Source organism: Cajanus cajan, chromosome 5 (genome assembly GCF_000230855.2).
Source record: "Cajanus cajan strain Asha chromosome 5, NIPB_CcT2T_4, whole genome shotgun sequence".
Classification (NCBI taxonomy): Eukaryota; Viridiplantae; Streptophyta; class Magnoliopsida; order Fabales; family Fabaceae; genus Cajanus; species Cajanus cajan.
In genome coordinates this window covers 72,184,030-72,254,589 of record NC_138521.1, presented here as the reverse complement: position 1 = coordinate 72,254,589, position 70,560 = coordinate 72,184,030, and the positions used below count along the sequence as shown (strand labels likewise).

General features: G+C 33.0%; 11 protein-coding genes across 11 annotated transcripts; 5 read left to right on the top strand and 6 right to left on the bottom strand.

Annotated features, from left to right (window-relative positions):
- The first annotated feature begins 2,577 nt into the window (after positions 1-2,577).
- Positions 2,578-4,065, top strand: LOC109811379 (Heavy metal transport/detoxification superfamily protein). The gene is made up of 3 exons (XM_020375126.3): positions 2,578-2,788; positions 2,868-2,949; positions 3,099-4,065. The coding sequence occupies exons 1-3, from the start codon at positions 2,777-2,779 to the stop codon at positions 3,740-3,742; spliced, it is 738 nt and encodes a 245-aa protein (XP_020230715.1). The 5' UTR covers positions 2,578-2,776; the 3' UTR covers positions 3,743-4,065.
- A 7,484-nt stretch (positions 4,066-11,549) lies between these two features.
- SVR7 (pentatricopeptide (PPR) repeat-containing protein) lies at positions 11,550-14,473 on the top strand. The gene is made up of 2 exons (XM_083075932.1): positions 11,550-13,609; positions 13,987-14,473. Exons 1-2 carry the CDS (start codon positions 11,636-11,638, stop codon positions 14,113-14,115), a joined length of 2,103 nt encoding a protein of 700 aa, XP_082932058.1. The 5' UTR covers positions 11,550-11,635; the 3' UTR covers positions 14,116-14,473.
- A 2,530-nt stretch (positions 14,474-17,003) lies between these two features.
- On the bottom strand, positions 17,004-21,188 carry LOC109811344 (microtubule-associated protein 70-5). The gene is made up of 11 exons (XM_020375058.3): positions 21,054-21,188; positions 20,512-20,597; positions 19,741-19,806; positions 19,477-19,647; positions 19,194-19,364; positions 18,953-19,108; positions 18,704-18,850; positions 18,304-18,375; positions 17,629-18,219; positions 17,404-17,552; positions 17,004-17,297 (listed from the first exon to the last, which is right to left on the bottom strand). The coding sequence occupies exons 1-11, from the start codon at positions 21,148-21,150 to the stop codon at positions 17,279-17,281; spliced, it is 1,725 nt and encodes a 574-aa protein (XP_020230647.1). The 5' UTR covers positions 21,151-21,188; the 3' UTR covers positions 17,004-17,278.
- A 7,223-nt stretch (positions 21,189-28,411) lies between these two features.
- LOC109811389 (two-pore potassium channel 1) lies at positions 28,412-30,371 on the bottom strand. The gene is made up of 3 exons (XM_029273986.2): positions 30,194-30,371; positions 28,914-29,834; positions 28,412-28,724 (listed from the first exon to the last, which is right to left on the bottom strand). Exons 2-3 carry the CDS (start codon positions 29,795-29,797, stop codon positions 28,586-28,588), a joined length of 1,023 nt encoding a protein of 340 aa, XP_029129819.1. The 5' UTR covers positions 29,798-29,834; positions 30,194-30,371; the 3' UTR covers positions 28,412-28,585.
- Positions 30,372-41,158: 10,787 nt separating this feature from the next.
- Positions 41,159-42,759, top strand: LOC109811376 (TPD1 protein homolog 1). The gene is made up of 3 exons (XM_020375120.3): positions 41,159-41,760; positions 41,831-41,926; positions 42,032-42,759. Exons 1-3 carry the CDS (start codon positions 41,667-41,669, stop codon positions 42,382-42,384), a joined length of 543 nt encoding a protein of 180 aa, XP_020230709.1. The 5' UTR covers positions 41,159-41,666; the 3' UTR covers positions 42,385-42,759.
- On the bottom strand, positions 42,561-43,233 carry LOC109811377 (uncharacterized). Its single transcript, XM_020375121.3, has one exon. The coding sequence runs from the start codon at positions 43,139-43,141 to the stop codon at positions 42,674-42,676; it is 468 nt and encodes a 155-aa protein (XP_020230710.1). The 5' UTR covers positions 43,142-43,233; the 3' UTR covers positions 42,561-42,673.
- A 1,425-nt stretch (positions 43,234-44,658) lies between these two features.
- LOC109811407 (cytochrome P450 71D8) lies at positions 44,659-46,846 on the top strand. Its single transcript, XM_020375163.3, has 2 exons — positions 44,659-45,655; positions 46,088-46,846. Exons 1-2 carry the CDS (start codon positions 44,744-44,746, stop codon positions 46,715-46,717), a joined length of 1,542 nt encoding a protein of 513 aa, XP_020230752.2. The 5' UTR covers positions 44,659-44,743; the 3' UTR covers positions 46,718-46,846.
- A 124-nt stretch (positions 46,847-46,970) lies between these two features.
- Positions 46,971-50,463, top strand: LOC109811390 (cytochrome P450 71D8-like). The gene is made up of 2 exons (XM_020375137.3): positions 46,971-49,193; positions 49,616-50,463. The coding sequence occupies exons 1-2, from the start codon at positions 48,294-48,296 to the stop codon at positions 50,249-50,251; spliced, it is 1,536 nt and encodes a 511-aa protein (XP_020230726.1). The 5' UTR covers positions 46,971-48,293; the 3' UTR covers positions 50,252-50,463.
- Positions 50,464-52,118: 1,655 nt separating this feature from the next.
- Positions 52,119-55,280, bottom strand: LOC109811338 (CASP-like protein 2B1). The gene is made up of 3 exons (XM_020375043.3): positions 54,289-55,280; positions 54,069-54,201; positions 52,119-52,560 (listed from the first exon to the last, which is right to left on the bottom strand). The coding sequence occupies exons 1-3, from the start codon at positions 54,510-54,512 to the stop codon at positions 52,309-52,311; spliced, it is 609 nt and encodes a 202-aa protein (XP_020230632.1). The 5' UTR covers positions 54,513-55,280; the 3' UTR covers positions 52,119-52,308.
- A 2,981-nt stretch (positions 55,281-58,261) lies between these two features.
- LOC109811418 (PLASMODESMATA CALLOSE-BINDING PROTEIN 5) lies at positions 58,262-59,442 on the bottom strand. Its single transcript, XM_020375174.3, has 3 exons — positions 59,280-59,442; positions 58,843-59,091; positions 58,262-58,578 (listed from the first exon to the last, which is right to left on the bottom strand). Exons 1-3 carry the CDS (start codon positions 59,344-59,346, stop codon positions 58,544-58,546), a joined length of 351 nt encoding a protein of 116 aa, XP_020230763.1. The 5' UTR covers positions 59,347-59,442; the 3' UTR covers positions 58,262-58,543.
- A 1,916-nt stretch (positions 59,443-61,358) lies between these two features.
- On the bottom strand, positions 61,359-61,751 carry LOC109811391 (uncharacterized). Its single transcript, XM_020375138.1, has one exon. It carries the CDS (start codon positions 61,749-61,751, stop codon positions 61,359-61,361), a length of 393 nt encoding a protein of 130 aa, XP_020230727.1.
- Positions 61,752-70,560: the final 8,809 nt, after the last annotated feature.

Sequence of the window (70,560 nt, the reverse complement as noted above, 5' to 3'; positions counted from 1 at the left end):
TATACTTTTTCTAAAATATTTATTTTTTAATGTATGACTTTTTAACCGTATTATTTCTTTTGATATTTATAACAAATACATTTCAAGAAAAATTTTAGAAAATTAATAAAAATTAGTGTAGATAACTAATTTTTTAAACATGCCTAAAATTGATGTTTTTTGTTTTGTTTTTGCTTATAATAAAAATATAGGAAGTATAGATTAGTGGAAGAAAGACACTATGTCTTCTATTATTTAAGAAAAAAAAAGTGATTAATTAGAGATTTATGAAAAAAAAAGTTAAATAAAAATAATAATTGTTCCTACCTGAAGTTGGTCTGATGACGACTTCTTTGACGAGATTGGTGAATCTCTTTCGTTTTCACAGGTTAGGTATTTCAAGAAAGGGGTAATACTTGTAAAAGAGACTTTGATACTTAAGTTAGTTTTGGTAAATGTAAATGTCTTATATATATAGTGCATGTACCTGGATGATGGTTATGATTCTTTCTTTATGAAAATATCTCATCGGTTAAGATATGACGATAATAGTAAAAAAAAGTAGTTTGAAAGGAATTTTAATGACAAAATATTCCAAATATTTGCATGAAAAAACACGTGTTAAGAGAGAGGTGAATCTCCTAAATAAATCTTTAAATACTCTTAAATGTTTGAAGAATTAATTATTAATTTTTGGTTAAGAGTTATCTTTATTTTAAAAAAATAACATATAGGAATATATTGACCACTTTTGAGGACTAAAATGACTATTTAGTTAATAATAGAGTGAATGTGTGTGATTGAAGAGACATGAAAGAAAAGAGAAGTAAAAAAACTATTTCATACACAAGTCTTATCTGATTATTTAGTGGAACTTAATGACTTTTTTTTTCTTTTGATAACGAAATTGACCACTTCAGTAGTTCACTTGGTTCTGTAATACTGTTACTACTTTAATATAGGATAGGATCTGATAAACTAGTGTAGGAAAAGACGTAGCACACAATCATTATTGCGCATCACTAAGTTAGTGTTTGTTTTCAGGGATTTACTGTTCACGAGCAAGGAAAGACGAAGAAAATTGTTGTTTGTTTCCAGTGATTTGCGACGACAGAAAGGCGAAGAAAAGGGGGGAGAAGCGTGGTTCGCGTCCTCGCACAAAAGCGAAGAAAGGAGAAGAAAACCACGTAGGATTTGTGAAAACTCAGAAATGCCCCTGTCCCATGCATGCATAATCGATTATACGAAGGAAATGCATATATAATCGATTATACGAAAGAAGCATAATCGATTATGTGGCCAAGCATAATCGATTATGCTGGGGTATTTTCGCTTGCAGCGGAACCTAGAACGGGCCATTCCATAAATGAATTTTATGAGTAATATGCATACGCCGTTCCACTTTGGGAACGGGACGTTCCAATTTTGGAACGGGCCGTTCTGGGTAGCAAATTTTGGGAAAGGAAATGAGTCCAGAACGGGCCGTTCCACTTTTGGAACGGTGGAACGGGCCGTTTTTAATCCAAGAGTAAAAGTGTAAATTATATATTCATCTATTAAATTTTTAATTTTTATCTATCATTAAATTTAAAGTAAATATTTAAATTAAATTATTTTTAATTAATATTTTATAATTTTTTTAATTAAAATTTATATATTTATCTTTTAATTATAATAATTATAAACTTTTTTTTAACTTAAGGATAAAATAGTAATCTTACACAATTAATTAAAAAATTTATTTTTATCTATCACATCAATCAATTCACTCACAAACTTTCACAAACTTTCTCTACACTTTCCACTCACTTTCCCTTAATCCAAACAACCTCACTTTCCACTCACTTTCCGTTCAAATCCCTCTTTTTCCACTTCCCTTTTCCATCCTCAAATCCAAACAAAGCATATCTGAGTAAATAAATCAGACCCCAGAATATAAATAAATATTCTAATGCTATTCCGTATTTCAGTCGTTTTCTTTTCGTATTCCCTCCCCAATAATGACAAGTCAGAAAAGTTAATAAAAAACAACTTCTATATATTTTAAGCCATTTAATAAAGGGTTATTTTGCAAAGTAAACTTCTTTTTTTATGCATACGTTAGGTGAGCCTAATTTATTTGGTAATAATCTTTAAAAACAAATAAAGGAAGTGGATAACATTCGAAAGATTTTGTATTAACTCTGTGAAAAATGTTTAACATTTATTTAAAGTTAAAGATAAGTAAGATTAAGAAGTTGATTATGTAAATAAAAAATAGCAATTTATCAAAATTTCAACATTCATAAGTCATTTTGTAAAAATTGTTGATAGTATCACATGCTAACAACAAAATTTTCAAATATATATTTTCATTAATTAAAAATATTAAAAATTAGTGGGCCTCAAATCATATTTAATAGTTCTCCTTTGATATTTTAGTTTTCAATAATTTTAAGCAAATAAAAGTGAAAGTGTCACTAACTCCTCTTATAAAATTGAAAGATAAAATTGTATAATTATAATAGTTAAAAATGAAAAGTTAAAGAATTAAAAATAGATATTAGAGGAGGAGGAATGGTGAAGAATGAAGATGGGCGAAGCGTGGGAGTGAAAAGTGAAAAGTGAGCACATGCGATGTGCGGAATTGCAGAGTCAGAGTGGGCATGAAGAAGAGTTGAAGTTGGTGTAACTACGTGTTCTTATCTCATTCGTTCTCTTCTTTCCTACTTAACCCCCCTTCTTGCTTTCCCTTTTTCATTCATCATACTCTCCGATCGCACCTCCTCTCCCAACTCCCAACTCCCAACTCCCAACCATGGCGGAAAAGGTACATCATTCTCTAAATGCTTTTTTTAAATATTTCATTTTTATGAATACGCTCAATTCAATTCCATCTTCCTCATCAGCTCACCATAATGAGGCTCAAGGTTGATCTTCACTGCCCCAAATGCTACAAGAAGGTCAAGAAGCTCCTCTGCAAATTCCCTCGTCAGTCTTCCTCAATTCTCAATTCTCAATTCTCAATTCTCAATTCTCAATTCTCAATCAATCCCTCTTTTTTTAATTACAAATTTACTTAACTTATATATCTTATAGTCGTAATTCTAATTTAGTAGATTTTATTTTTTGAGCAACAGAAATCCGAGACCAGGTGTACGACGAGAAGAACAACATCGTCACAATCACGGTCGTCTGCTGTAGCCCTGAGAAGCTAAGGGACAAGCTTTGCTGCAAAGGTTGTGGTGCTATCAAAAGCATTGAAATTCTCGAACCTCCCAACCCCAAACCACCCCAGAAGCCCAAGGACCCCGAAAAGCCTAAGGAACCAGCCAAGCCCAAAGAGCCTGAGAAGCCCAAGGAGCCTGAGAAGCCCAAGCAGCCTGAAAAACCAAAGGAGCCTGAGAAGCCCAAGGAGCCTGAAAAGCCTAAAGAGCCAGAGAAGCCCAAGGAGCCGGAGAAGCCCAAGGAGCCAGAAAAGCCCAAGGAAAAGCCCCCGCCGCCTCCGGAGCCGAAGCCTGAACCCCCTCCTCCGATGCCGGTGTGTCCTCCGCCGGCAGCACCGCCGCCGGTGGCGGTTCCAATCGGGGTATGCTGCGTGCCGTGCTATGAAGGTAGGCCAGGTGGGCCATGCTTTGATGGGTACGGTGGGCCCCCACCATGCTATGACGCTTACTACGGAAGGCCCGTTTATGATAGTTACGGTGGGGGCAGGCCTTGTTACGTGAGCCGTTGTGATGAATATTTCTGTGAAGAAAACACCTCTGCTTGCATTATTATGTGATCTTCATCATTCTCATCACATTATTGTCGTCACCACTGTACTATACTACACTCTCCATTCATCCATCCAATTTGTCGCTTCTGGAGGCCATGCATGCAAGTTGCCACGCCGCGATCCTCATCAATCCTACGTCTTTCGTGATCCAAGGAATAATCTTTGTTTTTTGTGGAGTACAAATTACTAGTATATCATACCAGAGCCTAGTTAAAGAATAAAATGTTATTATAATGTAACTATATCTTAGTATATCATACCACAGCCTAGTTAATTGTGATATCTTACATTTTCAAAGTTAATAAAAGTTTCTTTAATTTGCGTACGAATTAATTTGTTGAGAGCGGTGCAAAGTGCATTCACTTCTAAGTAAGGGGGAGTGGATTTGTTTGATTTGCTTTGGTGGGGTGGGGACTTGAAATGTACGGGCAGTTAATGAATCCATAATAACGACTCCACGTTGAATTATTTGTTGACAAAACAAATAACTTTTTAACAGCAATGACACCAACAATGAATACGCTTTAATTAGGTCACTGTCACGATAATGACACTCAATTTTTTTGTTTCTACAAAGTTCCTTTCTATGATACTTATGGTGTAGAAATTTTGTGATTAATGAATGACTTGATCATGCTCATTTTTCTTATGAAAATACACCTGCTAAATTCTCTTTTGTTGTTTTCTCATTACAAACTTTGTGCATATATAAAAAATATAAAAGATGGATAGACACTAATTGTAGGTATTTAGGGAGGGAATTTTGAGTTAGGAAGCTGACAATTCAAATGAGCTTATCGCGTGTTGTCCTTTAGAGAAAGCTGAGTAAGCTTTGCCTGCTCATGCTTTAGTGGTTATGGATGAATGACCTCAATAGACAATGACATGTTGACAACCATGATCCTCTTCTTTCACACCAACAACTTAATTTGCTTTTCCCACCTTATTAAGTTATTATATATCCATATACAATATAATTAACTTAATTTGCTTTTCACGGAAGGTAAAAGGATGGTAAAACGAAAGTCTACTGTAATCGTTAGGGTCACCTTTATCCGAGGTATTGTCCACTTTGACGCTCGTTGAGCTATCACGATTTTGTCCTTGAAAAGACATTTCGGTGGGTTAAGGAGAGAGGGTATTTATAAACTATCTTAGCCTCGACTCCTAAGTGATGTGGGACTTTTAGGCATACTGGAACAAGCCCCCTAGTCGATGTTAAGGGGCAAGAGTGGCTTGGGCCTTCCTTCTAGCGCCAAATGTTCCTACAAGAACGAGGTCGGTTCTTCAGCTCGGGTAGTTCATCTTCTTCGCCTTGGCCTTGTAAGGGATTAACCGAAGTTGGCCTGCGGGATTAATCTCTCTGGTCGATCTTCTCCTCGCGCGTCTCGGATGTACCTGCAAAAAGGATTCTGACGATCAAGTTAGTTATCTCACTCTATCCCATGTCTCTATTATATCCTTACCTATTCTGTGTGGTCATTCATGAGGTAACTGCATAACTGCTACACGATTATTTTCCTGATAGTTCTCGGTAGTTGATTATCATAAATGACGTGTTCGATGTCATTAATATATCGAGATATATTGCCCTTCTTTATGCCTTAATTATATCTAGTGTAACACATATAATCTTTACGTCAACTCAGCTCGGCATAATTAACCTCAATTTTATCGAATTACGATCTCGGTCAAATTATGCCATAAACTTGGTTAAGCTCGGCTTTAAGTCAGGTTGGTACAAAACCATTATAATTAATCAATATACATCAAGTTAATAGGATATTATAGCGCCCCGAGTGATGAAACCGACATTCACATTAAGTGTGCTTCTTCAAACAGAGACTAAGAAAAGTAAAACTTGAAGAAATGGTTTCTTATTATGCAAGATGTGAAAAGGACTTGACAATCTCCATCAGAGATCGAAGTTGCTTTCGTCTCAAGATAATGTTCAGTTTATGTTATTCACTAGTTCATATAATTCAAAGCAAATCAATCAACATTACATTATTAGCTACCAAATGCATATATATCATTTCCTTTCCCGTTCTTCTTTCTTAATTAGTGCCAACTTTCATCTTTTCAAGCAATGTGAATGTGGTTAGACACATTAAAATATATTTTTAAATCTCAATGATCAAATTCTCATTTCAGTCGTCTCAACAACCCAAAATATAATTCTATGCAATTTATTATTATTATTATTATATTAATACCTTTGGTATTTGGACATTTTGTGATATTGCACATATTTTTTTTAATTACAATGACATTCCTTCATGGAGATATAATATAATATATTTCAAATAATTAAAGAGATCAATGTAATGTCTAAAAGATGTTTGTTTAAATTCTAAAAAAATTAAAACATTTTTTAAAAGATTTTAAGACAAGATAAAAATATCATATCTCTATATATTTTAGAATAATTATTTTAAATGAGAATATTTTTAAGAATTATTATTAAATAATGATATTTTAACTATTTTTAACAAAATATTTTAAAGGAATTTTCCTAATTCTTTATATCTTTTAATCAATTTTTTATTTTACAATAAAAACGAATATTTTTTAATCATCAATATTTAAAATATATAATTTATTTGGTATAAATTTATAATAAAATATATATGGTCAAAATTATTTATTCAATATAAATTTTAAGATATATAAAATAGAGTTTTATCATGGATGTTACACGTATTAAAATGTTAACTTTTTTGAACACTGACAAAAGATTCCATATAAATGATTAACTTTTTGGCTTTTGGCCTTTTGCTAAAAAGCAATGCAGAATTATAAATACTTTCTAATATGTACGGGTTCTCCAAAGCAGCACGATTAATGATTTTAGTTTCTAGACAATTGCACTTTTACATTATCATTATTGTTATTATTTAAAATATTTAATTTATATAAAAGAGTAAAAGTAGTTGAGAGAAAATTTTATTAAAAGTGATTGGTAGATTTTTTTATAAATATTTGTAATTATCAGTAAAACTGATAAATATTATTAATAATATGATTAAAAAAATGATAGTGTATAATTAATTACTAAAAAAAGTTTAAATAATTTTTTAAATATTAATAAGAGAAAATAAATAAAAAATGAAATAAATTTTATTTAAAACAAAAATTAACTTATACATAAATTATAAAAACATATTTTGAGTGTATTTGATAAAATGTTTTTTAAGAAATTATAGACTCTTTTGACTAATTTATAAAGTAATGTAATTAAAATAAACACGTTTAGTATAATACTGGTATAAGAATTTATATGATTTGTTTTTTACATCATGCAAATCTATTTTAAAAATTTATAATATTTTTTTCAGAGTTAATGGAAGCAGTTTATAAATTTAAGTCTTTACTTTTTTTTTAATCTTCATTAATTTACTTAATATTTATTTTTACCTCTTTCAATTTAAATTATATTTTTCCTATCATGTTATTCTCTAACTTGTATTATAAAATTTTTTTTTGTTATTTTACATTTATCATTTAACTTATCAACTAATTTTATCAAACTCTTATAATTCAATCAATTAATTTATAAATTTTTAACTTATTATCTCAATTGTTAACGTAAGTGCTTTGAGGATATTTTCTTTATATATATATATATATATATATATATATATATATATATATATATAATTTACTTATTTAAAAAGCAAGTCTAACTCAACTTATTCAATTTAATAATTCATGTTCTATATTAAACTAAAAATTATTAATGTATAAATTAAATTTATAAATTTTAAAAAATTAAATTTATTTGATATTATATTTCATTCATTTAAATAATTTATAAAATATTTTTATATTTGTATAAAATTGTAATTATCAGTTATTTTAAATTAAATATTGAACAAGAGAATAAGTATTAAAAGCTAACGTTAAAAGAGTTTTTTTTTCATATTTTATTTTTGATAAATAAACAAATATACTTTACTTTTGAAATTATATACAAAACTATTGAAATAATATTTATCATTTCATAACCTAAATATACAAAAATTATCTTAAAATAAATTAAATATAAAATTTTTAAATTTATTTCAAATCCTCAAGTAAATTTATCGATGGAGAATAGTTCAATTATTAGTTGAGTAAAATAAATGAATTATTGTAATTTTTTATACCAAATTTGATTATGATAAATAATTTTTTAAGTAAATTTACTATTCAAGTAAAAATTATTAAACTTCTTGAATTTATTATAGCATGATAGGACGATTCAATGTGAAATAAAAGTCCAAGTAAGGATGACAAAAATACCCGCACTCGTGGATATTTGCGGGTAAAATTCGCTACAGATAATAAATGAATAGATTAATTGGGTACCCGCAGATAATGGGGACGGATAATTTTTTACCCGTTTATAAATGGGGCGGGGGCGGGTATGATGATATTCGTACCCGCGGGTACCCGTTTAATAATATTTCTTAAATATCTTAATTATCTTTGTACCACATAATCCTAAAACTACACTCTCTCATCTTATTTTCTTACAAAAGTGTGGTTGATGAAGTTACCAACATGTGTTAAGCATGTTATAGAATTATGTTGGATGTAATTTGATTAATTTTCTAGCTTTGATTAGACCAATAAGATTTATGTATTTTAAGTTGTTTACTTTCGTTTAGAATTATGAGATTGAGTTATTGTAGCTTTGTGATAAGATTTTAACTTACTTGTGAGATTGATGTATTTTAAGTTATTGATTATCTAGTATTTTTATTATTATTTCAACAAAATTAATGTTAAATATAAGTTCAAAATTAACATTTAATTTTTATTTTTAATATTTCAATGACATTAAATATAAACTTAAAATTATTTGTAATATAATTTTTTTAATTTTTTAAAAAATTTATAAATATCCATGGATATCCGTGGATATCAAAGAAATTCATGACTACCCGTTTAATGGATACCCGCGTGGATGTGGGATGAGAATGGTGTAACGACCCGCCTAGCTGTCACACAACAGAACAACACCACACAAAGTAGAGTATGCATATAAAGGAGTAAATATATATACATATGTCTAGCCTGAGACTCAACAAGTTAGTATCTAAAACTAAGAAAATTGCTACACCGAGTAGCTAGCCCACACCAAAAGTCAGCTCCTGCTATCACTTGTAGTCCTGCTACTACTCTCCAGCCTATCCTTGCTCTGCTCTCATACACAGTATGATCATTGCAGTCCAACCCATATGAAAACAGGCAAGGGTAAGCTAGTGAAAAGGAATCAACATATAGCTATATTTATAAGCAGTTTTCAACTTAACAACAACATCATCATTCTCAACATATTTAGCATACAACACATAACAACAACTTATGCGTCGTCACGCATTTCAACTCGGAGATCACCTAAAACATGAGTGAGTAGTTTAAGTGGCTAGGTCCTACCGAACCGACAACAAAGAAGTACTATGTTAGGATAGAACAGCTGGGTTTTTGCCACTTAAACAAGGAAGTATAGTACTATATCAGGATAGAACAGCTGAGTTTTTGCCACTTAAACAAGGAAGTATAGTACTATGTAAGGATAGAACAACTGGGTTTTAGGCCTACCACGACATTAACTAGCTTAACTAAGCCACCTATGGAATTAGTCCAAATACTACAACCCTCCGATACTCAGTTAGCAACTAAGTTCCCGACTTCGTACTTTACTCGATTGGCCACTTGTAATCGATATAACTCGATCTGACCCCTATATCGTGGTCGCTTTGTACACGTGTGCCTCGACCTTACCCATGCACGGGACCAACTAAGTACTAGAGGAGAACAACACAATGTCCACTCCAAGGGACAACTTCCCAAGGAGGGTTTTAAACAAATTGGGCTCTTTGAGCACCACAGCTTCTCAATCCTCACAATGGGATGAACAAATTAAAAAACATCTCCTCTAGTCCTAGTGATCAACAGCTCATCATCACCGCTTAATCAGCTTATAGTACAGCTCAACTCAACATCTTTAACAGCATAATCAACATACAACACAACTTAACTTAACATCTTTAATAGCATAATCAACATACAACACAACTCAACTTAACATCTTTAACAACATAATCAACATACAACATAACTCAACTTAACATCTTATCATCATATACAAAATTCAATATTTTATGAGTTATAGAATAAAACACTTCCACGCCCAGCGCAATTAAACTCGCGCCCGACCTAAACCCAACCCAAGAGCTCTAAAGCTCTTACACGCCTGACATATCATCATTACGCCTGGCGCAAATAAGAGGCAAAGACTTCCAGGAGTCTCCCAAGCCCGGCGTACCAAACTCGCGCTCGACACAAATAAGGCAGAGATCTCACCAAGGTCTCACACCCGACGCGCTCATTTTGCGCTCGGCGCCACCCTAAGCAAAGACCCCCATGGAGTCTCGACGCCTGGCGAGATCGAATCATGCCCGGCGCCATGTCAGTAACTCAAAATTTTGAGCCATTATCTGATATCACGCTCAGTGCGGTTCTTCCCACGCTCGACGTGATTCATCCAAAAACTTCCATTCCCAGCCTAGCGCCCGATGTGCTTGGACAATGGAGTTCCCTGATGAACACACGCCCGACGCAATTTCTAACAACAACCCTCACAACTTCAAAAATTTCAAACAAAAACCTGTAAATCAACCAGCTCAAACACATGCAATCCATGAAATGAACTACATTTACATCATACAACTCAAAAACAAGCTCTATTTCAACATGTAACCATCAAACGCATCAAAATCACCATTTTCCCCAATTTTTCTGAAACCCCGAAAATGAACGAATTTTCAATCCAACCATTTATCTTCTGAAATCAAGCATCACTTGAGTTCCTAAACTCACTTATGACCAATCCGCACGCAATCTAACTTCCCTTACCTTGAAAAGAAAAATCCAAGCTCCAGGGAAGAGAAAGGAAAGAAGAAGAACAATGAAGTTCGCGCTTCCGACTAGCTCCTCACGTCTCTACTCCACACCTTTAACCACAACAATCACCACAAGGAAGTTTGAGAATTTGAAACCAAGGAAAAGGACGTGAGGAGAAAATGAGAGTTTTGAGGGGAAGGAGGAAAAAAAGAAGCGGGTCTTACAAATGGGACCAATTTTCATCTAGCGGGGCAGGGGCGGGTTTACTATTACCCGCCCCCATGAGGCCCATTGCCATCCCTAAGCCCAAGGCATGTCTTAAAAGCCTTAAAAATAAGGAAAATTCTATGGTACCCACAGGGTACCGGAACAGTCGTTTATTTATTTATATTATAATTACTTATTTTAATTTTTATTTTATATTTTTAATAATTTATCTTTATAAATTTTTAATATCTTTATATTATTTTTATATTTTTAATTTTTATCTTAATATAACATCTATTATAATTAAATAGTTTAATATTAATATTTTGTTAATACGTTTTAACTTTTCTTTGGTGTTAATTTTTTAAATTTAAATATAAATTAGTTTTTCAATTGTATTATTTATTATTTTTCTTTTTTATTTTAATGTTTTTATAATATTATTATAATTTTAAATTTTTAAAATTTTAATTGTGTCATATATAAGTAAAATTTATTATAAAAATTAACCTTTTAATTATTATTATTTAATTATTTTTTTATTAATTTATCTTATAAAAAATTTTAATCTAAAATTTATATTATTTTAAATTTATTTTTTTAAAATTATTTATTCACATAATTTAAAATACTAAAATCCTTTAATTTTCATGGGTATTATAATAGTTCTCTAAAAATAAATATTATTTTTAACATGTAATATCTATCCTGTGTAGATATTTGTCGCAGGTAAGCAGTGTGGGGTGTGCGATAAGGCAGCGCACAGAGAGAGAGAGAGAGAGCAGAAAGAGTGCGAAAATGGCTTACAATCTTTGCTCCTCCCCTTCTTCTCTCTTCCACGACTTTCCCTCCATATCTTCTTCTCGCAAATTCAAACTTGGAACTTTTTCCTCTTCCTTTCTATCCCAATCCAAACCCCTTCTCCATGTCTCCTTGCACGAACCCATTCCCGAAGAGGAGGCAAAATCCTCGAAAAGAAGTTACATATGGGTTAACCCCCGAAGCCCCAGAGCGAAACAACTGGAGAGGAAATCCTACGACGCCAGGTACACTTCCCTCGTCGATGTCGCCCACTCCTTGGACTCTTCCAATCCCTCTCCCGAGGACGTTTCTCTAGTTTTGAAGGCTTTGGGGCCTAGGGTTTTAGAGCAAGACGCTGTTATCATCATTAACAACATGTCCAATTCCAATGTTGCACCCTTGGTTCTCAGTTACTTCCAGCGTAGGATTAGACCCTCCCGGGAGGTCATTCTCTACAACGTCACCCTCAAGGTCTTTAGAAAGTCTAGGGATTTCGACTCTATGGAGAAGCTGTTTGATGATATGCTTAAGAGGCAAGTGAGGCCTGATAATGTCACTTTCTCCACTATAATTAGCTGTGCTAGGATTTGTTCTCTGCCTCATAAGGCCGTGGAGTGGTTTGAGAAGATGCCATCATTCGGCTGTGAGCCTGATGATGTTACCTACTCGGCTATGATTGATGCTTATGGCAGGGCTGGCAATATTGACATGGCTTTGCACTTGTATGATCGTGCTAGGACTGAGAAGTGGCGCCTTGATACCGTTACTTTCTCCACTTTGATTAAGATGTATGGGTTGGCAGGGAACTATGATGGGTGCTTAAATGTCTACCAAGAGATGAAGGTTCTTGGTGTTAAGCCTAATATGGTTATTTATAATACTCTCTTGGATGCCATGGGGAGAGCTAAGAGGCCTTGGCAGGCCAAGAGTATATATACGGAGATGACAAGTAATGGATTTTTCCCCAATTGGGCGACATATGCGTCTCTCTTGCGAGCCTATGGTCGAGGGCGCTACAGCGAAGATGCTCTTGCTGTTTATAAGGAAATGAAGGAAAAGGGACTGGAGATGAACACTCATCTTTATAATACCCTTTTGGCCATGTGTGCTGATCTTGGCCTTGCTGATGAAGCTTTTGAGATTTTTGATGACATGAAGAGTTCTGCAACTTGCCTTTGTGATAGTTGGACTTTCTCGTCCTTGATTACCATATATTCCTGCAGGGGGAATGTTTCGGAGGCTGAAAGAATGTTGAATGAAATGATTGAGTCTGGATTTCAGCCTACTATTTTTGTCCTGACATCGCTTGTTCAGTGCTATGGGAAGGCCAACCGTATTGATGATGTTGTGAAGACATTTGATCAACTGTTGGATTTGGGCATCCGTCCAGATGACCGTTTCTGTGGTTGTCTTCTGAATGTTATGACCCAAACACCAAAAGAAGAGCTTGGCAAGCTAAAAGATTGTGTGGAGAAGGCTAATCCAAAGCTTGGGACCTTGGTAAGGTATTTGGTGGAAGGGATGGAGGAGGATGATGGAGGATTTAGAAAAGAAGCATCTGAACTCTTTGATTCAATTGCTGATGAAGTTAAGAAGCCCTTTTGCAATTCTCTGATTGATCTTTGTGTCAACCTGGATTTGTTGGATAGAGCATGTGAGCTTCTGGACCTAGGGTTGACACTTGAAATATATACGGATATACAGTCCAAGTCTCAAACTCAGTGGTCTCTGCATCTAAAGAGTCTTTCGCTTGGAGCATCGCTGACTGCATTACATGCTTGGATAAATGACTTGTCTAAGGCTTTGGAATCAGGAGAGGATCTTCCACCACTGCTTGGAATCAATACCGGTCATGGGAAGCACAGGTATTCGGACAAAGGATTGGCAAGTGTAGTTGAATCACATTTGTTGGAACTCGATGCTCCATTCCACGAGGCTCCCGATAAGGCTGGCTGGTTTTTGACTACACAGGTAGCAGTCAAGTCATGGCTGGAGTCTAGGGAATTGGTTGCTGCATAATTTCTGATCTTATGGGTTTTAGGTATTCCAACAATGGCTTTTCTCGACTGATGATGTTATTTCAGGGAATGATATGCCATGCAGTTTTTATGCATTTTCCTTTTTCTTTTGAAGAATTTTTTGTATTTTTTGATTCAAATATATAATTGTTTTATTTTAGATGTCTTATAGAGTAAATGAAGAGCTGATCTAATATATATTATCTACTATGGTAGCTACTGGCTAGGTTTCCAGTTGAGTGATATAGGAAATTGTAAATTTCATCTAAATATTTATGTGCACATCTCTTGCCAAATCTTACTTTTTAAGGTGTGATGCAAACCACATAGGGCGTCTACTTTTACAAAGTTACTGCATGCATTGGGAAAATTGAGGCTATTATTGCGAATGAGACGAATTACTGTCTTGTTGGCGCCGTGGCCCAGGAAAATTGTCAAATTCCAATTGAAGGCTGTTAGAAGCATTGATCGAGTAAACAGGCAAGTTGAAGTGATAGTTGGCACTTGGCAAAGACAAGTTACACAAGGTAAAATATGGTCTTCCATATTATATGCGTTGTTACATGTGCTATTTGTTTTATGGCAAGATCGATATGGCGCGTCTACCAAATCCAATTAGAGGGTGAAGACTAGAAAAAAATGCTTAATTGCAAATTTTGCCGCTTATGTTTCAAGATTTTGCCAATTTTATCACTTAATTTTTAAAATTTTGCATGTATATGCCATTATTTAATAGTTAGCATGATGTACTAATCGTTGATGTGAATTAATAACATGACTTATAAATAATGATGAGACACAATGTGTCATGGAAACAGTCAATGTGTTATGTTAATTATTAATTAAAATTGTCACATGATCAACTAACGAGTAACAAAAATGTGCGAAAATTTGAAATTCACTAATAAAATGTGCAAATTCAAAAAGTCGTGACTGCATCACAAAATATGTAATTAACAAAAAAAATGTCCTTCAAACTTGTGAAGTAGATATCAACAAACTTGCATTACCTAGGAGAATAATTGCACAACATGTTAGTTAGGGGTGTAAATAGGCTAGGTTGAATTAGGCTTTGCTAGGCCTAGGCCTAAGCCTGACCTTAGTGAAAAATACATGGCCTGAGCCTGGGTTGTATACATGTTATAGGCCTTTTTAATGGCCTGAATTGTCCTACAAGCATCTTTAAGGGCCAATGTAACACTAAGATAGAAGTAGAAATAAATATGCTATGCTTTATAGAAATGGGTAATCGATCCATGATTTGGATTTTAAGTTGAAACTAATGGTATCATTTCACTCCTAAAAAATGGGTTGATTTGATGAGAAAGAGTTATACCTTAATTATACAAAAATATATATTCTTAAAGTCTAATATGACATTCATGATAATAACTTATTTAAAAACATATTTTGCAATAAGATCTCTAAATAGGACATAAATTAATCTTTCAATGAACTTATAGGCATCATCTTTTATACAAGTCAACATGCTTAATATTTAAAATAATAATAAATGTACAATTTAAATACATTATTATAAATATTTATTTACTTTTATTTAAATAGTTCGGTTTGATTGGCCTAATATGCTTTTTAAATGACCTAGAAGTTAGTTTTTTTTTTAAAAACTAAATAGGCCTTACCAAAAGCCTTGATATATTTTCTAAAAAAGCTTGAGTTAGCCCAGGCTTGATGTAGGCTTGGTCATAGACTTTGTTTGAGCAGGTTGATCTATTTTCATCTCTATAATTAGTTTTCTAATATAATGCAAGGGTTTTTTTTTTTCTAACTTTATTTTCTCTTGTTTTCCCGAAACCTTAGAAGAAAAAAGGGAAAAAGAATTAACGGCAAGGTTAAGGTATTAAGGTTGACCATTTTTTATGGTCAAAATGGTTGACCTTATTTCAATTATGTGGGGGCAGTGAGTGGGATTGAGTTGATTGACTTTTTTTCTGATTAAAATTTGTATTTTTTTGGGAAAAAAAAGTAAAACGAAAATGTTGGGCTTTGGAGCTCGTGCCATCACATTAAGAGTTCAAGTCCCTCGTTGGGGAGTGCATGGCCTCATTGACTTTTTTCCTATGTTTTTTTTATAGAAGTCAATTAAAATGAACGTAATTTGGTGGTTTGCACGTTAATTTTATACAACTCAATTAACCACATACCTATTATAAAGAGTCTTAAGTTCTTCTGACCAAAGCACAATGGGAAACTGTATGGCTTTTCAGTTTCAACCAAAGAAGGAAACCCAAGGTTTTCAGCTCGAAGTAGGAGAAACAGGGTTCAATTCAATGCCACAATGCATATAGACTCTGGTTCTTTTAAACGTTATATACTGGTGTGTAGGGCTGCATAGTGGGGAGGTTTACTGTCTTGTACCATACCTGACACAATCTGTTGAACCTTTGGTACCTCGTAGGACAACTGACAACAGAAATGTGAAAACGAGGAAAGTGAAGATTGTGATGACTAAACTAAGGAACACTTGCAATTGCTGTTAACTGGAGCAGTATAGTTGCTTGCTTTAAGGGGAAATTCTGTATTACAAGGGTGCCATAGCCCTTGACCAAGTATTTAGGTATAGAAGAATCATAATTTTAAGCTTTACCCTAGGCAATGAAAAATAGTGCAACTAGTTATTTATAGTTTTTTTTTAATTTTATAATTTTCTCGAGAATAATTAATTGTATTTTCTCAGGAAATTGGTGATGCTTGGCTGCGCTTGTGCGTATTTGATATTATTGTCTCTTTCCTTTAAACTCTTGCATTCAGATAATAGGTGTAGTAAATGCTGAATTTTGCTCATTTTTTAAACGAAACAATGGGTAGAAAATACTTTCACATTTCAGTTGCTTAAGTGATATTATTGGCAGAATTGATCCAACCTATTTCTCTATATATTACAAGATTGTTTGAAATCAATTTCTGCTTAGTTGTTTTCAGATATAATCTTTAAGGGCTGTAATTGCAATAAACCAGGATTACCACTGGTAGATGTTTTTTTGCTCAACGATGTTATCATTATGATTTTAATATTTACTATTCTGATATGAACCCCATTCGGACTGGTAGGTCTCCTTCATATTCTCCTGTAACTGTATAAGTCTCCAGATCACGCTGGAACCCTTCTCTATGGTCATCTCGGGGTAAACTTTTTTTTTTCTTAGAAAATTAAATCTTTTACCACTTAATGTAGACTATATTTACTTGTTTTTACTAAAGTTCCTCATGTTTAGTGTCCTAGGAGGATTTGACAAACTTGGTGTAAGTTTGGATTACTGTTACAATGGAACCAAACACCCGGTTGCGCATTCCAAAGTATAAAACGGAAAAGCAACATCGATGAATTGAAAAAAAAGTAGGTGCCGTTCACTAGAATGATAACTCAAACACGTCCTAATAAATAATACATCCAACAACCATAAACCATATCATACATCCAAATCTAGAGGAAGATGTTGAACACTTCTGTCTGTACAAAATCAGATTCCCAAACTCCCATTCCCCAGCGGAAATTTATTTCAGGATACTACCTCACCAAATGTTTTGTATATACAGTGAAAAATGAACAAGATGCCATTGATAAATAATTTGTCTTCAACTATTTCCTAATAAAGAATTGTCAGCGCTCTTTCGCCTCCCTGCAGCAATTTTATAAAACTGTCACGGTTGGTCTTAAAAGAGGACTGCACAGACTTGATAGTTATAACTTACAAGCCAACACTACAGAAAGTTGAGTTACAGAACCTTTTAGAGGAGTTTGCGCTTCTGCTTTTCCTGTTATCATCTGACTTTGTTGATGAAGCCTCCTTCTCCCTAGCAGCTGCTTCTCTTTTCATTTTCTTCCACTCTACTTCCATGGCCTTTGTCAGTGCATTGACTTTCTTTATAAGCATCTGAAAAAACAAAATCATCTTAATTTACTTTAATGTGATTATGTGAGAAGGGATGGCGAATAGTTGTTACTGTTACCTTAATTTCTTCATCTTTAGCTTGTAAACTACTGTCTTTAATTTCACAAGACTTCCTCAAATTGATGACCTCTTTTTGGAGCTTATCATATAGAAAACCTGAGACCACATCATCCCTGCCTGAACTGTTTGTTTTCTTGCTTTCGGGGTCTTCATCCATAATAACTGTGGTTTTAATTTCGGCTGCTTCGCCTTCTTCATTGCACCTGTTTAAAGTTATGTCTGTGTTTACCTGCATCTCATTTTCCTTTTCACCATTATCAGCAACTTTACTTCTTGATGCCCATATCCCTTTCTTCAACATATTTTCTGCAGAATTGTATTTTTTGATAGGGCTCCCCAGTTTTAAATTCCCAGCTGCAATATCTATATTGTTTTTAATATTTGGTTGCTGGAGCAAAGAGCTTCCAACCGTAGATGCCCTTGGTTGTGATGTGGATCTCTTTCTCAGTCCACCACTGGTTGTTAGGAAACCTAGTATGTTAGACTTTTCTGCTTTTGGAGATGCATATGACACATTAGAAGTGGTTGGGTAACGTGAGAAATGCTTTAAGCCTTCCTCTAGTGTTTTAAGCCTTAGCTTCAGTTTATCCTGGAGTAAACACCAGATAACATTAGTAATACGTGAAAAATTGATTTAGATGCTTACATGGAGTACAAACAAGTTGGATAATACCTTTAATTGTGACTCTGCTTTAGCAGTTCTCTCCGATATAGTTAGCTTGTCTTTCAATCGTTGAATCTCTGCCTACATATGCAAGGACATCCTTGATGATAGAAATTTCTTGCTCAATGTTTTAGAAGTTTTAGATATAAAATATGCTTGAATTGTCTTTGTCAATTTTTCTTACTATAGTTAGAACAAGAGTATCAACTTCTCTTGATTGGATTCCTAAAACGGGATAAGTATCGGTTTACACTTCACACCCTCTAAAACTGAAATTTTCTCTTTGAATATATGGTTATTGTAGTTATCTGGAGCAAAACTACATATTATATAACTAACAGAAATAGTAGTATTTTGGGCGTGAAAACAGGACCAGATGATCTCCAAAGATTTTTGAGGGAAGATATACCTGCATAATCCTTCTTTCTTCCAGCCATTGCCTGACAGGCATGACCTTATCATTTTCGTCCTTCCACTCATTAGCCACAACATTTGCAATTCTGTTGGCTGAAACTTTTACCCTTGCTAGCTCCCTCTCTAATGTCCTCTTCTCTTCCTGAAAAAAATATGCAAAACCAGGTAACAAGATAGATCAATCAACAAGTCATTATAACTAACAATAGGTTCAGAATGCCAATAACTTTTAAGATATGCCTACTTGCAATTCAGAAATCTGTCGTTGATAATCACGAACAGCATTAGCAGTAGCTCCACTAGCTAAGATGACTTCCTCAAGTTCTTGAATGGTTTGGCTAAGCTTTTCAACTTCCAAAATCTTTTGGCGGTGTTTTTTCTCTAAGATTTTGTTCTCCTCCTGCTTTGGTAGTTGTAAATTTGATGAGTCACTTACACTTCACTAAAGAAACCAAAGATGAAAGCGCAAACATAGAAAGTCATGCCTGGCCGATCTCAATTTGTCTCTTCAAGTCAAAGTTCTGATTTCGAACCTCCTCAACTACTTGAGCCCTCTCTAATGCGCTTTGCAAAATCCTCTCTGCTTCTAGCAACGCTGCCTCTTTGGACTTTGTGAGTCGTTCCAATGTTTTCTTATCTTCTTGAAGTGCTGTGATCTATGATGCCAAATTGGAATGCTACTTGTTAGTATTGTCAGTAAGCAAAATTCATTAATATTTTGTTCTTTCGTTGTAAATACATCCTTGTTGGGAATTGCACCATTTGTACCTCACTCCTATACATTTTTATCTCAGCTTCAAGGGGAGCAATGACACTCTCAGTTGGAGCAAAATCTTCATCCTTTTGATTTGCATGTACCCTTCTAAGTGTTGCTTCGGCAGCATATTGTGCAGCCAATGCTTCTTTCTTTTCATCAGTCAGTTTCTTGATTTCTAGATTCTACATATGAATAGATTTTGAAAAACATGCATTTTAGAGTATTGTTGGACATGTTCCCAACTTCCAAGAAATACTAGTACCAGATCAGTGCACCTTTTGTTGAAGATGATTCTCTGTAACTCTAAGTCTTTCGTCCATTTTACTGACTCCATTTCTCAACTTGAAGTGAAGAAGGAGAATTACAACAAACATTAGCATTGACTAGGGAAATTTTATATACTGTCATTTAATGCAACTAAATACTTCTTCCGTTTTTATTTATAAAATCTAACTTAGAATAATTGTTTGTGTGTTTGTTTTTTTGTTTTTTTGTTTTTTTATATAAGACTCAATTTATAATGTTTGATATATTAATTATTTTAGACAAAAAAAACCAATTAAAACATGTTCACTTAATTTGTTGGAATACATTAATTATAAACCCTTTTAAAGACATGCATTCTAATTAGTTAAAAGAATAAACAATATTATGAGAGAGAAGTAATATATAACATGCACCTTAATTGGGTACAAGTGAGGTGAATATTAATTAAGAGAGAAAAGTAGTACAAGGGTAATTGTGGAAAAAAATTATAAAAATAAGACAATTTATTGTTATCAATTATATTGGTTGTTTTTCTTAATTTTGGTGATTAGGTATTTGAATCTTATACTCCATTTAAGAACAGAGGGAATATATAATTGCATAGTTTTCTGTGGTGACATGCATGCCATAATGGTTCTAAGGCACCAAGCTTCTTGTGATATTATGCCATGTGCATTATTTTAGAAAATCAGTTCTCCGTCTTGAATTCCAAGATAAAGTTCTAGGTGGGTGGTCTGTATCATAGGGAGAGTTTCTATAACTGCTTTCAAAAGAAGTACCTCTTCTATGGCCTTATCCTTCAGAGCTTCAGTTGTCCTTAAGGCTTTGATTTCACCCTGACAAGTCGCTAGTTCCTTGACTTTTTCTGCATCGATGATCAAATTTAGTTATTACAAGGTCTATAGATGAACCACTGATGTGAAGATACTAGAACTCAACGCTCTCAAACTGTATTCAACTTATTCATTTTGGTGTGCAGAAAGAACACTATGGTTTCTTGAGAACAAGGTATTATACACAATCTATGAAAAGAAAATATATCAATATAACAAACAGACAATAGGAATCAAACAATGATACGACCTGATCGAAACTAACCAAAACCTGGAACCACTTGCTAGCCAAATAGCACAATTCATTCAAGAGGATCCCACAAAATTTCAATTTCTATAAAACCAAGTAAGAACATCAATGCCATTGGTGTAGTGTTTAACACCTGTTCAACACTCTGGAAAGAAAGAAGGGAACTAAAAGCCAAGGGAGTAGAGTAATGGTGAAACAGAAACAGATTGAAGAAGAAAATAGAATAATAAGTAATAACCTTTGAGTTGGTTTTGCAAACGATCAATCTCCAACACCACAGGGTCTGGTTGGACAATTGGAAACTCTTCTCCATACTGCCCTTCACAGCTCCCCATTTCTCCTTTTTGGCGCTGAGAAATTTCACACCGATAGATTACCTAACAGATGGGAGGATTTAGTGGCTTATATCCACACAATGCTTTGGTTTGGTTCCTTTTTAGGTGCTACTAAATGACAAAGTAGGCTGAGTCCAAAAACATCAACAACAAATGGAGGCTCTCATGAAAACATATATAATAATTAGAGAGATGTTCAGAGGCAGAAAATGAGAGATTGTATTCGTTTCGTATAAGGCATTGACCGCAAAGAGAGGTATGAAAAGACCTTCCCCTTTGGTGAAGCAAACTACACAAATGAAATGCACAACAGTAACAAGCCGGCCAAGCCGGCTACTCCTCAAATTCTACCTTTATACTGGACTATATAACGTGTCACTTTGCCCTGTTATTTTTCCTTTTATATCTTTAAATTCTAGTCTTTGCTGTTACGATTGTAAAGTAACGGCCTTTATTCTTTATCAGATCCTGTTAGGTATGATATAAGGGAAATGGATAAAGGATATTCCGTGCCGTTGAACCCTTAGAGGAAACTAAACAAATGTCTTAAACAACTGACTTCATTGGTCAATTTAACCCCTAACCAAACCACCCTTGAACTGTATCCCACCAGAGGTAAAACAAATAAGCATAATTAATTTTACTTGATTTAAGTATTTAACAAATAAGGTTAATCATATAAGTTACTTTTGGTTTCTGAAAACAATAATAACAATAATTTTGCCCCACCTAATACTTCTTTTCATTGCGCCGGGGAACAATAAAGTTCAGGAACAATCATATTGCATGGTAACTTAATATTGCATTACTGCATTATTGGTTGGTGACAGTTTGTAAAACTTTCTTTCAATTTGCTGATTCCATTTGTTTCAACGTTAATTAGTGTTGAGATATACATGATCCTTACTTACCTACCAATCAGGGTTTAGGATAAATGTAAAGTGGGCATAATTACAAGGCTGATTGATTGAGGATAGATATCATTTAACTCTTGAAAGGGTAAGATTATTATTTACGTTCTTGATTTGATGCGAATTTCTTTTAGCAAACTCACTATTTCATTCATTTTTTTTATGACAAAGAAACTGGACTATTCACCAAATTTAACTCTTTGAAGTGGTCATAATCTATCTGTGTCGATAGGAATATATCACCTTGTACTATTGAATTGCTTAACTATAAAAAAATGTTTTGTAATCATTTCTCTTTTACTTGGTGGAAGTCACTCGGATAAGACTGCGACTATAACAAACAAAATGAGGTGCACTCATGATCACGATCAAATTTGAAAACGAAAAAGTAAAGTGACTTCGAAGAACAAATAAATTTGGATAAATTGTCAGAAAACTTGTGATCTTAGCTTAAAAGTATAATATACATATTAAATGTTCATTGTTCACAGTTCCAGCTGTCTGTGTACACAAGGCCAAAGCCAAATGGCAATCCTTGTTGGTACGACTACGTAGGCCTAGTTTTATTTTGATACACGACAAAAGGAAGGGTTTACCAACAACACAAACGTATGAGGAGGCAATGTACAAAGCCATCAAAAGAGTTTTCTGATGAAGTATGATTAAACTTGATGATTTCATAATAGAATTTTGCTATTACTAACCGCTGTTTGATAGTGATGTTATGAAAGTGGGATCAAGCTAAGCTAGCTTCAGGTGGTCCTCTTTGTGGTGTATATTTTATGTTGGTTTGAGTTGGTAGATTTCTAAAAGTATGATGTTCCAAACTAACCCTAAAAATAAAAACAAAAAATTAAATTTATATGTAAGTATTTTATACATGGTGGTGGCGACGTGGCGTAGGCTTGGGTCCTCTACGTGTAGGTCAACTGGAAGGTTGAAATGCACGCGTATATAGATAGGATTTATAGAATATGTTATGGCCTAATTGCTTAGACTAATTATTCTCAAATACAACAAACAGGTTTTGTTTTTTGTTTTTATTTTACTAAATAATTTATATATGTGTGTTTATTTTTCTATATATGTTCCATGCGACTAAAAATAGTTTAGGATTAGAGACAAAAACCCTTTAAATATTTAATAATTTGACGTTTCACCCAATTTGCTTACAATCTTTCTTCATTGTCTTTTAAAATGCGTGTCTAACAGCAATTGACTAACCAAGTAGCGAACGCATAATTTTATGAATGAAGACAATAATTTTACATAATACAGAAAAGGGTAAAGATTTACATACTGTATAATGCAATATGAAGGATTTAATAGGATTGATTCAGGATGATAAATAACAGAAGCTTCTAGAGTTCTATGTTTTATGTCCTTATCCATTAATTATTATGCCAAGATATCTTGAACAACCCTACGGTGGTTATAGGGATTCGAGAAGTAAGTACTTCACATTTTCCTTGTATACATTATTATTACCTAAAATGTCATACTGGTCCAACTAAATGACTTGAGTCCGCCTTATATCATAGAAGTGTAGAACTAGCATAAAATTTTACTCAATAATATAAAAATTAAATAAAAATGATCAAAATCTTATGTTTTTGCAAAGTGAAGTTAAGCGTGGGGGAAATCAGAGGACTATTTTCCAATTATTAAATCTTATTGCATTCCCAATTTAAAATTTGTTTTACTCAATAAAATTTCTTGCACAAGCCATTGGGCTCCATTGTTGATTTAACAGATCAAACCAGCAGTGAGAGTCCAAGTTGAGCCCATTACTATTTTTTAAGCAACAATAATTGCATATGGAATTGCCCATTCAGCGTGATGTAATGGATAACGATACTGAATCCAAGGTTCCTCAAACGGACTCAAATGAGAAACTGTTTGATGGACTTTAAAAAAAAATTCAGTCCAAAAATTCAATGTCCCGCAATAGCCTCAAATTATGTGTGTTTGAAACTAAATGCTGAATGTAGATCATTATTCTCTCTTCATATCCAATAAAAATTACAATGAGCAACTTCTCCATCATTGATGTGATTTTTACTTAAATATAAATTATAGATGTGCATCCAAACATGTGGGTTAAAACTTGCTTTTTGAAGAAGGTAAAGATTTTATTTTATTTTTATTGACTTTAGCTTGTTTTGTCATCTCTTTCATGACATTGAAATTTACCTCTTATCTCAAAGTGAGTTACAAGTGTCATCTCCAAATGGGATTGAATGTAACCCCTTACCTCAAAGTGAGCGGTTTACATGTTCTGAATAATAAGTCATCAACCTAGTGGTTACTTTGTTGAAGTTCAATTAATTTATTAAAAAAATATGTCATTTTAAACAACTATATTGCTGCTTATCTTGAAAGGATTCCTGTGTTGAGCAAATTAACTATTGTTTGCACTTCCATTTACGGAAATTCTGCAATGACAAGTGCTACTTCAAATTCAGCTTTTCAGGACATCAAACTGATGTTAAAATCGGAAACCAGACTCCCAAAACTCAGTTCGATATGCTTTTAAATTTTTTTGGGTTCCAAAAAAATTGTGGAAATCTCATTCATTAAATAATTCTTTTATCAGTTTTCTTTCATTAAATAATGATGTCAAGGCTAGAGACCTAGAGTAGGCCACGTGGGAGGAGACAGTGTCCAAGTGTGGTTTAAAGAAGCCTTAAATCCAAAGCAAGAATAAGTTTAGCCCACAGGACTCTAAAATTTCAAATGTTGATTGATTAATTCATGTTTCCTTGTCTTGTTCATACTCATCACGGCATCACCATAAAGAAGAATAAGAATCTGTGCGTTTCCTGTGCACTTGGTCTTCGTTCCATATTTCCAATCGAAACTCGGCATTTCCAATTACAAAATGAACACTACAATCGGTCTTAATTTCGAGGATGTTGACAAAGTATCTATACCAAAAACTTTTTGTTTCCACAATTACTGACATGCCCCTCATCATAAGTCTAAGAAATTTTATATAGGTTAAAGCATCTCATTATTGAATATTGTGCTAAAATGTAAAGAACTATAGTGCCAAAAATATTTACCATGACCACTTATTTTATTTGTGAGAGGAAAATTTAAGAAACATTTTTGCTTTTAGAAGAATAAGTGGCAGATGGGACAAGCAAGGTCTCGGAATCATTGTGACCATCATTTCCAATAGAGAATCTCTTCAGAGTATAAAAATCAAACTCGTTAATGGGTTGGAGATACAACCATACATTTATTCTCTCTCTCTCTCCCTTTGGATTTATTGCATTCATTCAAGGGGCCATGGATGTACCAAAAATGGTTGTGCAGTATAGATACCAAATCACCATAGCAATAGCATTTTCACTAGCCTTTTCCTTGCTATTATATGCAGCACCACGATTTATGACAATTCTGGCGTATTTTTGGCCTTTGTTTGCTTCCACTACCGTGTTCTTGGTTGCAATAATAGCTTTTGGAGGGGTTTCGAAATTCTCAGCTGAAGGTAATGGACATGGTGAGAATGCTGGTGAAGGGCTCTTGGATTATGTAACAGGCATGCCAGAACACACTGAGGAGGCTCGAAACTTCTAAGTGCGTGAAGGGTATTCAAATTTAGAGCTTTGTTTTCATAAGGTAGAATGCTTTTATGTCCAAAACAATGATCAATGGTATCCAGATTCCTGCCCAAATGGCAATTGTATATCAATCCTGTACAATGAATCAGCAGTATGTATGAATAAAAAAGTATAAACTTCTGGAAATGATTGCTGTCTTTATTTCGTAAGTCATGTCTCAAATAGTTATTCTCAACTAACATTAACTTTCTTGTTATTATTAGCATTGGAAGTTGGGAAATGATAGATTTTCTGGAGAACTTCCCTTACTTTGAAACAGTTTTTTTTTTTTTTTTTTTTTTTTTTTTTTTTTTTTTTATATATATATATATTTAAATTTTTGGCTTAATTACGTTTTTATCCCTAATTGTGCAATTTTAATCCTCAAAATTTTAATTGGATAATTTTAGTCCTTAAAAGATTGTAATTGTGCGATTTTGGTCTTTCAATCTTTAATTGAATAATTTTAGTCTCTTAAATATCATAATTATGCAATTTTAGTCTCTCCCATTAAAAATTTAATAATTTTAATATATATATACAATATTTTAAAATTATACAATTATTTATCTATTTAAGTTAACGCATATTATAATTTTCTTCAATACATCAAATTATATATATTTATTATTAATAAATAAATAAAATTTATATATTATTATTTTTATAATATTACTGATAAATTAATATTAATAATATTATTAATATATTCATAGATAAACTAATAGTTTGATAAATATAATTTATTATATATTAATATATTTTTACAAAAATATAAGTATATTAATTAGAAATATACATATCTTTTGTTATATATTTATATTTTTGTAAAATTATATTAATATATACTAAGTCATATTTATCAAATTATTATTTATCTATAAATATACTAAAAATATTTTTAATATTAATTTATCAATAATATTAAAATACTAATAATATATATATTTTATTTATTTAGTAATAATAAATATATATCATTTGATATATTAACAAAAATTATAATATATGTTAACTTGAATAGACAAATAATTGTATAATTTTAAAACATTGTATATATATATTAAAATTATTAAATTTTTAATGAGAGAGACTAAAATCGCACAATTATGATATTTGAGGGATTAAAATTATTTAATTAAAAATTAAAAGACTAAAATCACACAATTGCAATCTTTTAAGAACTAAAATTACTCAATTAAAACTTTGAGGATCAAAATTGCACGATTACAATACTTAAGGGATAAAAACGCAATTAAGCCTAAATTTTTATTCTATTTAAAGTGTAAGAAAAAATATACTGTATTTTTTTTAAATGTGGCACTCCTGTCGTTAGCTTTTCCTATATTTGTAATTAGGTCATTAATTTATCCATTTAAAACTCAAAATCGATTTATTATTACAATTGAGTATAAAAAAAACAAGTTATTGCTGAAAAAGGAAAAAAAAAGTCATCTAAATTAATTTTAAAATTTATGAAGAGGAAAATTGAATGAATCTCCTTAAACACACGTTGAGATAAAAGGGCAAAGTATGTAATTTCGTATTTGAATGAATCTCCCTAAACACACACAAATCTCCCTAAAAACACACACACACACAAATCTCCCTAAAAGTATGTAATTTCGTATTTGAATGAATCTCCACACACACATCAAAGGAGTCTGGTCACACGGATTCACTTATGGTCATCTTATTGGGAAAAACCCAAGTCCCACATCGACTAAAGATTAGGCAATTAAATAGTATATAAGTGGAGAGCAACCCTCACCTTACAAGCCGGTTTTGTAGGGTTGAGTTAGGCTTCAATCCACTATTCTAACATGGTATCAGAGCCATTTAGATCCACTTTAAAAATGGGCCACCCACTATTCATTGATACATGCACCATGGGCATGAGGGGGTGTATTTCAAGTCCCGTCAATTAGAAAAGGGCCACCTACCATTCATTGCTACATGCACCATGGACATGAGGGGGTGTATTCAAGTCCTGCCAATCCTAGATCATTAAAAAGGGCCACTTACCATTTATCCACGTACCAAGCCCAATAGTGCTGGACGTGAGGGGGTGTATTGGGAAAAACCCAAGTCCCACATCGACTAGAGATTAGGCAATTAAATAGTATATAAGTGGAGAGCAACCCTCACCTTACAAGCCGGTTTTGTAGGGTTGAGTTAGGCTTCAATCCACTATTCTAACACATCTTGTATTCAATCTCACAAGTGAAACATAATTGTGAAATATCTTGTTTGGAATTGGATATAAGATCTTGTCGCTTAATCATTATGCTTTTTTGGAAACCCATTCACCCTCTAATTTTATAAACCACTTTCTGTTTAAACTGAGTCAGAAAAGTTTAATATAAACAATTAAATCTCCACAATCCACTTTACTCTTTAGTTCGTTTTGTAGGGTTGAGTTAGGCTTCAATCCACTATTCTAACACATCTTGTATTCAATCTCACAAGTGAAACATAATTGTGAAATATCTTGTTTGGAATTGGATATAAGATCTTGTCGCTTAATCATTATGCTTCTTTGGAAACCCATTCACCCTCTAATTTTATAAACCACTTTCTGTTTAAACTGAGTCAGAAAAGTTTAATATAAACAATTAAATCTCCACAATCCACTTTACTCTTTAGTTCGTTTTGTTAATATACTTAATTAGGTTGAAGAAACATTAGCTAGGATGGTGATCACATGCATGTGCATCAACTCTGTGATGAATGATCACTCAATTAAAGATAAGAGAATGTGATTAAAAGTTTAAAACAATATTATTTTTCACCAAGCACTCTTCATATATGCTTGTTGCTTACGTAGAGTACAGGTCCTACAAGAATACTTTGAAACGCCTCAAGTAAGTGTATAAAAGATGATACCAATGACAAAGGTTAAATGTAGATCGAAATTCATGATCTGAGATCAGCTTCTGTCAGGGTTCCTGATTGATCAAAATCTAGTTTTCTAAAATGATCCATCACAACTAAAATATCTTCTTGTCTGATCTTTCCCATTTCCTTCAACTTGTACAAAGCGAACTCTGTAGGACTGGGAAAATGAAAAATGTTGAATGTTAGCATTCAATGACTTAATTCAGCTACATATTGGATCAATCTATCAATGCTAGAAAATGGATGTTACAAATATTTCATTGCAAATTATGGAGAGAAGTTTCCATTTAAGGTTACAACTAATTTTTTTTCATTTACCAATACAATAGTACTTGTTCCACCTTACCTGACAACATGGTCTCCATCAAGATCAGCTGCCTCAAGATCAATGAGTGAAAATTTTCGTGAAAGAACTTTTTTTGCGAGTGATTTTTGTCTTTTTTCAGTATAAAGTTCAGCAAGATAAGCAAAAGATTGAGCTAAGCAAATGGTGCTGCTCAATATCCAGAACACAGCAAAGAAACGACCAATAGTAGTTGAGAAGCTCTTATCTCCATACCCTAAAGTAGTGACTGTGGAACAAACACAATAGAGGGCATCAACAAAATCTAGATTTTCAACAAAATAGAGAAAAATAATTCCTACAATCATAAGCACCAAAAAGATGGATGCTGTCAGCATGAATTTGTATTTAACTCTGTTAGATTCAACCTCTTTGGTAAGCTCTTCAACATTTTCACCCTTCCTTAAGGTTCTAACTAAGAATATTTCCTGTTTTTCAACAATGTAATCTGCTGCCTTGCTGAGAATTATGCCAACAAGAGCCATGCCACTGAAGACATAAATGCATGCAAGAAGTTTTGCCAAATTGCTATCTGGCACAAGATCTCCATATCCAACAGTTGTCATTGTCACAACACAGAAGTAAATGGCATCAAGAAATCCATTGGTTTTTATGCCATTTATATGATTGCTTGCGAGAAGGAAGCAAAGGGTTCCTCCACCTAAGTATGCAGCTAGCCATAAGCACACTGGCTTGAAATTAAATTCTGCTTGTGGTAATGCATCTGTGTGTTGAGGGTGTGAAGGGTTTTGGACACCATTTTCTTCTTTCTCTGAAGAATTGCCACGTTGAGGCCTTCCCCTTTGGAGGTCATTTTTCTCATTCAGAAGAGAATTATCTCTTGATTCTGAAAGTAATGATTGTCGACTCTCATCAATACTACCCATCAGCTTTCTTAAAAACCTTCATATGTTAGCATGCCACCTGATAATGTTAAAGTTGTGAGGAACTTAATTTGCTCTTGCCATGTTACTGATCTAAAGTTTGATGTCTGAATTCTTGGCAAACGTCATAGAATAAGAGAAATACAATGAATTGTAAAACTGTCTTGCGCAATAATAATCACCAACAAAATCATTATATAACCCGCAGGTTATATAAATCATTCTAAAGTCTGAACTGAGGATAATCAATACATTGTATATTCACGTCATTTAAATGTTAATTCTTTTTTTGAGCACATGTGATCTCTAAGGAATGTAGCATTCAATTTTTGAAAGATGCACAGCTAGTTTAATGACAACAGACACAAAATACGAGTATAGTAGATTACTTTTAGCTACCTGAGAGTTTTTAGTAGATCAACTTGTTCAGAAAAGGAATTGGTGATCAAACTTCTGGAATTCTATTAGATTAACCAAAAGGAGAATTCTAATGTTCTCTTCACCCTTTGAGAAAGGTTAGAATTCATAACAAAAAGCCAATAATGTCTCTCGTACTTCCAAATGGACGTTTTCCTGTTTTACACTTTTCCATCCTTTAAACCGAAGTTGATGTGGCTTTTCTGATCCACTTACATGTCAAGTGCCCCTGAAGTAGTCAAAATTATTATATTAGGAAAAGGAACTGTAAAGTCCTAATTTTAAGAGTATTCGGTAGTTTTTCATCTATCAACAAGTATTTAATACTTTTTTTATTCATTCAACAATTGTGACAAGAAAAATACTGATCTACAAAGTGAATAATGGCCATTAATTTTGAAAATTATTATTTAACTGCATGTCTTGGTCTCTTGGAGGGTTCAACTGGATTTCGAATGGCTGGATAAGCAGACTGGCCCAACATAGCAAAAAGGCTGAAAACTCAAGGTTTAGGTTTTAGCTGGGCTTGGGCATTTAAATACCGTGACTTTCTTCCTCGTTGTTTTCCTCAATGAGATCATGCCCAATGGAAATTGGAAAATAGTGGTATAGGTGTTATGCACAGGGGGTTACCACATATATACACATGTCTTCATGTTGGTGAGATATTATTCGCTTTGGGCCCAAGCCCTCAAGAATTTACTTATGGACATTACTCAAAAGGCCTCTCGACCAATGAAGACAACTATGTGTATATAAACTCATGTCCATCCTTTTATTTGAACGATGTGAGACTTTCCTTGTATCTCAACAATCCTTCCCTTAAACAAAGGATCACGGTTTACCCTTTTCCCTGCAGCGGAAACTACGAGTATTATCCGATGGTGGCCCATAGAGCTCACTCACGCTATGAGTGCACTGTTGCTTTATCATGACCTCCCTCGTGACAGCAAGACACGCTTCCTAACCCTCCATGTTACTAGGAAGCCTCTCTTCCACATGGATCCACCGTTAGGAAGACTTTCGACACAAAAGATTTCAAACTTGGATCCACCTACCAGCCATCATACTCGTCGAGCCGGTCACTTGATCAGACCATCAGCTCTGATACCACTTGTTGAGCAGGGGTTACTAAAAAACCGTGAGGGCTTGGGCCCAAAGCAAACAATATCTCACCAATGTGGGGAGACATGTGTATATGTGTGATAATCCTCTCGGTGCACAACAATAGTAATGATGTTGCAAACAAAAATAAATAAGTTAGAGCTTAATTCTTTTGAGAATGTGGTTAATTCCTTACTATGCTCTTCATTATAAATAACACGTGTCATTTTCAAGTTATTTTAAATTAAATTATTTTGAAATAATAATGCATACTTTTTAAATATAAACAACTTTTAATTTAATATATATTTTAAAATTTCATATGAATTAATTATGAAAATTTACTTATAATTTTTAAAAATTCTCCAAAATATATATATTTTAATATTTTAATTAAATATTAGAAAAATATGCAAATCACGAAATAAATATTTGTTAATTTTTTTTTTAAAATGAAGAAAGATGTTACTTAGAAGTTTGCACTTAACTAGTTAACTACTTGTTGGTTTCAAGTGGCATTATTTGAGGGGTAATTGTGCTTGTGTACTTACCTTCTTACGATCGTGATACTGTACCGATTATGTATGATTTGAGGGGTAAATAAATTATATATGATTGGTTTCCTTTTCCATGTTGCAAGGCATCAAGCTAGGGTTCCTGACCCTTCTAGGATATTAATTGTGAACACCGACTAAAAGTTTAGGTGATACTTTTACATAATTAATTCAAATTTTAATCCTCACTTAGAGGAGGGTCCCTCTTGTCCATGGCATTTAGTCATTAAATATTTGGTAAGAAATTGTTACTTCATAGCCACGATTGAGCACTCAGTATCTGTAACTGTTCAACACATTAGAAGTAACACAATGTTCCCATCATAGGCGTTCTAATTGTCAATTACAGTATATAGTATCCACTAGTTTTATATTTGATATTTTTGTTGCACCACGTTCATAATGTTATGAGATAAATTATATGGGGATAGTTATGGTACCAATCACTGAGGTTTTGGATGCATAGAAATGGAACCACGTGGAAACTTTGTGTCCGGGGTATTTGGGGGGCAATTCTACGGTTTATTTATTAATACAAAAATCATCATAAAGTATTGGAAATTCTGCCTACATTTTCAATCTGATATATTTTTACAGTGAACCACAGTACTAAGTAGGAAGAGCATGAGCCACATGAAAGTAGTAAGTAAGCTTTTCAGTTTTCACTAATCAAACATCGTAAGTAGTAAGTACGTGGAGAAACTTGAAAACTCTATCCACTGTTTTCTACCGTTAGTGATGGCAACACTTTGCTAGTGACTGAGAAAGGCACACAATAATTAGATCATTCGCACTGTCATTGCTTGGGGGTGAAAATAAGTTATGTGGTCTCATAAACGATTTATTTGGTAGAGCAATTTTCTTGAAACATTAGGTGCAGATAAAATTGATCGTAAATAATAAATGGATAATCTTTATAAATACATATGAGTACAAATATTTTTCTTATGTTTATAAATTTATAAGAGTAGATATGATAGTATTTATATGTGTGAGTACCAACTAAATAAAATTATTTAAATACATAAAATAATTAACAAATATTCATAAGTATTTATATGTATCCATAAAATTCATATCTATCCACTTAATATCTATATAGATATAAAACGGATATGTAATGAATTTTTATCAGATGAAATGGGAATGAATATTCTATTACCTGCTCTCACATGATTTCATTCCCAATCCTAATTAGGTGTATATATAAATACATTTTAATTTATATAAAAAAATTTCTTATAAGTCCACATATCGAAAAGTTTATTCAAATAAAATTTTAGTAAAAATCATAATTTTTTTTAGACTTACCGTACGTCAACGTATTTAAAATGTAAGTAACATTATTTGTATTAGAAATCCTGAAATGATATATTTTTAACTCGATTAAAGGTCAAGTTTTGGTTTACATCCGTCAACATATTTATTTTAAAAATAAATCTATTAACTTATTTGAAAATCTTATTATACCAACTATTATTTTTTCGGTTAATGGTTGAGATTATTTGTTTTACCAAATAACATCCTACATTTGTTGGTCTAAAAGAACAACAAAGACAACATTTTTATTTTTAGGAAGGCGACAGTTAATTTTAACCTTTTAAGAATTTACATAATTAAATACCTTATATAATTAGAATAATTGGATTTCTGAACCATTATAATCGACTTAGTAACAGAAAATTAGAGTAAAATAAATATGTTTTTAAATTTAGATTTAATGTTGTTATTATAATGTGAATGATAAAAAAAAAGTGGAGCTCTGCATGTGTTTTCTCTTGATTTTATAATGTTTGGATAATTTTAATAGTACACCCACTAAAAGATTTGTGTGTGCGAACTTTGTATATTCTTGTTCTCTCTAGAATTTTCCACTTACATATATTGTTGGCTTAATTTGCTTATCATGTCTCTTCATCTGTTTACGAATGGAATATATATATACCCTCTAGAATCTAGTGTTTTACTTTCTCTATGCTCCAATATCTATCTCCCTGTAACCATATATATTGAATGACATTGATCTTCAATTCACATTTTCAAGGCGGCCAATAAAAAATGAAATGAAAAAAGTATTTAATATAATGCTAGAAGGCAAGAAGAGAATGGAATACATAAAAATAAATAAATTAAAATTATAGTGACTACACTAGCCGATAACGGCATGATTAACAGGTTGAAAAAGAAACAAGGTATAGAATCAAACATAAGGTTTTGTGCCTTTGTCATTTTAAAAACAAGACTAAAGCACTTAACTATTAATTCCTCGATCATTTTTTATTACATAACAGATGCATGTATTACACTGCAATTGCTTGTCTTTGAGCTTCAATCCTTATCTCCTCCTTCATTTTCCTTATGAATTCTTCAAACTTTCTGTTCAGCTCATCTGCATTTTCTACTTCTTCGTTTGTTTCCGTTCTTGTATCTGCAACTAATTCTTCATCTTGTGTCAACATAACTCCAGCATATCCACTCCCTCCTTCTTCTGCGATAGAATCTTCACTTATCACTTTTCCTTCGGTTTCTATAAACAATGTGCCACGTTCAGGTTGATGAGAATATTCTTCTCCCCTTTTCCCTTGCTCAATTTCTTCTTCTTCAACCATATGAGGAGCATCGGTCTCTCCAACTGCCTCTTCAGAAACTTGTGCCTTTGTATTGGTGGAAGCGTGTTGAAACTCAATGTTGAAAGGTGACATGGCTAGAAGAGCAAGGATGACATTACAGATGAGAAACATGTATTTTCTTTCAAGAGTGCGTGTAAGCATGGAGAAGAGGCACGTGGAGATGTACGCATTGAAAGACCGAGGGTGTATGGAAAAGCCAGAAGAGAGCCATAGAAAGAAAGAAAATACAGAAACTGATAAAACCATATGCAGAGTTCTTCTCAAAAACTTGTTGAATTTCTTCTTGATATCACCCTCGTATTTTTTATCCATCCTAGAGTGTTATTCTGTGAAAGCCTAAGTTAATGAGAATTTGAGACTAAAAAGATCGTTGGCCTTTGAATAGAGTCACGAGTTATCTTAGCTTGTGTAGATTATAGAATTTGGTTGGGTTGAGTGAACAAACAATTAACTTCTATTTATAAGAAGCATGGAATTCAGGTGCTGCTAAAAATTTACCAAAATGGCCTAGTTTTTATTACGATACGGATAAGCACTAAGGGTATGCATGACATGAACAAAAGTGGAATTTTCCAAACAAAGAATTATGGGTAGGAAAGCAAACAACCAAACCAAATTGAAAGTGCGTCCCAACTTAGCTTATCTCTGACAGAGGGAATCCAACATACTGACATTTAAAACATTTAATTAAAAAAGAAGTTGTGTGAAGTTTCTAGCTGTGACCAGTCTCCGCAACAAGTACATGTACATGCATGCAAATTTAATGCTTACCGACAATTTATTCAGCACATTTACTAAAACTAGTTCTGGATTATGTAAACTTTATAACACTAAAACCCAAAAAAATACTTTTTAAACGTGATAAAGTTTATTTACACACACCTAAGCCAATTATTTTATCTTTGTTCTCCCTAAGATTTTCATATCGCTGTAATAATTAAGAGTATATATAACTTCAAACTAGTTGTTATATATATAAAAGAAAAACTAGTATATTGTATCATTCATTTAATTGAGTGTTTGTATTAGGAATTTCGCTTTTCCTTTTATTGTTCTAATTTAGTTACCATCTATTAATATCCATCTTGCATACACTTATCATAACTAATATTTGGACATGTCATGTTCATCTACACATATTTATTTACTATTAGAATAATTCTTTTGAACCTAGAATAATTTATTATACACATTATCCAATAATTAATTTTTTTATTAAATTATATACAAAATGTAAACTATGAAAGAGCTATCTTATTCTGTAAGTTAGTTCAAGTTGGCTTGATTCATGTTAATTTTAATTAAATCTAGAGTGACTCATAAATAAGATAATTTATGACCCAAAAAGAGAAAGAAAGAAAAACTCATATTTATTAAAATAAAAAATAAAAAAATCGGAATATGTCTAGCTAAATGTTAAAAACAGGAAAGTTTGTTAAGTTAGTAAATAAAATTTCAACCCCGATCGATACGCAAGATGGGATTTGATTAACGAACGACCACGTACTAGACAAAATTAATAATTGAAATAATTTGCATGATTCATGATAGACAGATAGATATAGCTAATATATTTGGCAAATAGTTTCTGGATATATCGAAAGAAATAATATTCTGTACAAAAAAAAATTCTGTGTACATAAAATTTGAAAATATATGTGGACATTAATTATATATTGACCATAAATCACAAAATTTTGTGAACAAGAAAGCTCATGCCCTTTAAAAAGTTTGACACCTTTTATGAGCTTCAAAAAATTTGACATAATAATATTGGCAAATGTATTATAGTGTAATTCTTTTTATTTTGTCAAACATAAAAAAGATTCCAAAATTTTGTTATAAGTGACTAATAAGTACTGTCCCATTTTCCATTTTTGACGCTTATGAAAATGTGCATCCATCTCATGATTGAAGCAATTAATGTATGATAGTTTTTATATCGAAGTCTTTAAATATAAAAAGAATTAATTACCTATATATTGTTGGTGTAAAAATTTTTTACAGTGACAACAATTATATCTCTTAATTGTGTCATGTCACTATAAACACATTTACTTTTAACAGTGAAATGATATAATTAAGAAATATAATTGATTATCAGTGTAAATAAACTTTACACTGACAATGTATAGGTGATTAACTCATATAAAAATTAATTCTCACAAATTTTATCAGTCAAATAAAATGATGTAGATATCATGTGCAAGAATTATTTTTATACACAATTTTTAAGAACTGGTACTTAAATATATTTTTATTTTCACTTAATTGTGGTATCACATAAAAGTAAATTAAAATTCTTTCATTGGAACTTTTTTTTTAAAATCTTATATGATATTGTAAAACTCACAAAACGTGGATTAAAAATTCAAAATAAGTCGTTGTATATCGGAGAGGCGGAGATGCTCAAAGCCTGAATTGAAAACATGTAGGGACACTTCATTAACGATGATGGCAGCATCAAAGTGCATGAAAACTCTGTTTATGATTCTGCCAAAATTTTGGGACTCCAATTTCTTTGTTATTCTCTCTTATTGATACAAATTTATTTTTCACATTGACCAACAGCTATCTTTGATGCTTATGGCGTACACTTCTATGTTCGTAGAAGCACGAGTACAAACACACCATATAACATTCATATCTTAGCATTGATCCAAAGTGGTCACTTGCTTACTTTTTCACGCCCGGCCTTAGCATTATCAAATTCTTACAAAGCTTGAAATTGTAGATTTATTAATAGCTTGCTATAATTCTTTTGTAGTAAAATATTCATAACCTTAAAAGTATATATATTATAAGGGTTTGATCATAGGATAAATTACGTCAAATACTTTTCAGGTTGTTATCAAGAACTATAGTAATTCACGAATATTAAAAAAATATTGTTAAAAGGTAATTAAGTAATTAATGGATCTATCCTTAAAATTTAGATTTAGTGTAAATAGTGATGTATTACGAAAAAAAATATTTTTATATTTATTATAACATGAATTATGTTGACTTATTTATGATGATGAATATTAGAGTATCTTTTATATGTGTATTTTTTTTTTCTTTTTAGACAAATATAATCGAAGATTACTTATTTCATCATCAAAGATAAATAGAGTGTATTATGAACTTTTCGGATAAGTACAACTAAAATTTAGGAAAATATTAATGATGAAGAATATAAGAATGAAAATTTATTAAAAAAGGACTTAAATAATAGAATTATCCATATATCCTTATCAGGTACAATATATATCGCTATTATTTTGATTCTTAAAAAGTATAGAATTTTGATGGTGTAAAAATGATTTTATTTTTATTTTTTATTTATAAGATACTATATCTTATATATGATACAAAACTTAAATTTGTGAGAGTGCGGCTTAAACCAACTCTAGTGAAAAAAATTATTAGACATGATTGCTTAAATATATAATATTCTGTGAGATACCAGCATTAATTGTTAACTTGTTAATGCTCTTATATAGGAATCATCCCTTTACGTAACTTCTTTCTTCAGTTTGGAATTATGTGTTTTCTATTTACAAGGACCTTTCTTTAGATTTTAGGTGATAAGGTGTTTTATTGGTGTAAAAAAAAAAGGTGTGTTTTATTCAAAAAATTGTATATCATTATTTTAACGATAAATGTGAACTTTCCGGAAGTCAAAAAATTAAATTCCATCCATTTGCAATACACTGAAAAATCAAATTAATTTTCTAAACAAGTTTAACATTACAAATTAATTTTCATTAAACATAGTATCTATTTTTCTTTTAGTATAAATAATTATGATTTACTTAATATTTATCAAATTGAGGATAGAGCAAAAATTAAACACTTGGCATTTACATTACTTAAAATCATTTAAAAAGAATAATTACAGTTTTAATGACTTTCACAACATCATCTAACCACTACTTGTCATATATAATAAAATAACTATCATAAAAGTCATTCTTATCATAATTTTCTATTTATGTAAGATATAACTTTTTTTACATCAGTAATATACAGACATTAAACTCATTTTAAAAATCACTTATTATTTAAAATATCTGACAAAATTATAATATTAAGTGATCTTTTGAAATAAGCCCAACGCATTGAATAATTGATTTCCTTTCACTAATAAAAAAAGGTAAATATTTTCGTAACTAACCGTCAGTTAAGACTCGATTGATATTCGTTACATTGTCTTGGAGGCTTCAACTGGATTTCGATTCGCTGGGTAAGCATTTTGGCCCAACATTTATATGTAGACAATGCCAGAAGGCAGATGATAAACACACCTCCACTCTCGTATAAACACACCTCATTTTTAAAAAAATATACATAAAATATCTAAATTACCCTTAAAAAAATGAAATTTCAAAATTTACACCCCCTTCCCCGCACCCCACACCCCAACTCAAGGACTGAATCTTGACGGTGGCGCAAGTTTCCTCCGCCGAGCGCCGGTCCTGCGGTGCCGTGGCAGGGCGGCTAGCGAGAGCAGCGGTGGCGGTGGTGAGCCTGACGACCTCAGCGACAGCGTGTGCGGCAGCGAGAGCGGCCTCGACGACTGCTGCGGTGGCGGCGGCGATGGCATGCTTGTTGGCGTTGAAAGAGTGGGTGAAGGGAGTAGAAGAGGTGGTGGGGTTGTGGGTTGTGGTGTGTTTAGAGAAGGGCCAAGTTTTTTTGGGCTTGGGAGCGATGGTGTGGGGTTTTGGCGGATTGCGGTGTTTTTTGGCGCCGAAGAGTCGACGGAGAAAGGCCATGAAGGGAGTTTAAAGCATTGGAAAGTGAAAGAGAGACAAGAGAAGTAGAGAAGGAGTGGAATGGAAGAGTTGGAAGAAGGTGAGACTTAAAATGGAGTTTGGATTTTGAAATGTGTTTACTGTTTTATGCTACCTTCTCACGCGACTCTGCTTATCACGTGCTGATGCGGGGAATGGAGATGCGGGATACAGGGGTCGGGGAAGGGAGGTGCGGGGTATAGGAGAGAGGGGAGGTGTAAATTTTAGAATTTTTTTTAAGGATAATTTAAACATTTTATATATTTTTTTTAAAAAAGGGGGTGTGTTTATACGAGAGTGGAGGTGTGTTTATCATCTGCCATGCCAGAAACATTGCTTTTATTTGTTTTTGTCCATAGCAAGCCCAACCATGATAACAAGATTCAGCAAATTTGATAGATAACTGAGCCCAACCATATATTGGTGAATATTTTTTTTTTTTTTCTTTTTAAAAGATAGTAATGATAGGCAAACTAAAAAAAGAAAAATATACAAAAAAAATAGGAAGAGTACTAACAACACATTATTTAATATTACTAGTACTCTTTTTAACATATTTTAATTTTACTATTAATTATTAATAATAAATGTAATCAATGATGTGATGGAAAGAGATAAATAAAAAAACATATCATATGAGTTATTGTATAATTTGTTAAACAAGTATCATATCATATAAGTTATTTTAATATTCTCACTTTACCTAATTTTTCATTTTAAAGGAGATGAATTCATATTTTTGAAGTATCTACATTCCCTTGCTACCCACTAAGGCTGGCTGATAAGAATAAAGTTAATTTTTTTTTTTATATAAAACTTAGTAACTTAAAAACTAGTTTATTTTATAGTTGTTCATGAAAATAAGCTAGAAGAAACTATAAAATAAGCTTGTCTGTTAAACAAATTTATTTTGTTGAAACTAATTTATAAATTATATTGTACGTGGTACTTGTAATACTTGCTACGGGTTACCTAATTGACTGAGTACCGCTAAGTTTATTGCGAGTACACTCATTTCCACAACACAATTTCATTGCCTTGGATGCAGTTCCATTAATTGATAATTTTTTTCGACCCAATGGCTAGTTAAAGAAATGTCACGTAGTAGTATTACTGTATCTGTAACAAATAAGGATACTACTGTAGCGACTGAGGTTGTGGTAATACGAAGGAATTCCCTCATTGAGATAATTGCTATACTTTGACTAAATTTATAAATTAGTCCGAAGAAATCAAGCTTATTTTAATATTTTCTTAGTACACCATTTTTAATTTGCGTATCGATATAACTTTATGGTAGAATAAACAAAAATTAATCATGTTAATTATTATTTTAATTTTGATAATTTGTGTTATGTTTCTTATAATTAAGAGCGGAATGTAGGCAAATAGGGAATGTTGAATGGCGTGGATATGAAGAGAAGATGAGTAGTGAGGCATAGAGAGAAAGTGCAAGTAAAGATAGGTAGCGTAGGGGCGCTCGTGTGGCAGTAATTATATACTATATAGGGTGAGACTGTGAGAGGGTGAATGAATGAAGAAACACAAAAGGGTGAGACAAGTCACTAAATCACGCCGCATACCATGCCTCTGCTATCTGCTGCTACTAAATTAAATGTTCCATGCATGCAATTAATCTACGCCCGCCAAAGCCTTTAATTTAATACTATTCTCCCTAATCCTCACTTCAACTGCTTCAATTCAGGTACTAATAACTCTTCCACACCCAAAAGAATGTTACCAGTTCACTTTCACTTTCACCATTGAAGTGGAAGTCAACAATGTTACATCTACGTATACGCGTTGTCATAATGTAAAAAGATCAAAGAATCCGTCTTGGACAAGTTCAAATAAAGCATGTCATACTTTAATTAAGACACTTCATTATCCAATTCTTTATGACTGGGAATCTCCCTGTTTTGGGCCTTTTTTCATATTCTTTTGAACTGGCAATTGAGTTCGTGTGTCTCTCCCTTTAGTTAATCAGGCACAGGCACACGTTCACCAAAAGAAAGCCACAACACAATGAAACTGGGAAATGCTGTGACGGCTTCTTTAGCAAGACGCGGCATTGATTCTGAGTCATAATTAATTACCAAGCTACCAGGTTTTGACAAGTACCCACCAATTTTATTTTCCCCACACTTTTATCTTCTCTTTCCCTGCATTTCGTACGATTATTTAAACTCTCATGTTTCAAACCCTCCTCACACTATACTTTCCCCCCTCAAGAAATCGTGAGTTTTTCTTTCTTAGTTCTAATCAACTCCTCTATCCCACTATTAACTTGCATTCCATTTATGCATTGGCTTGCTTCTCTGCTACTCAAACATGTGTGGTTCTTTCTTCAGCTTTTGCAGGTTACTTGGAAGTAGACTGAGAGCATTTCAGGATGGGGGTTGCATTAAAAAGTACCAACAAATTTCTAAGCTTTAGCATGGTCTCGGTTGCCTCTCTTGTGGCCATTGTCCTAACTGTGCTCCTAGGTAAGACTTTGACCTTAGTGATACATATTATTACATGGTCTTTGTACCATTGTGACTGTTTGCAATGCAGTGCATGATGTACTAATTCACAAGGAAAGTGAAAGAGACAGTGACATAGAAGGAAACAGAAGGGCGATCACCTCTCGGAAGCTGCTGCAATCTGCTGGTATGAATGAGAATTGAGAATCCTTGACATATTGTAATGAAATTCAGTTCAAAAAATTGCAGTCCTAACTCCTAACATAACACAACTAATTATGTTGCATTGCAGTTGCAGATAGGGACACAAACCGTATAGGCAAGGGTTGCTCAAAAGATGACATAGTGATATATCAAGGGCAAGTGGGTCCTCTACCAAGTGGGATTCCTGGGTACAGAGTTGAAATCACGAACATGTGTGGCAGTGATTGCAATATATCGAAAATACGGCTTCATTGTGGATGGTTCAGCTCAGCACGTTTGATAAACCCTAAAGTGTTTCGTAGAGTTAGATACAATGATTGCCTTGTGAATGATGGGGAGGCCCTTGGCCCAGGAAAAACCATCTCCTTTGAATATGCAAACACTTTCAGCTACCCTCTCTCCGTTTCATCTGTTGTTTGCTCCAAAAGAGTAATGAGCTAACACTTACTTGCCTTACAAGGGGAACCTCACCCTCTGCTTTAGTTTTTTGTAAAAATTAAACCCCTCTTTTGTAAATATAAACAATGAAAAATGATTTAAATTGACTTAATTAATTCTTTACGTACTTTCAATTAGAATTTATATAATAATAATAATAAATAAAAAAAAAGAGAGAGTTAGTAATCTTGTGAAATACAAATAGCTAAAAGTTGCTGTTTTACATTACAGGGTAGGGTGCTGTAATAATAATATGACATAAAGGGGTTTATTGGAGGTAGTCTAGTCTAGTCTAGTATCCATAATCGTAAGAAAATTCAGAAACACCAACCATGGCAGAGAGGACTTGAGAAACAAGGTAAATGGAAGCTCCGAAAATGGCAAGTATGAAAATAGCAGAAATGGGATTCTTGAGGAGTTCCCCAATGGGGCGAAATATGGTGTAAAGCGCACCTGTGCTTACGGTGAGAGCGTAGAGTCCGTATCTGCGGACGTTGTCCCAAAACTCCTCCACAAGTGGGCCTTGTGGGCCCAAAGCCCAGGCCTTGTCTTCACTGAGAACCACCGCCAGTATCCCCACACCCACACACAGCGCTCCCATTATGACACTCCGCGAATGCCCAATTTCAAGTCTGAGTAGTGGCAGCCTCCGTCTAAGAGGGATTGCGATTTTGGCATTCGAAGAGAGTTGCACTAATTTCTTGGGTTTCAGACATAATGATGGAATGCCAACCTCTGCTCTCAGGCTCACACTTCTCATCTTCTCTCACACTTTGCTATGCCATGCAATCCAACTTATCTTTTTTCTCACCTTATCTTCCATATGTGGTGTCTCTCTCTCTTATCTGCAACCATTCCACTTTCGCTTTTTTATTTTACATGCTATATATTTATTAATCCATCAAGAAGCGAGTCTATAAAATAAAAATTATTTTTATTTTTATTTTATATAAAAAAATACATTAAAAAATTATTTATATTTTTTTTAATTGATTTGACTTACTAATTTATTAATAAAATAAAAAATTAACTAATTCACTTCAATTTAAAATAGGTAGATTACCGATCAAAATCAAGATTCAGAATCTTCTACCATGGGTCACAGGTTTACGACATTGATTGATAAATTGTCACAACATAAGAAAAGAGGGGTTGTACGAATCGATTCCTTGCACAATGTACTTTAAGTTTTATAATGATTACTTTAGTTTATTTAATACATGCATAATTATTTATAAATATCACATTAAATCAATTATTAATATATAACTACCTTGTCATTAGCGATTATGAAATAAATGGTTATGAGAGACTAAAAGAGCAATTTTTTCAAAACTACAAAGATTAATAAAACAATTTTTTTTTTCAAATTTAGAGGATTAAAAGAATAATTAAATCTATTAAATACTATATTAATAAAATAGTATTTATTTTAGCTATTTTTTGTGTCATATTTTAAATAATATAAAGATAATAAATTTTAAGGTGAAATAATTATACTATTTATTAAATTAAAAAAACTATGACATCATTTATCTTGCATATACAAATAATTCAAAACCTTATAATATAAACATAAAAAAATTTATATTCATGCATAAATAGTTAGGTGAAACCTCTATCATAAGATAAAGAGTCTCATATAACTAATTTTAAAACAAACTTCATATTAACGCAAAAATATGAAACTGAACATGATCTTGTCTTAAAAATTAATAAAAAAATATATGCTTAATCTAAGTCTCTATATAACCACCCTCAAGGCAAGAATTAAGTTTTACCATTAACATTATCAAGATCACAATAAATATTACCTACAACGATATACATATAACTAAGACATGAAAATAAAAGAAGAGAAAATTTCTCACTCTAATAATTCTTGTAAGATAAAAGTTCGTATTTACTATATAGATATTGATATATTATATTATTATTATTATTATTATTATTATTATTATTATTATTATTATTATTATTATTATTATTACCATCATCATCATCATTATCATCATTGAAAAGTTCTAAGAAACAAGAGAATTGTGCTTCTAAAATCTCAAAATTAAAAAGTTATTAAATAAATCTTATGAATAGTTAATTTTTGAGAAAAAAATTAAAAAATCATTCAAACTTTACATTTTAGTAATCTCCTAATTTTGAAAAATATTTAATTAAAGCCATAAAAAGTTTATGAGAAACACATATTTTACTCTTACTATTGTTAGTCTCTCTATATATATTTATATCCCAACTTGATAATAGGTAACCGGACTTGTGCATTTTTTTTTAATGCATATAGATATGTGCAGCAAGGATAGAATAGAAACATAAGTTTCAAGTTCCCAACAGTTTCATCCATGCCATGGAATTCCACTCTTCCTTCCTCGTTATTACCACAATCTTCTTGTTCCTGCTTTGGCTTGCAAAGACTTACAAGCAAGCAAAAAGTGTGGTTCATAAGCATAAGCATAAGCTACCCCCAGGTCCATGGAAGCTTCCTCTAATAGGGAACCTTCATCAAGTAGCAGGTGCAGGCACACTTCCACACCACACCCTTCAAAATCTGGCCTTAAAATATGGACCTCTAATGCACCTTCAACTGGGTGAAATTTCTGCAGTGGTTGTGTCATCCCCTGACATGGCCAAAGAGATTATGAAGACACATGATCTTAATTTTGTGCAGAGGCCACAACTCCTTTGTCCCCAAATCCTAGCCTATGAATCAACAGATATTGCCTTTTCTCCATACGGTGATTACTGGAGACAGATGAGGAAAATATGCACACTAGAACTTTTCAGTGCCAAAAGGGTTCAATCATTTTCCTTCATTCGGGAAGATGAGGTGGCTAAGCTCATAAAATCCATTCAAGTATGTGCATCTGAAGGTTCACAAGTCAACGTTTCCAAAAGCGTTTTCTCTTTGGTAAGTAGTATTGTTTCAAGGGCAGCTTTGGGTAAAAAATGTGAGCATCAAGATCAACTTTTGGGTTTGCTCAAGAAAGGAGTGGAACTCTCGGGAGGGTTTGATCTCGCTGATTTGTTCCCTTCGGTGAAGCCTATTCATCTCATAACTGGGATAAAAGCTAAGTTGGAGGACATGCACAAAGAGCTTGACAACATTTTACAAAACATTATCAGCGACCATCAAACAAACTCAAACCATGGAAAGCCTGAAGCAGAAGAAGATCTCGTTGATGTTCTCTTACGCGTGCAACAAAGTGCCAACCTTCAAATCCCACTCACAATCAACAACATCAAAGCCATCATATGGGCGGTCAGTAACTCTTATCAATTTTTACTTAATCGCAATTCAACACTTGACAATTTTTCTCACCTCATAATTTAAATAATTAAAGAGTATATTTAATTTTATCATTTATAATTGTTTTGTTAATACATAAGATTATACAATCATTTCAAAAAATTGTGTCTATACATAAATATAAAATTATTCGTTTGAAAAATTTTATTATAACAAAAAGTTTATATATTATATTTGTTTGAATTCAATAAAAATGGTACTTCAGAATGAATATAAAGATTAAATTTTACACAAATATTATGATTTATATATAAAAATAATAAATATAATAATGAATATAACGACATAACAACATTTGATTAAAGATTAATTCTTTTAATTTTTTTAAAAAATAATTCAATAAATGACTTGTTAGCAGTTATTATAGCATATATACATGTGCAGGACGTATTTGGGGCTGGGAGTGATACCTCAGCAACAGTACTAGAGTGGGTTATGTCAGAGCTGATGAGAAACCCAAGAGTGATGAAAAAGTTACAGGCTGAAATAAGAGAAGCTTTGGGGGGAAAGAAAACAATTGGCGAGAGTGATATACATGAATTTGGGTACATGAAGTCAGTGATAAAAGAAATCATGAGGTTATATCCACCTGCGCCTCTGTTGCTGCCAAGAGAATGCAGGGAAGCCTGTAAGATAGGTGGATATGAAATACCTGTAAAGACTAAAGTGATAGTAAATGCATGGGCACTTGGGAGAGACCCAAAGTATTGGAATGATGCAGACAAGTTTGTACCTGAGAGGTTTCATGGCACAAATTATGATTTTAAAGGGAGTAATTTTGAGTACATCCCTTTTGGGGCAGGGAGGAGAATGTGTCCTGGTTATTTACTTGGCTTGGCTAATATTGAGCTTCCTTTAGCTGCATTGCTCTATCACTTTGACTGGGAACTTCCCAATGGAATCAAACCAGAGGACTTGGATATGACTCAAACCTTTGGAGCTACTGTGGGAAGGAAAAACAACCTATATTTGCTACCCATTCCTTATCATGCCATTTCCAATTCACCCTCTTAGTTATTTCTCTTTATTTCCCTCTACTCACTTTCTCTAATTAATAACTCATAAAGTACAAACCAGAACTTGTTTACAAGTGTACTGTTTCTGAACTTTATATTTATATAAAGCGACCCCAACTTTGATCAATATTTTTAGGAGTAAATTTTGAATGCAACTTCCACCCCAACTTATGAGTCATGCATTATTTAAGCATAAACTAAGAACAAAATTTGAAATTGAAGAGAATCAATTTAATTTTACTATGAAGATCTACAGTATAAATTAATATTTTTTTTAAATAATGAGACTAATAATGTAAAGGTTTCCAAACAGAAAGAGACTTTAATCTACGATATATAAACACATATGATCGAGTATCAAGCAGTGTTAGAGAAGACTTTAATTTTTCTTGATCAAATCATTGCTAGTTTAATTTATCCTTATGATTATTTATTATCCTTCACGTACACAGTCTTAAAATTTGAAAATTAATTTAAAGCATTCGTGTAACTCGTGGTCATTAAGAAATTCATTATTATAGGTGGTTGGCGACAATGGTGAGTTTCGAATTCGTCTAACCAACCAACAATATTTAATTTGTATGCAATAACTCAGGAATCTTGAGTTGAAAATTCGATGTACGCAGCTTACGGTCAGAAGATTTTTTTATTTTGCTTTTTTAATAGACATCTACACTAATGAAACGTAATTTCGGTTACCGTTACCAAATATTATTTTAACATGTTAGCAATTGATTCCAGATGTACTAAATCGATCATTATCTTAAGAAAAATCTTATGACCACTACTAAATTAAGAGTTTGAGACAGAGAAGCTTACTAGCATTTTTTATATTTGTTTAGAGAGTCAGAAGATTTTTGTTAAGATAATGGGAACTGGAAGTTTATAGAGTAAATAGAAGACAAAAGGTAATAGATATGATACCTACTAATGAGAAAATATGAGAGAGAAAAAATTGTGATTTTCTAGAGCGATCAGGAATTTTAGAAAAATTGTATTTGATAAAAATTGAGTTTTTTTTTTTTTTTTGAAGAACAAACAGATAAGAATAGAATTTTTGGATAAAATGAGTAATATAACAGAGAGTATGAATTATATATTTTAAGAGTTAATTACCTATATATTAATGTAAAAAAATTTTAAACTGATAAATATCTTTTAATTATACTGTATTATTATAAACAGATTCACATTTAACTTATATTTTAAAGTCAAAGGTCCAAAATCTTTTTGTCGGCCGGCGAGGATCTTGTACCATGGGCCACAGGCTTGAGAAATAGCGAGTTGTGACAACATAAGAAAAGAGTGGTAAAGCATGTTACTAGGTACATGAATTTGTCTTATTAGGTAAGTCCCTCCTTGTATGAATCGATTCCTTGCACAAGGTACCCCGAAGAAATGGTTGTGTGAAGCATCAAGACTTTTTTTGCAGTAGTAATTCAGGTAGACGATGTAACGAACATGGGCCGGTTTTATATAATTTTCTAAAGAAATAAACCTCATATGAAGTTACATATATAAATAAATTCAACGTCCAACCCAAACAATTAGATCTGTCCTTCACAGTTGACACCATGGAAGTCCAGTCTTCCTTGGCACTCATCACCTTCTTCCTCTCACTCATAGTGCTTTGGCTTGCAAAAAACTACAAGCAAAAGGGTCTCCATAAACTACCACCAGGACCATGGAAGCTACCTATCATAGGGAACATGCATCAGCTAGCAGCAGCAAGTTCACTTCCTCATCGTGCTCTCAGTGAACTAGCTCTAAAATATGGACCCTTGATGCACCTACAACTAGGTGAGATTTCTGCAGTGATTGTATCATCCCCCAACATGGCCATGGAAATATTGAAAACGCATGATCTTGCTTTTGCTCAGAGGCCAAAATTTCTATCTTCTGATATTATGGCCTATGGATCAGCAGACATTGCTTTTGCTCCATATGGTGATTACTGGAGACAAATGAGGAAAATATGCATGTTGGAGCTTCTAAGTGCAAAGAAGGTTCAGTCCTTCTCCCAAAATAGAGAAGAAGAGGTAAATAAACTCGTAGAAACAATTCACTCATCTGCGGGTGCACCAATCGACCTCACCAGCATGATTAACTTTTTCATTAGTAACTTTGTTTCTAGAGCAGTGTTTGGTAACCTAACTGAAGATCGTGAAGAATTTTTGTTGCTTGTAAAGAAAGCAATAGAAGTGGCAGATGGCTTTGATCTTGCGGATATGTTTCCTTCCTTCAAGCCTATACATCTCATAACGGGGTTGAAAGCAAAATTGGATGAGATGCATGAGAAGATTGACAAGATCTTAGACAAGATCATAAAGGAGAATCAAGAAAAGCGTACTAGAGCAAAAGAAGGCACGGGAGATGAAAAGAACGAAAATCTCGTTGAGGTTCTTTTACGAGTCCAACAGAGTAGCAATCTTGATACCCCAATTACAACCAACAATATCAAAGCTGTGATTTGGGTTAGTATCTCTGCCATAACATTCATTTAATTTTAATTCTGTTTGAGTATCACCCACATATATTATTCGGACAAGTATGTTGATAATTCAATGTCATATTTTTTGTGCTTGTTATCAATTCAAACATAGAGGAGGGGCAATAAGCTTAGGCTCTAACATACATACTCCTCTTATTAGTTTAGATTCACTGAAAAATACTGAATCAAAATATAATACTACTAAATATAAAGTATGAGACAAAAATAAATTTGAATAAACAGTGTGTCAAGAGTCTGTATCTAACATTTCTAACTAAATTTTGTGAATTATAATAAATTTTGGCCATTTAAAGGAAATTGTTGAAAAGAATATGTTAAAGAATGGTTTTTGAGATTTGTCTTGAAATATATGGGAAAGTAAAATAAACATTAAGCAATAAGCAGGACATATTTGCTGCTGGAACGGATACTTCAGGAAAAGTAATAGAGTGGGCAATGTCAGAAATGATGAGAAACCCAAGAGTGAGAGAGAAGGCACAAGCTGAGATTAGAGAGAAGTTGAGAGGAAAGGAAAGAATCGATGAGAGGAACCTGGGAGAGCTTAGGTACCTAAAGGCAGTAATAAGAGAAAGCATGAGATTGCACCCTCCTCTTCCTTTGTTGCTTCCAAGAGAATGCATGGAAGCATGCAAGATAAATGGATATGATTTTCCAAGGAAGACTAAAGTGATAGTGAATGTATGGGCAATTGGAAGAGATGTTGAGCACTGGCATGATGCAGAGAGGTTTATCCCAGAAAGGTTTTATGGGACATGTGTTGATTTCAAAGGAACAGACTTCGAGTACATTCCTTTTGGGGCAGGAAGGAGAATGTGTCCGGGCATTTCATTTGGCATAGCCAGCGTTGAGTTGGCTCTAGCCAACTTACTCTATCACTTCAACTGGCAACTCCCTCAAGGAATCAAACCACACCAGTTTGACATGGATGAAGGATTTGGAGCTGTCGTTGGAAGGAAAAACAACCTTCGATTCATTCCTATTCCTTATAATCCTTCAATTCATCACCATAATGCCAAATGACCCACACCATCATTTCATCTTTTTCTTCCTCAAATTACTCTACAATAAATTAGAGTTAATAAAACTATCATAAATTGTTACTTTTGTTGCCGTTTGAAATCTCTACAACTTTCAAATAGACAAGTCTGTATATAAATGCATTCAAATAAACATGCGTGTGGAGTAGGCAAACACCAAAATAAACATGCACTAAATTATTCAAAATATAACAATGAATGCTCTTCAAATTGCGTTAAAAATTAGTAGAAATAAAAAAAAGTTATTACTTCATCAATATATTCATTCATTTTATTTTGATACTTTTTGTTTTGTTTATCAATTATAAATAAAGCTTTTTTAATGCTGAAAATTGTCAAAAAACAAAATTTCATAATAAGAATACATGATAAGTTTCTTGCAAATAACTTTAATTATTTACATTAAAAAAGACATTACTAGTCTTTAGTATCATGACTAATTATGAATGAATTTGATTTTTGAAGTGTGGTCGAATTCAACTTTCTTAAACGGCTACTGCAAGTGTTTTTTTTTTTTTTTTTTTCCTTTTCTTCTTTTAACTTCAATTTACATTTACATTTTGTATAAGTAAAAGTCATTATGAAATTGTTTTTTTTATCCTCCTATTATCAACAAAAAACGTTTTTTATACTAAAGTCTCACAACTTTCTTTCATTTATACATATAGAAAATGTTAATCCATATGCTGACTAGATAGCTAAAAACGACTCACCAGGAGAAGAATTTGTGTTTTAAAGTTCTTGTCCCCATAACTTAGTTCGTTATGCTTAGTAGATATTACGCATGTTCTTTTATTAAGTATTAATCTTGTTTATTTTTCTCATTGATTAAAAAAAAAAAAAAGTCACCGTGTATTTTTGCTTTTTGGTTAATTTTAAATATATCTATTTTAAAAATATGTTTTATTTACTCGTAATATTCAAGACCCTTCGTAAAAATTAAGTTAGCTTCTTTACTGGATACATGAAAATTAAAATTAAAATTTATTGTCTTAATTATTTACTAATACTAGTTGAGATTATTTCAATTAGAAAAATTATTTTGAAATACACCTTTTTCACCCTTATTTATAAATGTATGAGAGGTATGAGATTTATGATTATTAAGCATTTTCTTCTGAACCTCGCTTTAATTTTGAATTGGATTTAATGGTGGGCTTGTGTTAAAATTACTTAAGCCATCGAATGCTTGATTAACGATTAAGTATGAGTTAGATTTTTTGTTTATGAAGATATTATATTTTAAAATTGACAATTAAAGATCGTGAATTAACATTTGGAATGAAAGATTATAATTTCTCAATTATATTCTCTTATTTCTTAATATCGCAAGTATAGTGAGAAAATCAACGTTAAGTAGTCATTCATTTTGTTTTTAAATAAATAAATATTATTAAATCGTCAATTCGTCATGAATCAAGCATTTAGAAAAATATGTTTTACAAAATAACCAAATAAGAATCACCGACAAGCCTGTGGTAAGTGAATCTAAAATACTTGTCAATGATAAGTCATTTTTTTAAATCCTTAAATTTAATAAGAAAAATTATTTTGACTTATAAAAACATAAATTTATGTTTATTTTATTTTATTTCTTGTGTAAATTATTCAATAATTCCCTTATCTAAGTTAATTATTAGTTCAGTCTAAATTATTTAAATGATAATATGTTAAAAAAAACACATATATCAAAATTTATAAATTCATGATTATAACATTTTTTATTTGTAAGATAAATTTTAAAAATTAAATTAATCAAATTACAATAAATTTTGTTGTAGCCACTATGGTCCTGCACAAGAACTTAAGTTTTATCCCCGTCATTCTCTAGTAAAATCAAAGATAGGAAGTAATATAAGGCTTATCTAATGTAATAATTAAACATCTGTCTTTACTAGATCAGTTTAATAGGAAATGCAATTAATTCTAATATTTATTACTCCGAAATCAAACACACACTGACATGTTACTTGTCTAGTATTCTTTTGAGCCTATACTCTAACTTGGAGAAACCATGTCCATGTCCATGTTCATTGGTACCTACCAAGTTGCTGCATTTTTGTTTTTGTTGGTGCCATACAAACGGAAGAGACTAAAAGCAGAAATAGATGAGAGAAGCACCATACTAAGGCTAACCACAAAAGCACTAGCTATCCCTTCTCCCATTTGGTTGCAGAATTTCCCATACATGTTGCACAACTTCATCCACTGAAATTCTGCTTGCCCCAACCTTCCAAGCAATCCAGATTGCATTGCAGCTGCCACTGCAGCCACTGTCACATATGCCATCACCTGCATTCAATTACACTTGCTCATATCTTATTCTTCTGTAGTATTTCTACTGATGATTCTTTTCTAATGTTTCTTTTAGCATCCAGAATTGCTTTCTTTCACATTGATTTCTTTAACCGGAAATAAATATAGAAATGAGTAAACTAAATAATCATTTTGGTGCCTGAATTTAAATACGTTATCATGTTAGTTATTGAAACTACAAAAATTTCAATAAAACTCTTAGAAATATAAATCAACAATCATAACATTCTCAAAATCAAATAGACATGTGAATAAAGTGATAATATTGATATTTAGGGACCAAAATGACAGTAAGTAATTAATGTGATAATACTCTCCACTTTTATGACCGAATGATTGTTTAGTCATATAAAAATTATCTTTAAGAAGATTTATTTGAAGAAATTATTAGTTTATTACATGTGGTTCAAAACTAGTATGAACCATTAAAGTAGTGTTCACAAAATCTTAAATTTGAATTTGTTATTATTATTGTTATTTTTCTACCGATAAAAAAACTAATATGATTCCGATCAATCTCTACATAACACAACTAATAGCTGATTGATAATAACTCTTCATCGTAAGTCTTGATCATGTAATAATTTCTCTAAGTTTGGTCCCCCAAAATACAAGAAAGATCAATACAAGTTTTAGGATAATTAATTAATACTATAACGCGTGGTCCCTATAGCTATGAGTGGTTGGGCGATTTCAGATAAAAAAATTAATTCTCAACAACTGCATATGAATGTATGATATCTGTCTCTCCTCTGCTAGTATCGATCATGTACGGTTTCCATGCGGTCCCACAATACCAGTTCCTCGTGCTTCAATTGTGGTCACTATGAATTGCTATACAAATTTGAGCCCCGACTTCAACAAAACTAAACCAACCGAACCCCACTCTCAGATTCTGACACAGGTACCTATGTATATGTAAAGAGCAAATACTTAGGACAGAATCAAATGTTTCAATTGAAAGTCGATCAGTTGAATGAATCAATTCCCACTCCCTCCTGTGGTGGATTTGCCTAATTACTTTGATATGGAATTATGAATTCACCATTGCATTTCATCAATCGATTTGATGCATTAATTTAAGAAAGTTCAGAAACTTGGGATGAACTCCTTGAAATTTTTTTTGAAAAGTACTAAATGGTTTAGATTCAGTTTCGGGCAATTGTCACATTTAACTACCAAGAAGGTACCCCAACAAGTATTCATACTTGTCTTTTGGCCATGGTGCAGAGCTGAGGATATATATATACACACACTTATTGTGTGTTTGAGCAAAGATTATAAAAGTGATTTTGAATTGAAATAATGTATGTTTAGATGCTTTTATCTTTAAAGTAATTTGATGTAAAACATGGAGTAAAATTTTCAACTTGAGTCAAAATCAATTTTATCTGACTATAACTCAAAATCACATTTGACGGAAGAGAATATCAATTCTGATACACTTATACTATGGTAGCAAGAAGAGTGAAATGTATTGGTACCTGATCACCAGAGAAAATGAGCCATGCTAAGGGCTTGCTGAAGAGTACATTTCCTCTAACCATACTCACAACACAGCGCAATCCTTGGATTAAGGAGTAGCCAACAGTTAGTCCATTGGCAACTACCAAGAACCTGCAAAGTTTATCAATCAATGTTATATTAGGATTAGGGAAGAAGAAAATTACAACATAAACACCATTTTCAGAATGAAGAGCTTACACTAAAGCCTTCATGTCAGTAAATTTAGCTTTCTTCTGAAAGGAGAAAAACTCTTTGACTTGTGTATCAGTGACCACAAGAACAATTGAAAGAACTCCTAGGCCAAGGCTCACACCCCTTAACACCACCTCTGCTATCCTCACCCTCCTATCCAACACTCTGAGTTTTGTTCCATGATACACTGGCATAGTTCCAGGGCTAACACCCAACCCCAAATAACTCATTTTCCTTTTACCCTTCAACACTTCAGAACGAGAAAGATTATGCTAGGAAAAAATAGAAAAGAGTCTAAAACCCAACCAGAAATGAGAAAACAAGCAAGTGACAACTACTATATATAATGCAAAATTTGTCCTTAAATTTCCAAAAGAGTGATGATGGAGCTGAAGACGCAACGTGGCGTGGCAAGTGGTCAAAGGCTAAAACTGAGAGGACAGAGAACACGTATTGACAAAGGAAACTCAGCTATGACTCAAATATGGGGTCATTTATTAAGGAGTCTGCTGTCATTTCTGGTTCTGCATTCATGGAGTACTAAATGGCAAGAAAAATGTGGTTTTTAGAGCTCCTTTCTCGTTTCTTGAAACTTGTAACAGTGTCTAGTCCCTGTAGTGTGCCTGATAAGGCAAGGAGTGCCTTAATTCTGATCAATTAAGAACCGTATGGTTCAGTTTTATGATGCCCCATTTCTTTTGCCTACTAGGCCTTATAACAAACACATGATGATGGATTCCGAATCAAAAATTATTTGTGGTCACCACAAATCCATTTCATACCTAGCAAGAAAAAGAAGATTGTGGAGCGAAAAATATAGATACAATACATAATAGGAAAAAATATTTAAAAAATCATGAAGTTTGATAAGATATTTAGAGTGGATGAGTCATGAGTGTTGATTAGTCATTACTCTAATGATCTAATCACATGCCTCCGGTTTTCCTTTATACACTTTCTTTTGGAGGTTGGAAAATATATAATTGTGTCCATTTAAATGGCCGGAATGATTAACAGTGATTGTTGAAAATATGAAGTAAGAGCATAAAAGGGAGATTGTTGAAGAAGCAAAGCAATCCAACTATATCTAGATTATTTGTATGTGTGTATGTTATGGTGGGCCATGAGGTAGCAAGTTTGGGTTCACATTTTCTTATCTTACCAAAATTTGTAGTATATTATTGGTGTCATAAAATGAAAGTTGAGTTGAGACGCGCATTGCTAAGTGTATTAAAGGAGGGTAAAGCATGTGGGCAATGATGAGCCAGTGGGGTGCAACTACTTCATTCCACTAACACCAACACTAGCTTTCAAAAATCAAAAGTGATTCCTTTGCTCTGGTATGTGTGAACGGGACATGCAAATTGCAAAATGCATATTTCTTGCTCCTATGCGTCTTCTGATATCAGCATGATACAATAAAGGCAATCAAATCATAATTTTTCATAACTTTACTCTCGGAATGCCTGGTCCTTTGCCCCACTGCACCACTTTCTTATCCCAATTAATCTTAGCTCATGTTTATTTAGATCAACAAGTATTGATAATTTAATTATGTATTGAGTTTAAAGAAATTTTACTGAACAAACCCAGACAAACTCTTCATTTATTCTAATCGTGCAACTTTGTGAGAGGATTTTGAGAAAGAAAAAAGTTAGTTTAAATTAGTTGTGAGATTCAAAATTTTAAAAATATTTTTGGATAAACCTTTTTAGAATTTATTATTTTTTAATCGCAAAGTTTGAAATAAATCTTACCTAGAAAAATCAAGTTGTTTGCTGTTTAGATAAAATTCATTGATTATATAGTATTGTGTTCTTATGGGGATAGCACCATATATTTGATTTGAAGGAAATTTAAAACAAATGAATGATTGAAATTTATTAACTAATTAAATAATGAGTGAGATTCATTAAAAAAAAAATCTTTTATCAGTTTACATAAAAAAAAATATATTGAAACCCCTCGATCTTTGAGGGTACCGTAGCAACTCCCTTTCATGGTTGTGTCTGAATTTTAGAAAGTGTATTGCATTTTTCATATTTAATAAGGATATATCTTTCCGTAAAGAGTTTCTTTTAATTTGTAAATTACAAGTTTACAACAAAGCAAAGAAAAGCCATTCTATGTTCAGTGAGGCCTAACCCAAAAAGGCCACAACTTGTGGTAGCCTGGTAGGCAACTCAATTTCGCCAAGTAATAAAGAAAATTCTTAAATATGAATAAAATAGGCCTAGTAAAAAGTAAGAACGCCATTTTATCATGATGCATGAGACATAAAATTAGTAAATTTTAATAATTTAATTTTATGTGAATGATTAACATGTAAAATTAAAAAAAAAATCTCATTATTATTAATAAAAGTTACTAACTTTATGTTTTAATCGTCTATAATATACAATTATTTGGATCGTGACTAGTGTCTAATTTATTATTAATAACTTTTCTTTTAGACAATTAATAACTTCTTTTATCTCATGTAGTCACTCACATATTTTTTTTTATAGATTTATAATAAAAATAATAAAATCTAAACCCAAAATCTTGTGGATGTTACTTTAACTTTTTATCATTAAATCAATTTATTATATATTTGTTTAATTTTTTTTATCAATAAATCGACTTATGGTTCAATCTCATGCTTATAATTTGTTGTTAGTTTGAAAATTATTTTTATTTTGATAAATAATTAAAAATGGCATTATTATTTTAAATGTTTATACAAAAGATAATAAAAATAGTTTTAATTTTTATATCATTTATTATATGAAATTTTAAAAAATAAAATAAATATAATAATTTTAGAAGTATTTTTAAATTTAAAAATATTATTTTGAATTAAATATATCTTTATATGCCAACGTATTTTGTAGCTAGAAAAAAATGTGATTAAAAAGAAAGACTATACTAAGAGTTTTAGTCAAATTTTTTGATAAAAAATAATCATCAATAAAATGGTGAATGCTTCAAATAAAAATATATAGATATTTATACTATTTTACATTAAACATAACAAAATGACAACCATTTTTTTAATGTATATCGAGAAAGATTTGGATAAGACATTTTTTTTATAGTAATTATGTTATTATCACAAAATGTCTATTATTTGGATATGACATATATGTTGAGGTTACGTATGCCCAAAAAGAAGTATAGCAAACACTCTAGTTTAGTATGAAAGGCTTCATTCTATTAGTCTCTTGTCTCTTTGAATATATTTTTTTAATATTTATTTTGATTTTTTTAACCTCATATCTCCTTAAATATATTATTTTTATATTTATTTTAATATTTTTAAAATAAGATTATCAATGATTAAAAACAATTTTGTATCACAATATGAAATATTTATCATATAGATCTAAAAATTATTTATTTATTAAAATTTTAATTATAATGAAATATATAATAAAAAATATTTATTATAAATTTTAGTTTTGTAAAATAATTAATTATCATATGCATTACACATGCTAAAATGCTAGTTTGTAATTAAATTAAAATGAGTTAAGTTTTCCAATATTTAAATAAATTATTGATATATTATAATTTTTTGGACATTAATTCTTTATATTGTCTGAATTAATGTAATTTATATTCAAAGTAATATGCAATAGATTTTGTAAGAGAACTTCAATAAAATTATTTTAGCCTTGTATTAATATTGTGTATGGTAAACATATATCTACATGAATAAATTCATGTAAAGAAACATTTTTAATATATATTTATCTATGTTATTTGGTAATTTTTACTTTCTTTTTGTCCATATTTTTAATAATTAATTATTTTATAAAATTATATTTTATATTAAAATCGTGCAAAATGCACGGGTTGAAAGGTTAGTTCTTTATAAAATCAAATATAATTATTTTAACTTGTTAAAAGATTAATTTGGAAATAGACATTTTAAAATACGATAAATCAATTATTGACAAGAAAGAAGAGATATGCAGAAACTACGGAGAATAACTACTACCTCAAAATCCTGTGAGAAATTGTTGATTCACGTTAACAAATAATTTCCAAACACACTAATTTGACTTGAATTAGTTAAACCGAAAAGAATTATTCGCCATGGTAGTGTTTCACTTTCACATCAAGCACCAACTCAGACAAAAAGGAATTTAAGAGACACAAACAGAAAGGAAGCACCAACTCCATTATTCCCTCCAAATTGTTCAACTGCAAAATATGGTCTTACTAGTCTTTGATGTAAGAAAATTAATGATAAATTACTTCGAAGTTCGAACTTCATTCAAGGAAGTAACTCATACTTGCATGAGCCATGACCTGCCATTGGACAAAATCACAAAAATACGAGATACTATCATTTACCATGGATATTACAAACGAGATTAAGTAAAGTACATTGTTAAGGTCCAATAATTAATTTTATTTTATTTTAATATAGATGACGTATATTCTCCACTGAAAACAATAAATAGTTGTTACTATGAATGAAAGGGTAAACTGTAAAGCATTGAAACAGCTTTAATGTAATACTAAATAATTTGACATTATATATATCTGAAGATGAGTTATGAGAGATCTTACTTGGATCAAGATCAGTGGTGATTGCAGCAGAATTGAAATAGCAAGAGCCTCCTTTGTGCTTGTACCTCTGATAGTAATTGTTGAAGACATAAGAGGCATGATCCCTCATGGTATTTGGAAGGTAACAAGGTTGGTTCACTTGTATCTTGCTGCAATCTGCTCCACCCTTTTCACAAGCCCAATTCATGGCCCTCCGTAACTCCTCATCTGGTGTCTGCTCATCTGCTATGCACCATTCCTCAAATTGTCCTGAAATTTTCCGATATGCAATAAGATAGTAAAGAAGTTTGGCTTCTAACACAAAAATAAATTAATGGTTTTAGTTTAGTTTAGATAACAATGATCACATATAAGGCACAATGAATTATTTCTTTTTAATAAATAAAAATAAAAAAACTGAGCATATAACTGGTAGAGGTAATTAATGTTGATTTTACCAAATGCTTGAATAGATAGAGTCAAAAGGAAAAGAGCAATCGAAATTTTGAGCATTGGAGAATTCATTTCTCTTCACGAGTTTCTCTTATCTAACCTTGAACTATGTTTCGTGTAATGGCTGAATAATATTCTTATAAGCGTTACTCACTTTATAAAGTTTCATGTTAGAGAGAGAAAAGCTCAGATCTTAATATAGAGACACTTCTTCACACACCATTCCTTCGTTGTTACGATAAGTGTTTGAAACTTGACTTTTCTTTAGAATGTCTCCATCACCATGATTTTGTCATACCGAATTTTCACTTTTCATATATCCAGGTGATATACATGGACATTCCAAATATGGTATTTCGATTTTTTTTAAATCCTCGATAACTTGCCTAATAAGAGTAGAATATTGCATATGCTACAAAAAGTAAATTAAGAGAACCTTCACAGAAGTACTTATAGGGATCAATATTTCTGTGGCGAGTAGGATCAAACAATTTCTTTGTAATTGTAGTTTTGGTTGAGATACTTTTTTAGCTAACGTTCATTGTACAAGATATGAAGAACAAACAGTTCAATAGGTCCATTAATCCAAGCATATATTTTCTTTTGCAACGAGGAATCTAGATGACCAATTTTCCAAGCAAGCTATTAGACCATAAAGCAGAAGTCAGGATCTCTAAAGGAATTGCAAATAAAGAAGTTATTTCTTTTCATTTGTTTATGTCTGCTCCACTGGCCAAATAGAGGATTTCTTACCAAGACCTTTCATCCCAATGCCTCTCTAGTTCAATTATTTATCACATTTCCATAATGGGGCACTTGTTGCCTAAAGGATTAACTTAAAAAATGATTAGGATTAGGAATAAAGATCCACAAGGAGGGTTTTCTTTTCTTTTTTTTTAATAAAACACAAATAGTTGCAGCAAATGTTTGCTTTAAAATAATATAATACTTGAAAGATAAAAGAAAGAATTGATACAATAGTTAAGACTCGATAACATAATATTGTAGAAGACGTATCCTAATACCTATGTCCGTTAGTGCTCCCATGTGATCAGAAAGGATTTTCAATTTCCTAATACGTACCTATGTCGAATAATTATTGCTTATTACTCTGCGCAAACCCATTTAGGGTTTAACATAGGAAACATTTTGCTAACCAATATCCGCGTTTTGTTAATTACTTAATTTATTTTTTAGTTGAATTTCTTTCAATTTTTTCTGGCCCTGACTCTGTATAAGTATTGTAGATTGGATTAACAAACCTCATCCTCTCTAAAATATGTTAATACTTAATATGAAGGAAAAAAGGACTACCTCTAGCTTAGTAGTTCTAATTAGTATGATTATTGTAAGTGTATTCGGTTCGACTTCGTTAGTGTGTCTCATACGTGATACCGATACGGTACACACAGAAAAGACAATTTGTATATTGGTTCAACTTCAAAGTTATCTTCTGTTATTATAATAATTTGGTAAGCCTGGTTGCATGAAAACCGTTTTCTAGTTGAGATGAGTGATATATGTTCTTGTATGTACGTATTAATTATATTAATTTAGTCAGCATTATATTTCTTCTGTGGCATCACATCTGCGATTAGTTTCCCCATTTGCGCCATGTCCATCATCATATGGCCCTAGTACAAAAATTGCCAGTTCCCCACTGGAACTAAGCATAAATTTTGTTACATATATACTGATTCCCTGTAAAATCAGGTTCCAAAGCAGATTGATAACATGTTAAGCACTGTTGCTGCATAAAAAGTACACTAATCATAGACCGAATAAAAGAAACCTATAAACCAACCTAGAAAACGACACAGATGGTTCATAGATATATATAATATAAGATATTCAAGGACTCACTCAAATTTCGAAACACGTACCCTCCAAATCATGTTATTTTCTAACCTAACCGTTGAATCTACTAGCTAGTCATCGTAAAAAATAGTGATAATATGCTGATTAATTGATAGCAAAGTGCCAAGAAATGACGCCTTTTCGTGTGACACATGATTAGAGGGGGTTATAACTTTTATATATGAAGCTACATTATTACTTATTAGACAAGTATGTAAATGTTAATGTTACAGGTGAAGAGAAGTATCAACACCAGAGTCAGAACCGGAATCCCAATCATATACGTTCTTCATTGAAGCCTGAAGAGACTGTGTATGTGTACAATCAATGGAGCGTATTGGGGTCTCAATAGTGCTTTTGTTGTACTCTTGCATGCGCGGCGAAGTTGGCCACAGAGAAAGAGAAACATGGGGGGGTGACCTTGATGGCATGATCAGTTCAGGGTGGAAAAACTGCCTCGTAGTGGGTTTGGAATTGAAATGTTTAGGTTCAGTAGTGAGCATCTTCAGCAAGTCTCTCTTCTTCCTCATTTCTTTCGCTCTATGCAACTGTTTAAATCTCTCTTGTAGCAGAACAATGGAAGAGCGAACCACAGAGGGGTCACGGATTTTCCTTCTCATTGTGAGTTTCTGTGTAGCAATATCCTTTGGTTGTGTTGCGGCTTTAAAATGCAGAATAGTGGCTATAAGCAGAAGGAGCTCTAAGGACTAAGGAGGAATGAAATGCTTTACGTGTGTAGTATTTATAGAGTGGTGGCATCATGTTTTGGAATAAAATATTCGACTTTAGTCCCTCAATAAAATTCTTAAATGATTAAAAAAGAAATGAGAATCGGCTGCTAAGGTGTATAATCCAAAAAGAAGATGTTGATTGGCCAATCTAGCCTGTGACCTGTGTATGCGGCTATGTGGGGGAATTACATAAGCATTTCGGCACAAAGAGGCAAAAGCATTGGTAAAGCAGAAAATGACTCGCGCAATAGTCCAAGGGAATATGGAAGGTAGCCCATGGAAGGACGTGTTGGGAGGAATAAAAAGTCGAATGATGATTTGTCAGCATGTCCAAACGCCCTATTCTTCAGCTTTGGGGTTAGTGGAATATTTTTTGTGGCCTTTGTTGGGATATGATATATTTTATTTCTTTATTCGTAATGAATATGATTATGATATATTAACCTTTTCCTTTTGTTGGAAGAAGGGGGAGTTGAACAATTGGGCATAAAGGACAAGGGCTATTCGCTAGGAGGGAGGAATTAATGATCTTGTCTGTTTATCATGCTATGATCAAAGTATAAGGCTCGGATTTGATGTTTGATCGAAGAATTGCGTATGACAAGGACAAACATACCAACATTCTTCTCTCTCTTTCTTTCTCTCCATCTCTATGCAAGTTCTTTGTCTTCAAGTCTTTGGATGCGAATGGCATGCAGAAATGAAAGCTGCAGATACCACTAATGCTTGGATTTGATGTTTCATTTATGCAGCATACCCCCCCTATAACTTGGTCTAAGGCTTTGAAGTTTCAAACACGTGTTGGCTAATTGAGATTATATTACTCAAATATAGGCAAGGCGTGCACTACAAATGCTATTATATTTTCTTTGCCCATTAAGTTTACTACAACAGGTTGTTGAGGAGAAAGGATACCAATAAAAATTTGCAACATACAAGGATAAAAAAGGAAACCCATGAGCTATAGCGACATAACGATAACAATGAGTGCGAAATTTTTACCTAAATAATATTTTTTTTTTTTTAAAATTACACATTTAACACCTGTACAAGTTTATTTACTGAACTAGAACCTTTTACTGTGCATGCTCAGAATTCGGTTCCCGGGAAACCGAATTCTGAGCTTCTATATTTTTTTTTCTCAGAATTCGGTTCCCCGGAACCGAATTCTGAGTTTTTTTTTTTTTTTTTTTGGTTTGTGGGCCAATTTGGGCAAATGTTGGAAGTGGAACGGCCCGTTCCGAAAGCAGAACGGGTCGTTCTGCTTAAACAAACAGAGTATTATTTTTTAAATTAAAACGGGCCAAGAACGGTCCGTTCTAGAATTAAATTTTAACGGAAAAATTGACCCCTAAAACGGCCCGTTTGAAAAAAAAAATTAGTTATTTTTTTTAACCTGGAACGGGCCGTTTTTATTTTAGAACAGCCGGTTCCAAAATAGAAATTTAAACAATTTTTTGAATCTAGAACGGCCCGTTTCAGGAGTTGTTTTTACGAATTACAACGTGGATTGGAACAGGCCATTCTGGTTTTGGAACGGCCCGTTCTGGGCAAACAGTAAAAATGCTGGTTTTCCTATAAATAGGCTCTCTACCCTTCATTATTTTCACACGATTTCAGCTTACCTTCTCTCCTTTGTTCCTTCCGTCTACCCCTTTTGAATCACTTTCTTAGAATCACGTTCATTTCCTTTAAACCTTTCATAAAATGGCTTCTTCAATCTACGTTATTGTTCATTCTGATAGTTCCATTAACCAATGTCCGAATGAAGGAATCACCTTCTCCTCTCCATCTACAAAATTAGTTCGTATCAAGAGAGGAATTTCTCTAGAAAGGCTTCAAAGAGTCATCCACACAAAGCTACATCGACAAGATTCTGAGAGGGTGGCTAGCATACATTTTCGGTACCCTATTAGACTTGGCCCAGGGGTTAGTAACTATACTTGTGTTGAGTTGACGGATGATGAAGACGTTGAGGCAGTTTTCAATGTTCACGATTCTAATCAACTTCAATCAGGTATTGAATTATATGCTACATTTACTACAGTTGAATCACATGCACCACAAGTTTCACCTTCACATTCACCTTACGAAATTTATCAAAGTTACCAGAACACTAACCCATCTGGCCCTTCTTGTGATATCCCCTCCAACTACGACATTGAGTCATACACACAGCTTTTAACTGGTCCAATCATGGACCTTAATCAAATACCTTCTCAGCCATTTGAGCAAGCTACACCTTCTGCTTTTCAACCCAATGTTGAAACCAACATTAAAGATCATGTTGTTGTTGGTCTCCCAACAGAAAATGTCTTTGATCCTTTTAGCGAGGACGAAGACGAAATTATCTCTGCACATGAAGATGATGATGAAGAAACCCTCCCAATTCCAAATAATCCACCACTACAACCAGTAGCCATATACAACCCACCTCCTCACTTTTTAGAGTTTTCCAATGAAATCCAACAAGACACTGAGTAATGGCCACATACACTCGTTGCAACAAGTTTTTCGTTCAAAGAGGTAGGGAAGTGGATGCAATGATTAATGTTGGACATGTCTACTCGGAAATTGCAAATAAAACTATTCAAAATGCACAGTCTAAGGCAAATACTCATAGAGTTATCAGCTTTGACAGATCAACCAGTAGATTTCTAGTGGAAGAAACGCAACATTCCAGAGAAGTTCGACCAGCTGGGAGATTTGCAGTAAGGCTTGATGAATTGTGGTGTGATTGTGGCAAGTTCCAGAAAGTTCATAACCCTTGCTCACATGTACTTGCTTCATGCTTACATGCACATCATGACTATGAAAGGTACATATCTCCCATATATACCTTATAACAAGTTGCAAAGGTATACGAATGACAGTTTGGAGAGCTTCGACATGAAGATTATTGGCCTACTTACACTGGTCCAACTTTGTAGCCAAATCCAGAACTAAAGAGAACTTCCAAGGGTCGACCAAAGTCCACCAAGATTAGAACAGAGATGGATATTAGAGAACAACATAGTCATGTAAAAAATTGTTCTTATTGTCACACTCCTAGTCACACTAGGAAGACATGTCCGAATATTAGTCATGGATGTAGTTCCCGCCACCATTGATCATTATTGGTGTAATCAGTTGTAATAAATTTATTTAGTTATGTAATATTAAAGTTAATTACTTGGTGATAGTATCGGATACTACGTTGTGTTTGTGTTGAAATCGTATATTGTGTTGAAATCGTATATTGTGTTCGCTACAATACTTATAATTATAATAGTTTATAACCTTCTTATTAGTGCATTAAATGTAAAAATGCATAACATTAAAATTAATATTACATTGATAAAGACACATAGTACATTAAAATAAAAAAACAATAACATTAACATAGAGTGATTTATATACATTTTTCAATCTCCGTAATGGTGTCCAGTTCCACAACGAGGGCGACGTCTATTATGGCCTGGATTACGCCGTGGAGGTTGTTGCTTATAAGGATTTGGTTCATCATCAACCACCGGATGTTGAAATGGTGCTGAAGAACTTCCAGGTTCATTATCGAATTTTGGTCGATAAAGAGATCGCATGTATGATTGTGCTGAAGATGGAGTTCTAAAATCTACTCCAAACAAATTTGTATAAAAATCCTCTGAAGTTGTTGCAAATGAATGTCGTCTGTCAATTATGTTTTCTTCAGGAGCGACGTAGTGACGATTTGATACATGCTGACGAGTCTCTTCATGCGATCGCATGGAAGTTCCACCAGTCTCAAATGTTGTGGAAGTCCTTCGTTGTTGATGGGTCCTTGGATCTTGTAGTAGTCGTGGCACAGATAAAAAATAGATGGAATTGGCCATGTACCATTCCATGTATTCTAGTGTGTGAAACAGTGGGCCTTGCATTGGATGACCCATCAATGTGTGCTCACGTCTATTGTTCCATATGTCGATCCATTGAGCATGTCTTGTAACCCAATTTTCATCTTGTCTTCCCCTCATGTCAATGTTGTGCAGGTTATCCAAATTATTCGGTGGAGAAGGGACATCCTGGAAGAGACGAAATTGCAATTTCACTCTATCAGATTGGTGCCATTCAACAATTGCAAAACAAATAATGGAGGTACATGATATCCATAGCAGAGCATCTATATATGCTTGCATCGGTATTGCTGTTTGCAATACTGCATATGGCGCCCATAAAAACTACAAAAAAATTAAACTTTTTTAGTTAACATATTATGCTAAACAAAAGAAAATAAAAAATAATAATAAAACTTTGATTTTAAAGAGTTACCTGATCATTTTGAATGTGATCAAACCTTGATCTATATCCAACAACATCATTATGAGGTACATTTTGAAAGTTTAAAACTCTGCCTCCGCTCCATTTACAGACTAGAGGGAATGTTGATGGTATCCTAGAAATAGGCGCAATATATGGCATGCGATGTCATGCCCAAGACTGTAACAAAGATGCACAACCACTCATTGTTTTGCTGCTAACATTTGTAGCTCTACACATTTCCCTATATAACATAGCCAAACAAGCTGACCCCCAACTATATCGTCTTTTTCTTGTAAGATTTATTAATAAAGGTAAATACATAAGATGTACCTTATTGCTTGTTTTGTCAGGCATCAAAACACCTCCTATTAAACCTAATATATATGCTCTACAATGTGCATGAAGTTGTTCTTGAGATGGTTCCTCTGGTAATTCTAACATATTTTCTCTTAACCACTTTAATTTAATCATAGAGCCAATTAGTGACTCACCTTTAACTGACATGATTCCGAGATAGGTGGAGCACATTTCCTCCTAGTCATATAATGTTGGGTCAATGACTGGTAAACCATCAATTCTTAGGCCAAGTTGAAGTGCAACATCCTCCAGTGTTATGGTGCACTCTCCAGTTGGAAAATGGAAGGTATGAGTCTCAGGTCTCCATCTTTCAACCAAAGCTGTGATTAATGCGTGATCCACTTTCAGATGTCTGAGGTTTGCAACCCCAGAAAAACCAACTTCCTCTAGTATAGGAAAAATTAGAGGGTGAGTGTTAAGTCTCAATTTTACCTCTTTTTGGATGAGACTTATTGAACAAATTCCACTCATCCTTTGAACCATTGCAATATAATTGTTCTCTTTTTGGTTCATTTTGTGTGCAGATATAACTAACCCAAATTCATCTAACAATACCTTAATCCACCTCATTTTTTGTGCAGGTATTGAGGAAGAGTGGAAAGTTGAAGACTCTTAGGATTGGAAACCTAAGAAGCTAAGGAGCAGAGAAGAGGTTCTGCGCCGGGCTCAATATAACCTGCGCTGGGCGTGACAAAAATAGAGTATTTCATCTCTGCCAGTTATATTGCGCCGGGCGCAAAAAGAATTAAGCCGGGCGCAAAAGGAATTAAGCAGGGCGCAAAAAGAATTGCGCCGAGCTTGTGTTGAGACAGAGAGTGCTTGACTTCTCTGGAAGAACTTGCGCCGGGCGCGAAGAATTGTGCGCCGGGCGCGGAACCCTAATCTGATCTCCCAGACTCGTATTTGAAGCCATTTTCGGGGATCTTTCTCTCCATTCTCACATTGGGCGCCTCCAGGAGCTGCGGAAGGGATTCTCAGGGCTTGGGATCGTCCGTGTGCGGATCTTTCCTTCGGTTCTTCACTTCCTCTTCCATCTCTATTTTGTATTTGCCCTCTTTGTTGAGTGGTTTCACCCATTTTGTGGGGTTAGATGTAACCAACGTACTCTATTGTAATCTTTACGGTTTTAATGATATATATACATGTTGTTTTATTCGTTGTTGTGTTTGTTTCTATTCTTAATGCTTGCTTTGGATTGATCACCCTTTGCATGATTTAAGGTTCCATGGGTATTGGAAAATAACCTTTGAAACTAGTTCTGAAACATATGCCTAGTGGTGATTGTATCTAGGGATAGAGCTTGACCCATTAGTAGTCTTAAACCCTAGCCCGTAATGCGGGTGTAGATATTGGGTACTCAAGGGATTGATATTCAATATCCGCATCTAGGCTCTTTCTCTAAGGGATTAGGTTTGAGTAAACTTATGGGTTGACTAAGCAATGAATTCAACAAGAGATTAAGGATACATTAGTGTTACGTTTGGTGAAATCTGACCCCCACAACCTCACAATACCACAATACCATTCCTTACCTTTTCCACTCACAAAACAATATTTATTTACAGCTTTCATTCCAATAGTCACAACTTTGAATTCACTGCACAAACTATGAAATTGGAATTATTCTTTAGTCACGAATAGTCAATAAATGCTTATATTACCTTCTAATCCCTGTGGATACGATATTTTTACTACTTGAACGGCCGGTATACTTGCCGTGTTTGAGACCGTTGATAGAATTAAACGAATTTACAAATATTAACAAAAGTGTTTCAACGGAACTCTCAACAAGTTTTTGGCGCCGTTGCCGGGGATTAGAATGACGATTTAGTATTTATAGCTATTTGTGATTTAATCCTTCATTGTTTTTGTTATTTTTTGTTAGCAATGAATTGATGAAGCTAACTTGTGTACTCTAGTCTTCAGCTTTCTCTTGTATGCAAGGTACTGTTCAAATTAGAATGACCAATCCTTCTGAGCCGTTGTTGAGCAATCATTAGGTTGAACACAGGGCAAAGGGGAACAAGAGCAACAGGAGGAGAAGGAGAGTAGAGCACTTCAAGTTGGTCACTGTCAGGCTCGGGACAGTAAACAAGCGCTTCCTGGGAGGCAACCCAGAGATCTGAACTGTGTTTTAGATTTTTGTTGCATGTTGTTCTGTGTTATAAGTGTTGTTTTGTATTATGTGTTGTGTTTTGTGTTATATGTTTTGTGGTATATGTTGTTTGTGTTATGTGTTAGTTGTTAGAATCATGTTTGAATGGGTAAATATAGGGTACATTTTGTTTGGAATGTGAGGAATGAGGCAATTCTGTGTCTAGGTGGAAATAAGGCCTGATCCTAATTTAAAACCTGGGCAAATTGACCTTTTAAAGTGACTATGCGCCGGGCGTGACTCTTTTGCGCCCGGCCTAATACTCAATTTTTGGTCTCTGGAACCACCACGCCGGGCGCGTTTAACGCACGCCCGGCGCGATATCAGATTTTGAAACCTCGTTGATTTTTACTGATATTAAGCCCGGCGCATCTGTGTTAAGCCCGGCGCACCACATTCCTGACAGCCCATATTTATCTGTTTTCAATCATGTTTCTTTATGTTCTGTTGTATGTTGTATGTTTGTGTGCTTTATGTTGCATTGTTATAGTTCATATCCGTGTGCATGCATGTTGTGCTTAATTTTGGTCTAAGGATATTCTCCATTTTTGCTATATTTGCTTGGTCATCACTGTGTATAATTTTTGTGCTCACCATGTTCTTTCATGAGTACACTCTGCAATCACTTCTGGTTACCAGGACTTTCAGGCGTATACTGGTTGGCCTGGGGACCAGGCTCCTAAGTTTGGGGGAGTGGAGCTGCTGAGATTGATGGAGTTGATGATGGTGGAGCAGCTCTTGGAGATGATGATGACCAGACCCCATAGATGGAAGCAGATGGAGCCTACCTTAGTTTACCTTTGTCTATTGCAATTTATTCTTCTGTCTTTTATTTTCAGTATTTAACTGTTTTTATATATAGTTTTTTTTTGTGATTACTTTGTTGGTTCTTTTTGTGAATATTCTGCTTTAGCATGGTTTTTAATCTTGTTGATACTTGCTTTGCTTGTGGTTGATTCTGGATTGTAGTTTGCTTGATGTTTATAGTGCTTGTACCCTAGACATTTTCAAGTCACATTAGATCTTTAGTTCATGACTAGTTGCATACGGGTTTCAATGTTGATCATAGAACTGAGCTGAGCTTGATAGTTTGTGGATGCATAGCCGGGTGAGGTTTGAGCCTAAAACACTTATGAGTGAACTACGCTTAAGTTGCATGATAGACTTTGCTTGAGTTTCCCTGGTGGTTTGCTTATGTTGTGCACTTATATGATCAAGGCATTCATACTCCTCTATTTTGTAACCATCTAAGCCAAAAAGTCATCCCCACTCTTCACTTGACTCATACCTTTCTAAGCCTAAACACCACACCTTCCACTTGTCCCAAACCATTAAAAATTAACCATAACCCTTGCTTTGGTTAAGAGAGCAAACTGATGACATCAAATAAGTTTGGGGGAGTTGAAGAATGGGGAATTTTGGGAAGAAGAAAGTATGTGGTCAGCCATTACAAAAAAAAAAAAAAAAAAAAAAAACAAAGCAAAACAAAAACAAAAATATTAAGATGCAAAAATATAAATATGCATCTCATAAAGGCTAATGGCTTGGATCAGGTAAAGGGCATGTGCCAAATTGTTGTAATGGGGTATGGAGAGGGACATCATTGTAAAATCTTATTTGCTCTCTTAAGCTATAGCACCTTCAATCCTTGAAAAACCATAAAACTACTACCGCTTGACCCTGCTTGACCCAGATTGCCCTAATAAAGACCTTGTGATAAGTGTCTGCATTTGTTTTACCACTGGTTTCATTTGGAAACGAAGAGCAAAGTTGAATTATGTGGCGTGAGTAGTAGACTAGAGAGAAACACTCACCCTGATACACTAGTGTGTATAGAGAGAAACATTTTCCTAATGAGGATGCTTACACAGATAGTCATTACTCTTCTCAGCTCTTTGATCTCTTTTG

Coding starts and splice junctions, on each gene's coding strand:
- LOC109811338 (XM_020375043.3), bottom strand. CDS start 54,512: ATGAGTTATTTGGGGTTGGGTGTTAGCCCTGGAACTATGCCAGTGTAT. Junction 54,202..54,288: donor ACTGACATGAAGGCTTTAGT/GTAAGCTCTTCA, acceptor TAAACTTTGCAG/GTTCTTGGTAGTTGCCAATG. Junction 52,561..54,068: donor TCATTTTCTCTGGTGATCAG/GTACCAATACAT, acceptor AATTGAATGCAG/GTGATGGCATATGTGACAGT.
- LOC109811379 (XM_020375126.3), top strand. Junction 2,950..3,098: donor GCTCCTCTGCAAATTCCCTC/GTCAGTCTTCCT, acceptor TTTGAGCAACAG/AAATCCGAGACCAGGTGTAC.
- LOC109811390 (XM_020375137.3), top strand. CDS start 48,294: ATGGAAGTCCAGTCTTCCTTGGCACTCATCACCTTCTTCCTCTCACTC. Junction 49,194..49,615: donor ATATCAAAGCTGTGATTTGG/GTTAGTATCTCT, acceptor AGCAATAAGCAG/GACATATTTGCTGCTGGAAC.
- SVR7 (XM_083075932.1), top strand. CDS start 11,636: ATGGCTTACAATCTTTGCTCCTCCCCTTCTTCTCTCTTCCACGACTTT. Junction 13,610..13,986: donor GCTGGTTTTTGACTACACAG/GTAGCAGTCAAG, acceptor CAAACCACATAG/GGCGTCTACTTTTACAAAGT.
- LOC109811391 (XM_020375138.1), bottom strand. CDS start 61,751: ATGAGAAGGAAAATCCGTGACCCCTCTGTGGTTCGCTCTTCCATTGTT.
- LOC109811377 (XM_020375121.3), bottom strand. CDS start 43,141: ATGAGAAGTGTGAGCCTGAGAGCAGAGGTTGGCATTCCATCATTATGT.
- LOC109811418 (XM_020375174.3), bottom strand. CDS start 59,346: ATGAATTCTCCAATGCTCAAAATTTCGATTGCTCTTTTCCTTTTGACT. Junction 59,092..59,279: donor TCTATCTATTCAAGCATTTG/GTAAAATCAACA, acceptor GGAAAATTTCAG/GACAATTTGAGGAATGGTGC. Junction 58,579..58,842: donor CACCACTGATCTTGATCCAA/GTAAGATCTCTC, acceptor GTCCAATGGCAG/GTCATGGCTCATGCAAGTAT.
- LOC109811344 (XM_020375058.3), bottom strand. CDS start 21,150: ATGGGGAGCTGTGAAGGGCAGTATGGAGAAGAGTTTCCAATTGTCCAA. Junction 19,365..19,476: donor TAAAAATGTATAGGAGTGAG/GTACAAATGGTG, acceptor TTGGCATCATAG/ATCACAGCACTTCAAGAAGA. Junction 18,220..18,303: donor AAGCAGAGTCACAATTAAAG/GTATTATCCAAC, acceptor TGTTTACTCCAG/GATAAACTGAAGCTAAGGCT.
- LOC109811389 (XM_029273986.2), bottom strand. CDS start 29,797: ATGGGTAGTATTGATGAGAGTCGACAATCATTACTTTCAGAATCAAGA. Junction 28,725..28,913: donor GATGGAGACCATGTTGTCAG/GTAAGGTGGAAC, acceptor TCATTTTCCCAG/TCCTACAGAGTTCGCTTTGT.
- LOC109811376 (XM_020375120.3), top strand. CDS start 41,667: ATGGGGGTTGCATTAAAAAGTACCAACAAATTTCTAAGCTTTAGCATG. Junction 41,761..41,830: donor TGTCCTAACTGTGCTCCTAG/GTAAGACTTTGA, acceptor TTTGCAATGCAG/TGCATGATGTACTAATTCAC. Junction 41,927..42,031: donor GAAGCTGCTGCAATCTGCTG/GTATGAATGAGA, acceptor GTTGCATTGCAG/TTGCAGATAGGGACACAAAC.
- LOC109811407 (XM_020375163.3), top strand. CDS start 44,744: ATGGAATTCCACTCTTCCTTCCTCGTTATTACCACAATCTTCTTGTTC. Junction 45,656..46,087: donor TCAAAGCCATCATATGGGCG/GTCAGTAACTCT, acceptor ATACATGTGCAG/GACGTATTTGGGGCTGGGAG.